Below are 72,089 nucleotides of genomic sequence, written 5' to 3' on the forward strand. Positions count from 1 at the left end.
TTAATAGAGCATACAACTCTGACTCTGTAAAGCGCCATAAAACAACGGCGTTTCGCGCTATAGAAATCCATGGATTGATTGATTGATTGATTTATAAATTTGTAATAGCTGGACAGCTACATGTCACACTCTTCATCTATATATTTTGAACGCGTAGGAAAATACTGTAACATGCTTCTCTAGTTACAACTTTCGACAGAATCTGCACTTAACGTCAACAACAGGTATGAAATGAAAGTTCACACCTGCAGTAAATTCTCGGAAGCTATGACTATGGCTCAACAGTTGAAAACCTTGGACTCTCCTATTATTTGTGACAACTCAATGGGGTCACAGAAACAATGACGATGAATAGGGAACAAAATAATCAATATTTATTGGGAAGAGACCAATAATTTATCTTTTAATTAGTCACGTTGTGAAATATGTAGACAGTCTATTGCCTTAGAAATACAAATTTGCCTATTTCATCACAATTTGAACAAATGTAAATAAGGTCATCTGTAGGAACCTGTATACTTCAACACTGCAAATTAGACCCTTCACTTTGGTATGTGTTCACTGGAATTCATTACATATACAAGAAGTGAACACCTGTTACTATTATCAGACAGAATCGAACCCGTAAATAGAGACCGCTTGCTCTGTCATGCAAATCCTCGTGTCTCTTCTTTGAACTCATTTAATATGGAAGTGTCATATTATAATTTATGGAAGTGAAAGCGCGTTAATATTATGTAGAAAAACCAAACGTATGCTCATTTAGAAACAAACTATCTTGCCCTCGCGATTTCACATTTCAGGAGAGAAAGCTTTGGATCCCCAGGACAGCGCGTACACCAGGCTATCAAGAGGTTTAACGCATTGCTAACGGTAACATTGAAATCTTGCATTGATAGCACACGCTTTCTTTTATCGTAACATTTTTTCTATAGTCGTTTTTTCTCTGTGAAATTCATATTGGTAGCATTTAGAAGTCCTTGCTAGTAGTACTATTAATTAGCATCAGTGTTGCGTTTTGTCTTAGTTTTTTTCCGGAATGTTCATGTTCATTATTCTTTGACTGTTCTATAAGTTTTTAATTCTGTTCACACAAGATGATAGGTAAATTCAAAGAGCACATTTTGGTACGGCCAAATTAAAAAAATATGTACACTGTGCTTCTGGTACCTCCACCTATACCCTATTTAGGAGCCTCCGACCGTTTACTTTGAAAAAATCACGCTTGACTTTGTCAAATTTTTATGGGTCGTTCCCCATTATACATAAAAACCATCTCACTACAGACCTACCCTTCTCGTAATTACAGTTATTTTCCATTCGGATGATACCAAAGTACTTGCCCTAATCTCAAATAAACATCTCATAACGTACACGGCATCTTTTGTTGGAAAAGATGTACATGTACATCTATTGTAAAATGTGTTTGCTAAATGATGCGTATTTGAGTCACAAAATTAACGTTCGTACTACCTACTGTGGCCTCATCCATGATGTGAGTGAACCCTAGATCTCTTGTTCGAAAAATATATACAATGCGGATGCGCTACGCGAAGCTGCATTTTTACAAGCTTGCACACATGAGCAAAAGATAGATAGATTATGCGCACGTAGAGGTGGATAGGGTTGAACATGCTTGTGTAGGTGAGTGGTACATGATGATGGTAATGTACGTTATAAGACGTTTATTTGAGATTAGGGTGAGTTCTTTGTTATCATAACAAATTGGAAATAACTGTAACTACTCATTTTCCTTGAAAGCACGTAATCTTACACAGAAACGGACATATTGTCTGACTAAGCAAGCAATATTTTCATTTAAAGGAACTAATAAGGCTTACGGTGGGAGATTCATTTTTGTTTCTATCGCTGTAGCAGGTTTATGCTTTTTAAATGCTGACACGAGCCAGGTAATTTTTAGGTTATAACCACAAAATAACGATACACAATTAAAAAAAATCAGCTTTAGTGCGATCTTGATAGCGGATTTATACTCCACACTCACTTGACGAAAATCGTATTTATCATAAGTGTACAGCGTTCTTAATGTTGAGTTCCACGTTTGGTTGTAGCATTATTTTGTTTCAATAATATAAAAATCAGTGATCATAGATAGCCTTCAAGTCATTGTGCTGAAATGATTCAAAAATTTTGATGTAGTGAAATGTGTCACGCAGGCTACATAATTAATGGGCAGACAAAGACAAAGAGCCAAAGATACTGACGTAGCTGCGTGGCCATGTCCTTCTAAAAGCTCTTTATTGGCGATAATTATTGCATCGGATCAAATGCTGCTGTACATTGTCATATTTAGCGCTTCAAATTAAATCTTTCACTTTTGTTTGTGCTTCGTGGAACTTATTATATATACATGAGTTATAAACATCTGTGACATTCACTATAATAGGTGATTATTGTAAACTCGTAAATGCCTGTCCCTTCCGGTCACCTATTGCTCCAGTACCTCGTTTACATTTATGAAAGATGCACTTTCACTTCCATGGAATCGCACTTCTGTGGCTGTGTCTTGCCTTAGCTTTGGCTGTTTATGGAAATATTGAGAGTATATTTATTTAGAAACATTGCAACTTACCTAGCGACTTTTGCTCCAGAATTTAACTCCAGTTAAAGGTATGATGCATAGCTGCCGTCAATCTGTGAACATATTCAACCTTTTCACCTTTTTTCGTGGTAAAATCCTTTTTGGTCGTAGAAAGTAGCCACTGCCAGTAGTAATTTTATTTATTAATGCTCAATACTTTTTGAACGTGTTGGTGTCCACATTTGATGGTAGGTTCATGTGAATAGGACATCTTTTGCTGACTCCAAATAATACTGTAACATGACCTACCGTATTTGAAACCTTAGGACACTAAAGTGTTTGCCCCGGCAAATTTAAAAATCATCCTTGGTTTTAGAAACGTTTGCTCTTTTGGCGTTTCAATGTTAACATGAAAGCTTAAGATCTGAATGAATCAAAAATTTATTCCATAAACAAAGGAGATTTCCTTTAACTTGAGCACTCAAATTCAGAATGGTTATTTTCAACAGGTATTTCAACGTTTGAAGCTATATCACAATGGGAGTAAAAGGCCTGACGACATTCGTAAGGAGAAAAAGTGAAGAGTACAAATTGTTGAAAAGTGAAATTTTACACGACACGATGATTGTTATCGATGGTAATGGTTTGGTGTACTATTTGTATCATGGTACAAGTTCCTCCTCGCTTTGTACTTGCAGTTGCACGCAGCACAGCAGAAGGTGCAAAAATAAAAAAATTGACTGCATTCATGGAGGCAATTATCGGGAATTTGAAAAGAAATGTGTTGACTTTTTCGAATCACTCAATAAATGTAAGATCAAATCCTATGTTCTCCTGGACGGGGCCGACGATGTCGCAGATAGCAAGATTGAGACCATAAAGAAACGTGCAGACGACAAGATAAAAATTTCTGTCAGCATCGGTAAAGGTCTTTCTGAAGCCATTCTGCTACCAATCTTTGCATTTGAAGTATTCACACAAGCAATGAAAAAGTGTCAGGTACCCTACGTAGTTTGTGATTCTGAAGCTGACAGCGAAATTGTTACTTTAGCCAATGAGTTGAGATGTCCGGTTGTTGGTGAAGACAGTGACTTCTTCATCTTTACCATCGAAAATGGTTACGTTCCATTGTCAAGTCTCAATTGGTGTAACACAAATAGAAGGAAATGTAGGGACAATGAAGAAGCATTGTTCATAGACGTGAAGATGTACAATCAGGAAAGTCTCCGTCGGGAATTCAAAACATTGCATCCGAACAGCTAGTTACTTTCTCTTGTCTACAAGGAAATGACTATATTCCACGTGATGCGTTTAACACTTTCTATCAACAAGAGTTACAATTTTCATCTTTTATCAACTCTGACGAAAAAATAGAAAAAACGTTATATTGGTTATCTGTGAATGATACAGTCGAAGTGCGGAGGCTAATGCTGAAATACTGCCTGAGGGAGACCTTGCAGAGAGCTCTGACTATGTACAATGTAGTAAGAAGATCAAAATTCTTAAGCTATCTTCAGTCGCTATATTCACCAAGGGCGGAGAATGAGCCAGCACCAAGGATGCAAGGTTTACCCGACCACTTAACAAAAGAATATCGGACGAGAACTGTCCCTCCAAGTGCCGTGAACGTTATGGTCAACAAACGACATTTCACGAAACCAATATTTGAAAACGAGTTACAACCCAGTTGCCATGGAGCCTCTCTTCACATCAGACAAGCTATCTTGGTGTTCTAATGGCGAACACGGCACCTGGTAACGGCAGTCTTTACATAACTGAACATGACAGAGAAGCAGATAAGAGAAAAGTATCAACAGTTCCCTTCACAATTTTGATGAATGGTAATAGAGAACGCAGTAAAGAGCTTATCCTACGAACATTAGGAGTTGATGGAAGAGCATTAGAAGAAGCCATAATTGACAAACGTCTACATCTGCCAGTTGCAGCCACCATTTACTGGGTGCAGAAATCGAATCCAAAAATGTTTGTGAGTGAACTTCACTCTTTGCTTCTTGTCTTCCAACATGGGTATTTTGAGACGCCGCTTTTTTCTACACTGGTCGAAGGAGAGATTGGGAGTCATTCTGAGATAGCATACTCACAGGCTATCCAGGCCTACGCGCAGTGGCAAAGTTGTTTATACTATACATCATACCTTAACGCTGTTCTCAATGAACCATTTCCAGTTCCAGATATAACGAAATTGTACCAGGGAACAATGGTCCACAGAATTTGCACTCAACTAGACTATGGCATAACCAAGAACATGGATGCTGTTGCATGCGTCGAAAAATTGCTTCAGAATGTAAATACAGCTAGAACTCAGTATAGCATTTTATATAATGCAGTTAAAGTTCAAAGTGATGCACTCAGAATGGTAGAGACACCCGAGAGGTTACATCAGCTATTACACAACATTAATTCTAGGGAATATACCTTCATTCGTCACGTAAGTAGAACACATGAATACGGTCGAAGAGACTCAAAAGAATATAATCGAAATGATGATTCTAAAGAGAACAGTTATAGTCGGCAGGCAAAAATCAAATTCTGTGATGAATGTGGATCTACGGGTCATGTAGATCATACTTTAGGATCTCAAAAAAGAATATTTCGTCAAAAACCCCCAAAGCTTGAATACTGAACCTGTTAGGTGGAATCTCAATAGCGTTGACAATGAAGGACACAAATGCACTCAAACCAATGCAAACCAGTTGTATGAAAACATGAAGTTTCTCGAATGTTAAAGTCGACCTTGGAAGATTACCCAAAAGAGTCATTTGAAATTTTTTTGTACTAAGTGTCTTTGGTTTGTTGTGTACACCTTCCACTTTGCCTTTTGAGCATTACCTGATGGACTGTATAAATTATCGAGTTGCATAATTAACATCTGCTTGTTGACTAACCCCTGGACACCATACGCATACGCCGGTAGTATCCACTCATCAATAAATTAGCTGGCCGTAATAGGCACCGTCTAAGATTGTCGCATCAGTTCCAACAGTGAGACTTTCTCGTTAAGGGGGGAAGGGGTTTGACATCAGTTTAATTAGGGAAATTCACTTCGATGTCTTTCGGTACGTGATCACCTTCTTTCCTTTTTTTAAAACCTGTTTATAAACAAAGTTAAACAAAAGCCTTCATCCTCTCATCAACGAATTTTTACCGTTCAAATTCTGTAAATACGCACTGTATTCCGCTCACCTGTGTTTTAATTAATAACGAACCCTTTATCGAGAATTAGCATCCTGAAATAGAAACGTTTCTGCGTATTCATTTAGTTAGTCATTGTTCCAAGAGTTAGATAAATTTACAGTACCACCGGTCAATTACATAATCTTTTAAGAGGAAATACGAACGGAAATTGAGTACAGGAGAGATGCTTAAAAAAGACGAAGAATTTTTAAACGGACCTCGCCCTTTTACTGGGGGCCAATGTAACTCCTTGAATATAGGAGCATATTCGCTTTGTTTATAGGGTGGCGTCTCAATCACTTTTTGGCGAATAAGTAAAATTAAAAAATTGTTAGACCATTCAAGTGCTGAAATATTAGTTCACGTTTTTGTAATTTCAAAGTTGAATTATTGTAATAGTCCGATTTTTGGGCCTACCTGCATATAAATTGAATAAGCTTCAACGCATTCAGGTTGGTTTCTTTATTTTATCGTAGCTAATTGTTTTGTCGACGGTTTTAATTACACTCTTTTTCACTGAGTTAATTTGTATCACTATCAACTTTTTAAAAATTTCTATTTGTAATTTACCGTCATGTACAGACTGCTGAGACAATGTGTGGTGGTCTTTAAACAACAAATTATTATTATTATTATTATTATTATTATTATTATTATTATTATTATTATTATTATTATTATTATTATTGTTGTTGTTGTTGTTGTTGTTGTTGTTGTTATTGTTGTTGTTATTATTGAAGGAACAAACTGTGAACTGACTCGATCAGATTTATCTTTCTGTCATTAAACGCAATATATCAGTCAATATCAACATGGCCGAAACGAAGTTTACTCATAAAGTGGGGAATTCATTTAAGGTGGAGTAGCATGTTATATACACAGTTTTTTTCTTCAAAGCAATATTTCTCATTTAAGATGACAAGTACCCTCCCTCAAATCATATTTTTTCATAAAGCAGAGAATCTCAGTTTAATATGGTAGCAATAGATTACTCGAAAAAGGAAAGAGCATAAATATCGGGTAAAAAGCCTCAATTTTGGTATGAATGGTGAAAAATAATTCAAGTGAAAAACTTGATCCTTTTTTCTGAAATTCAATATTTTACTTGTAACGCGAGTACATGTAGAAAAATAAGAACTGTTTTATTTTGCATTATCTATTCTCTTACTAAAATGACAGGGGTTTAAAGACTGACACCCAAGAAAGTGATTCAAAAAGCAAAATTAAAATGCCTCTAATTCAAAATATAAGAACATATTACCAAACAAAATGCACATTTTGTTAAATAGTATTTAAGGAACATAAAGTGGAAATTTTTAAAAATTTGACCAAGCCAGAGTAGAGTTAAATTCATTAGAAAGCTTGAAATTGTGAGAAAAGAAAAGCCGTAAATCTGCATAACTTTACACGTTTTTATCACCCAACTTATTACTGCTTCATAAGCATAAAGGTTAACCCAAGCATTATTTTAATCTTCGGTCAACAAATAACTTAAATTTGAATGAATATTTGCGAAAACCTATTTTGAGCAAAGAACGCTGCGTAACGTGCAGCGCCACCCTAGTAAGTTCATTTTTTCCGAGAGATAGCCGGATTCTGCATCAGTGCTGACAGTCTGTATATATTCTCGTATAGTGTTTACCATTCAAATGCTCTCATACTGACGCAATGTTTTTTTGCAAACGCTAGCCTATACACAGTACAATATATTACCCACAATACTCTTTGATTTGTATCCTTGAAGGTTACTTTTCTAAAAGCTTTTTCAGTTCTGCATGTAAGCACTAGTGTGCAGCATCAGAATAATTTTAAAAAAATATCTAGTAAAAGTACGTTTAGATATATCAGTGAAAGTTTGAAAATAACCACTAAACAACCATAAAAGTCACATTCTGCAGGTACTACAAATGCCATACTTTTTAGTCAGCAAGTTATGACGAACTGAAGGGGTCATTCTCTGAGAAAACTTAGCATGCAAATTTCTTTTGTCACTTCCATTGCAAAAAATCAATATCCTTTTGTTTCATAAAACAGGTGCAACTAGTCTCCCTACTTTCCATCACATTATTCTGTATGGCTGAGGACACAATCTCTGGCAAATTTCACAAAAATGCTATCTCCTCTCTCAATTATGCATAATTTTCCAAATTATTTAAAATGAGAATTGAGAAGAATGGTGTGCATAAAAGTACGTTTTCAAAATTTTGAATAATAGTCTGTGAATTTGTCTACACATGGGAGACATAGTAGACTTCACTCAGGTATCCCGGAGGATACAAATCGCAATGAATTATGGGAAATCTACAGTACTGTGCGATAGTGTATAACATCGGCTAGCGATGTTATACACAGGAGGCATCATGTGTATAACATAGCGATGTTATACAGGAGGCATCATTGGCCAGTGGCTAGAGCAGTGGACTCACGATCACAGGATGGTGAGTTCGAGCCCCAGCATGGCCATGGTGTTGTGTCCTTGAGCAAGGCACTTTATTCCTCACCCACAAGTGATGGGTACCTGGTAGGACAGTGGTTGTAATGTGTGTGTTTAGCTCTGTTGCGCTTATTGGCTGCACATGTGAGCTGTAGTTTGCTCCCCAGGGAGTTTAGTGGTACAATGTATCATATCTAGGTCCAGTGACCAGGGGTAATAATAATTGTAAAGCGCCTTGAGCACCTTTACTTGTGGATATGTGCGCTATATAAGAACCCAATATTATATCATTATTATATAACATGGCCGTAAATTGTGTATTTGAAGACATGGAAACCGGTAGGATTTAGTTTGTTTGATTGATTGATTGATTGATTGATTGATTTACAAAACTAGGTTTCTATCCTCGCCGTAATTTAAGCTCAGATATCATCCATTCTTCAAAATGAATTTCTTTTTCTCACGTGCACGTGTACTTGAATGATATGACACACTACGTAATACAAAAATCAGCAGATATTTGGTGTCTGTCGATCCTGTAAACTTGTAGTTTTATTAATGGTACTTTCAGCACAACCTGATGACTTTTAAACCAAATTAATTTGCATGCAGTTGTTACAATTTGAACCACGATACATAAAGTATAAATGACTTGGCATATTGATAAAAGAGCTTCATTACACTTACATCTTATTCAATTTGTTTCACCATTAGATCTGATATTGCTGCCACATGACCAAAAGTGTATGAATACATTCGAGTTGCTAGCCTTAAGAAAGAACCCTTTCGACCACATTCAGAAACATTATACAAGAATGTGCAGATGAAGATTGATAGACAATAAATAGTATACTAAAGTGTCGTTGTGGCAGAAGTCGCTAGTAATGTAACACCATGTTTGATTACTTAATTACAAAATTAAAGAAAAACAAGAAATATAGGAAGCAAAGGATGGATAGAAGTTTCTCATACGTTGCTAGACAATTGTACTGAAAGCTATTGGTGTGGGAGATTTGCACTTAGAATATATTGCATGTGATCACTAAGAAACCACTAATCACTGAAGCTACAATTCAGAGGGGTATACATTAAGGATAAAATTAAGCATCAGGCTCTGTACTTTCAACCAAAGCAAAAGTAACTTAAGTTCTGGTGAGTTTCATTGTTACAGCAATGATGAGTTATGATTTACGGTCCACTGGTTTCATTTCTTTAGGAAAAATAGCAGTGAATTAAAGCAAAATACTTTATATTTGCATGCATGAGAGTCGTAAAAAAGTAAAACTTGAAGCTAAGCCCGATAGTGTCATTTTTGTCACTTCAGTGATGTATTTATGCTATCCTTGTCAATATATAACGCAAAGGACTAACCTTATTTAAAGAAGAGTACAATTAAAGAAATTATTTAAGGAGGTATACTAATACGATATGTTGCGTGTAGTTTATTTGTTGAATACAACCTGCCAAGTGTATGATGTAGCTTTGTTTTCATAAAAAAAACCCCACAAAAAACAAGTTGTATTTCTGTTCAGTAACAATAGTATAATACATCCCTTCCGTTAGTGGTATTTAGTAAGTAAACCCAACAGCGATGAGCATGCTTCTAATCTCCATTGACAATGCCTAAAATATAGACACGGTACTAGTGAACTGGACTTGTAGAATGGACCCAGAAAACTGGAGTCATGGACTCAAAATTGGAAATTTCAAACTGGCATTTTATAAGAAGTTTTACTGTAGAGGAATCACTATATGCAGCCCTATATGCAAAAACTTTTGATGTTCTTGGAAATGTTGAAAAGCCGCCTACGGAATTCAATTTAGTTGGAATAGTACTTTTTATTTATGAGAGGGCGCTGCTCCAAACAGATCTTCTCGCTGTTTCGTCTCTACAACTCTCCGCAAATTACATCGATGAGAAGAGAGTTTTTAGTTATCGTCAAGAATGATCGTTGCAATGAAGATACAAGGTAATTGTATATGCTTCATTGGGTGAAATTTGTTGTGCTTTGAAGAAGAAAAACGAAGATTTTCCGTCGTTGCACTGCATACTGTCAACTATTTGTGTAGGCCCATTGTTCATATGCAAATTGGGCCATGCCACAATGTCAAGACTGTGCTGAAACCTCCAGGGTAACATTCACGCAAGGTGACTTGTTTCTGTGCAGGAAGTGTAAGAAAAAGCGATTCTCGAAGAAAGCAAATCCTCAGCCAGCAAGTCAAGATTCTGAAACTGCGATCGCAACTTCTTCACTGACAAGTCCAGAAAAGAAAAATCTAACTATGGAGCAGAAGCTTGATGACATCAACGGCAAGCTTGCGTGCTTGCCAGCTGTTGTGCAAGATATTCAAGACATAAAATCTGCCCAGAATACAATTACTACATCTTTGGAATACTTCAATACAATAGTTGAAGAAATGAGGGGACAGATTGATCGTCTTGAAAGTGACAACAAAGTGCTACAACAACGAAACGATGAACTCACTAAACGCATGACCGAACTTGAAAAGATGCAAGAAGACCAAAACCAATATAGCAGGAGAGAAAATATAGAAATCCACGGAATTCCGGAAACTCCAAATGAAAAAACAGATGACATTACACTGACAGTGGTCAAACAAATCGTCCCGGGAATAACAATCAACGATATTGAAGTGACGCACAGGATTGGAAAACAAGATCAAAGTGCGGGAGCCACTAGACATCGACCAATAATCGTAAAATTTGTCAGTCGAAGAATGCGTGACAGAACATACAGTGAAAGAAAGAATATCAAAGGAACAACCACAGACAAACTTGGGTATCGCGAGAAGAATAAGATCTACATTAACGAGAACTTAACTCCGTTCAAACGAAATTTGATGAAAAAGGTGAATGTCAAGAGGAAGAGTTTAGACTACAAATACCTATGGACATATAACAACAATATCTATGTTAAAAAGGAACAAGGTATGCAGTCTGTCATTATTCGTAATGAGGCAGATATGGTTAAAATAAGATGAAAGTTAACAGTCATGCTCAAACTATACAAATACCATGCACATATTAGACACGAATCTTTATCAGATATCTAGTCATTCTTACTCCATTACAGAATTCAATGATACTTTTTCAAACAGAGAGAACTCTTTCTCTGTTTCACACGTTAATATTAGGTCTTTAAACAAAAAATGTCGAAAATTTTAAGTCGGTTTTGAGGATTGTATCATTCATAAGTTTAAGATAATTGCTCTCACAGAAATATGGCAGATTCGGAACAAAAGTATGTTCAACATGGAGAACTACACATTGGAAACAAGGTGTAGAAGTCATTGTAAAGGTGGAGGTGTTGGGATCTATGTACATACGTCTATACAATATAATATTTGTGACGAAATTTCAGTACCCAATGCAGAATCGTTATGGTTAGAATTTAAAGACAAAGGCAAACAGTATATTGTTGGTGTAATTTATAGACCACCAAGTGACGATGAAATGTTATTTATAGATGGCCTTGAAAATACTTTGCGTTTGATAAACCACAAATACCATGGTTGTGTTTTAGTTGGTGATTTTAATATCAACATCAACCAGTCTTCAAGTATGTCTAACAGGTTATTGAACAATCTCCATTGTTTAAACTATGAGCAAGTCATTCAAGATCCAACTAGGATTACCAGTTATTCACAGACCACCATTGACCATATTTATACAAATCTCTGTGACAGAAGCATTGATGCTGGTGTTCTCTATGCTGACATTTCTGACCACTTACCAGTTTTTGTATTTTTTAATAATTTTTGTTTATCACTACCAGACAAAGTGCGAGTTTTGTCAAGGGATTTTTCAAATTACAGCAAGGATATCTTTACAAATGACCTCAGAAGAGAAACGTGGGACGATGTTATCTCTTGTCAAGATGTCAATTTAGCTTATAGAAACTTTTCGACAAAATTTCTCAATTATTCTTCAAAACACGCCCCTTTTAAGTCATTCAGCAAGTTAAACAAAAAGAAAAACAAACCTTGGATTACCCCTGGAATAAGAAAATCAATAAAAGCCAAACATAGTATGTATAAGAAGCTAATCAAGGGTGGGTTCAAGGAACCTTTTTATAGCAAATACAAGAAATATAGAAATTGTCTAACTAATATTTTGAAGAAAGCCAAAAAAATGTATTATTCACAGCTTTTCATGACAAAGAGTAACAATAGTAATGAGATGTGGTGTGTAATAAATGAACTTTTGGGTAAGCAAAAACGAAAGAATCTTAAGATTCCAAATCAGATTCATGTTGCATCCGATAGTAGTATGGAAAGTACTTCTGACTTGCAAAATATGGTTGACTTTTTAATAATTACTTTATTAATATAGGAGAGAATTTAGCATCGAGTATTGATACTTCTACTGCAACAGATTTTAATAAGTACTTAAAGAATCGTAATCAACAGTCATTCTTTTTACGTCCTGTAACTGAGGTTGAAGTAAGGGATATCATTGTGTCACTTGATATTGAGAAAGCAACTGGCCATGATAACATTAGTGTTAAACTTGTCAAAGATGCTGTTGAAGAAATTTCCAAGCCACTTTGTCACTTGATAAATCTTTCATTCTCAAAAGGGGTGTTCCCAGATGATTTAAAAATTGCTAAGGTACTACCAATTCACAAAAAAGGGAATCTAGATGACATGGGCAACTACAGGCCTATTTCCATTTTACCGGTGCTCAGCAAAATTTACGAACAGATTGTTAACAAACAGGTTCTGCTCTTCTTTAACAAACACAATTTATTCTATGATCACCAGTACGGGTTCCGTAAACAGTATAGTACAAAGTTATCACTAATCAGTCTTTCTCAATATCTACTTCATGAAATTGACAATGGCAATCCCACTCTAGGTATATTCATAGATTTTTCAAAAGCATTCGACACAATCAATCACGATGTTTTACTTGCAAAACTTGAATTTTATGGTATAAGGGGTTTACCTCTTAGCTGGATTCAAAGTTATTTATCGTCAAGAAGTCAGTTCGTTGGTGTACACGGTGTGAATTCTCACGCAAAAACAATCACATGTGGAGTCCCCCAAGGATCAATTTTAGGCCCTACCCTTTTCCTAATCTATATAAATGATATTCCTATGTCATCAGACGCGTTTAACTTTCGACTTTATGCTGATGACTCGAATTTATTCCACACATTTTGTAACAGTTCAAATTGTATTAATCTGCATACTATTAATGACGATTTTAGGCATGTGAGTAACTGGTGTGACGCCAACAAACTGACAATCAATTCCACAAAAACAAATTACATGATCATGAAAAGTTGTAGAAAAAATATTGAGTGTCATGGTTCACTTCAATTGAAGAACAATGACATTCGTAAAGTGGAATGTGCTTCTTTTGTTGGAGTAATTATCGACAGTAACCTGTCTTGGAAACAACACATTGATGAGGTATGTGTGAAAATTAGCAAATTAACTGGTGTATTTTACAAATTACGTCACATAATGCCACAATCGATCTTAGTCCTGTTGTATAACGCCTTTGTTCTTCCCCATCTTACTTATTGTCTTGAAGTGTGGGGAGCCACATATCCAACATACCTTAATGAAATATTTGTACTTCAAAAAAAGATGATTCGCACAATGACCTTTAGTAATTGGACAGAACACACAGCACCACTTTTTAAAAAACTAGAGATACTTGATATTTACAAACAGCATAAATTACAGCTTGCAGTCTTTGTTCATGATGCTCTTCATGCTAGACTTCCATGTACTTTTCATGACTTTTTTACTCCAATTTCACATTCATATTTTACAAGACAAAAGGAACGAAATGATCTGGAAATACCCAAAGCTAAACACAGAGTAGGTCAGTTTACAGTAAAATATACAGCAACAAAAACTTGGAACAGCATACCTGATATCATACGGAACATAACAAATAGAAATAGTTTTAAACGTGAATATAGAAACATCTCCAATCTCTTGTCTAAAGAAATGTATCACTGTAATATATTTCTGATTTCTTTATATTTTTTTTCTTTTCTGAGTAGTTTTCTGTAAAGTAATTACGTGTGTTTCAGAGGAACAGCTTGCCCACATTCTTTTGCCAAAATATGTTAATGAGGCTGGAGGCGGACTCGATTAGTTGCTGGACAACTATTTTCCGTACTCCTTTTCCCTCCTTCTGTGTAATCGATTTATTGTAAATTTACATCTTGATCTTCACTTGTTTTGGGAATAAACATTATTATTATTATTGTGAAATGTGTATTTCAACTAACTGTGAAATACATTAGTTTTGCACGGAAAGACATGCGGATTAACAAACACAACAGTGCAGGGACTGTTTACTCTCTTTAAACATAAAGAAATGCAGGTCAATGTATTTTAAGTCGAGGGAGTTGTCTCTGATGTAGCAATACTGACAGTAACAATGCCATGAGAAACGTTTTTCAGCTTATTTCTCTATTCATATTCTTATTTCTCACTCTTATTTCTCTATTCATATGAAGCAGAGTTCCTAAAATCTCTCTACAAAGCAGGGTCTAAAAAACTTGCAAGGCGCTTAAACAACACGCACAGATATATTGATGATCTGATTAGTCTAAACAATCCAGACATATCAAATTACTTACATCATATATACCCTGATGAATTGGAAATCAAATAAACAACTGAGAATAGGAACTCAGCTTCATATCTTGATCTGTTCCTGCAAGTGGGCACTAATGGGCTACACACTTAGCTGTATGACAAAAGGGGTGATTTTGATTTTGAAATCATAAATTATCCCCACTTGTCAAGTAATATTCCATCTGCACCTGCTTATGCTGTGTAAGCTTATGTGTCTCAACTTCTCAGATATTGTAGGGCTTGTGATTCCTACGCGGATTTTCAAATGAGACACTGCTTATTAGTATCAAAACTAGTGAGACAGGGATATACATCCAAAAGACTCGTGAGGACTTTCAAAAAGTTCTACGGTCGATATGATGACATTGTGGCCAAATATGACACCTCGGTCACTCAAATGATCAGCGACAGCATTCCCGGCTTTGACTTATAACAGTGATTCATATACTGTATCACTTCATACAATATTTAGACAATTTTGGGACCAATCCTGACGGGTGTAGCATGCTAGCAGGGTACGCTTACCCATTCCGGACACCTGGTACCACCACTAACTATCAGTGGTTCAGGATGGTCCTACTTAAATTTGTAAATCTCAAATGTCCCATGGACCTGGTAATGTATTACCTTGAATGAAAATGATTATTGGACCAGTTTAATGTCATATTACGAACTCATATCATTAAAATTAACATGTTGAATGAAAGGATGACATTCTGCCTGCACAAAGCATCTTTTACGTAACCGTGCCAAGCAACGTGACCGACAAACACTCCCGGGCCCCTAGATGTGAAGATTGAAATGATAGTCCGATCATTCGATGAAACTTGTGTTTATTCCTGTTGTCGGCAGATAATTCAGAATGAGGACAGAAAGCAGGATTGCAAACTCTTTTTCTATGGGTATTTGTGTAGACGATTTCGATGGTGTGGAAAGCATATTATATGTGTTGACTGTTTCGAAAAGTTGGTAGTTTCAGCAGATCTGCTGTTTATGGCAAACTTTAAACCCGGCATTATGGCAGTTTGGCACAAGAAATTCTTTGAGTTTTCCAATCGTATATGTTCAGTGCCATAACACTATATAGTTAAATATGATATGACCAACGTGTGTGAATTTTTGGGACGTTGCATTATGAAGAGAACAGGAGGAATCTCGACGTGATGCAATTAAATGCATTTCATGGTCGCGTTGATTTTTGTAGGCATATATGTGTATAAATTTCTTCATAGACAACAACATTACAGGACTACAATACATATCCTTTATTGCTATGTACTAATAATGAACCAATACTGTGCACGTGACTTCCTTTAACAAGCTATGAGGGTGAACTCATTGTGGCTTGGACTGCTGTGATCAACGTAACAAGTCAGAGTAGTATACATTTAAAAAGTAGAAGCTACAAACACTGTATTCATTTAAAAATATCTTTTCAAGACCTGTGTGGTTAACTTCAGTGTAGCGAATCATAACCAATCATAATATAATTATCTTCGTTAACGATGCTGTATCTTAGTTTATTGCTATCATGAACAGTCACAGAAGTTTGAAGTAAGCTTTCTCTGTCTCTAAAATGCAGGATATATTGTGCTTCTGAAGCTATGACAGCAGAATAAAACAGGATGTATCATTATACCTTGAATAACCATGAAATTTTTTTTTGCAAAGCGACATTCACTGATTAATAACTAAATGGTCATTAAAATTTGAAGAGTCTGTGTTAAAATTGTAAACACTTCTACCAAACATTCTGTTACGAAGATACTAGAAAGAGCTTTTTCAACTTTTACTTTTTCCAACTTTGTCCATTCGTATACCATATAGACGTATTAGGCATTATAACTGTGCTGTAAATTTGAACACCTGTTATTTTCAACTTTATCCGGCACAACGACATACGGACAAATTGAAACGATCATTGGTTGGGACTTACGTTCGCAACATGTACAGATAAAAAATTTCCAGCATGTCAAGTTGTCAAGAAAGGGTAAATTTTACTATTTACGGTTTGAACATCTTCAGATTTGATTTTGATTTTAATTTCACTTGTGGCTGAGTCATTTATACGATATTCTTACATCACTTTTGAAAGAACCAATATGAAATTTTGCTGTGCATTTCAATGTATTAAATGAAACGTTTGGCTTGAGTTCCTCATGAGAGTGTTTTACGGATTTTGTACAACACGACACAGCTGTCGAAACAAGGCAACTGCCGCTGGAGAGCCCCTCAGTACATCAGTCTTGACCCAGTCTGGATTGACGTCTTGCTGTAGTCTGGTTGTTGCGTATATACGGTGTAACAGCGTGCCGTGGTACAACTTGGTAGCGTCGGGAGTTGGATACGGTGTGTGGACTAGCGTGTTGAGCTGAGATGTGTAGTCCATGCAGCTATGCCATTGTGCGAATGCTTGCACTGCAGTCAGATTCAGAACTCGCGGGGCATCTTCAAGATTGGTGCTGACATCATCCATGTCCAGGTCGTTGCCGAAATGACAGAGTGTGGTACCGAGCAGTAAAACACGCACAAGATGATCGGACACTGGTGGATCCGCCTTCTTTCTCCAGTAGATGGTAGTGGCGACCGGTAGCTTCAGTTCGTCTGGGATTTCTTGCAGTCTTCCCGGATCTACTTCCAGTACTTCCAAGATTAAACTCTTTCTTTCTTCTTTGTCAAGACGTGTCACTCTCTCTAGATCCGGCAGGGAGCCGAATGTTGGCAATGACGTCACCGTCGCGATGGGCCTGCATCGCACCTGTGTGCCTTCTCTATCAATCTCATCGACACTTTGCACGTCTGCAGCGGACGACGGCTCACCCTCCAGGCTGCCTCCAGCTCTCTGCAAAAGTATGCCGTAGATGACTTGTCTGATCCATTTGGATGTCTGGTTACAACTTGGCTTCGAGGTATCCTCTACGAATGCTGTCAGAAAATTCTTCCGTTGGTATTTTATGTTCATAAAGGTAGGAGGCAAAAGTCCCCGACGGTAGAACTCCGCACACCACTGAGGAAGTGACCATCCAGGAATCTCTGGCAGTGCGCCACCGTTTTCAAGATAACCGTGAAACTTTGAAGTTGCAAGTTTCGCGCCGTAAATCTCAATGGATTTTTTCATCTGATGGATGGCCGTGCCTGAAGACATCAGAGAAGTCTCCATTTTTCTGTACAAGGCGTCAGCTGACCTTTGTTGAGAGACCCATGTTACGATACGGGGCACGCGAACACCAGGTCTTCCTGGGATGTTAACTTCCCGCTTTATCTTGCTGTGATAGAGGTCGTCAAAAGCCTTTCCATCTATGTAATCGTTTCCCAGTAAGGTAGCCAACAAGGGAAACATTTCTTGCGTCATCCTGAAATGACGGCAAAAATCTTGGGCTCGATAAATCTTGCAGCTTATTGCAGGGGGTCGCTCACCAACATTGTTGACATCGATTTCTCGCCAGCGTAGGTGCTCGATCGGTATGTAACCACCTTTAATGTCGAAAACAAAGAAATCGCTGTCTTCTCCAAGCACAGGGCACTTCCAATTGTTTGCTAAAGCAACGACCTGCTCGTCAGCCTCAAAGTCGCATACGATGAGCGGGATGTCAAGGTCACAAACGGCTTTGATGAATACATCGGTTGTAAATGCCGGTCGCAGTCTTGACCTTCCAACCTGACCGCCGCTGATTTTGACTGAGTTGTCGATTTTCCTCTGAGCTCGCTCCACAAGGGTTTCAAACTTTACATCCTGCAGATCGTCTGCTCCGTCAAACAGTACGTACGGTTCGACACCACAGTGCAGAAGTGCACGGAAGAACTTGGTGCACACCTCTCTGAACTCTCGATAGTCGCCGCCATGACGGAAATCGACACCAAAGTCAAAGAAGAGAATATGCATCAGACCCTTGCCGTCGATAACGATTCGAGTTCCACGCAGTTGGTGAGACTTCAGAAACCCAGGGGTTTCGTAGATGTATGTAGTCAAACCGCGAACCATGCTGGCTTTAGTGTGGCTTCTAACTCGATGAGTTTTCACGGTGCAGAGTCGGTTACAGCTCGGAAGATTCTGTAGATTGTAACCAAAGAGACACAGACTGTAAGCATGAGTAGGGCACACAGATCGAAACCAAAATGTATGGCTCTAATCATAGATAGATAGATAGCTAGCTAGTTAGCTAGCTAGCTAGTTAGCTAGCTAGCTAGCTAGCTAGCTAGCTAGATAGATAGCTAGATAGATAGAGATAGATAGATAGATAGGTAGGTAGGTAGGTAGGTAGGTAGGTAGGTAGGTAGGTAGGTAGGTAGGTAAATAGATAGATAGATAGATAGATAGATAGATAGATAGATAGATAGATAGATAGATAGATAGATAGATAGATAGATAGATAGATAGATAGATAGATAGATAGATAGATGGAAAGGTCGTTTTACAGATAGATTGTGCGAAATCATTGCACAATTTTGTGTCAACCAGCCATACACTCAGTATTTACCGTTGATGTAATTTTTGTCACGACGACTGGATCACAATTGAAAATGACAGCGTCAAATTTTTCCATTTTATATACAGAAGGTAAGTGTTTTCTCTTCATAAACTGCCAATTTTATTCGCAATGAACTTGGTTATTCGTGGATGCTACAATTGTTCCATGGATTTTCACTGTCGCTACGCTGTGAACACATTCGCTGTTCGAATGAAATGAAAACGCGACAGAGTTTGCTGAAATTCATTCCTTCAAAGTAAGTTTAGACTCTGAAAACCCCACATATTTGAGAGTATTCAATTTAGGCAGTGATGATCCTATATACTTTCGCGATAGCGTAGGCGAGGTTTTTTTAGAGCCGTAGCTTTTAACGGCTATCTTCAACGTCCGTGTCTATTCACACATTCGATTGCCAAAATCATTAATTGTCATTCAGTTCTGTCGAGTCCAAACCCACAACATACAGCATCCAGTCACCTTGTGGAGAAGCAATAGGCATAAATACACGGCCAAATCACGCATCACGCATACGCTCCCATCACCACTCGCATACCCCCTCTAAAATCAATCTTTGTTCAGCGCCAACTCGACAATAACGCAGTGTAACCAAAATGGTTGTTACGTTATTTTACACCGTGCACCAAACCAAAGAATGGTGTAGCGCAGGTGCCACACTGGCCTGGTACACGCCAAACAGTAAAGCGCGATATTTTGCGATAGAGTGGAACCTGGAGCGAGATGTTGGTATGAAAACAGGTAGTGCGATTTTGCGCACGGTAATCGATATACAGTCAACCCCCCTTGCCGTGCGCGTGTTTCAATTATCCACGACCCGTTATTGCGTTCTCGCATGCGTAACTCAGAACAAAGCAGTGAGGCCTACCTGTTCGTTGTGGCTGACTGTTTACAGTTTCTTTCGACGAATCGCTCGACCTCTCACTGTCCACCTCGACGAATTAGCTAGGTTGTTGGCCAAACAAGGACTATGGGGCATACAACTTATTCTCAGTTGACCATTGTTAAAAACCCTGATCAGAATCTGACATCATCTGTGAATAACGCTGCGTTATAAACTACCAGTACTACCAGCATCCCCACTTTGGTGCAGGTTCTCGGAAATTCCAAAGTCCTGAATACTCGGAATTCCCAGCGTATAATAATGGCCTCATGACAATGTTTGATATAGGAATATCAAAGCAGTACTTTTCTTTTAATTTCGTTGTATCTTTGTCCTGATTTGTTAACAGGGTCAAATTTATTTTGAACTTGTAACGTTTTTAGGTCAGTTACAGTTATTACAGGTCACGAAAATTTGAAAAGTGAATCCGAATCCTGATAGGTCTTCACCGGTAAAATTAGGCCTACTCCGCGCTAAGACTAAACGAACGCATAGTGTCAGTTATTGCAAAAAAGCGAGACTGAGTAACGTAATTTTCTAAACGCAATCATGAAATAAGCGCGCACAATCAGACGAAATATTATACATCGCAAGAGTGGAAAAATACCCAGTACACGTACTTGCAGTACGGGGTCAAAATACATAGGTCAAAGCATTTACTCGTTTCACCGGGTTATTTTTAACCAACCTAATGGGTTGGGCAATGGTAAAAGATAGTCGACCTTCCGCAACGATATGTTTGGAACATTCACTCGAAAGCTGAAGGGTTCTCGCAGAGTTTGTGCGGTGCAGTGTATCCGATTCAATCCTGAAGTTTGCCCATTGTGGGTATAAATTATGCTCAAGTATGAGTTGCAACACAAACAAATGTATCGTGACCTTAGTTGACCGTTAGCCGACACACAGACGTGTCGCATACATTGAAAAACTCCAAACATTGCAGTACACCTTTCATAGTGTTATTATGAAAACACTGACAGGTGATGTCACGCTCACTTGCCTTGATACCATGCTCATTAACAATCCAAATAAATTCGAAGAGGAGTGATCAAAGGTAGAGTTACTTTCATTTTGTAGGTCTTATCCTTCATTAGGCCTACTACTAAGGACGAATGTCCAACTCTGGGCTTCAGGAACAGACATACCGATTGGCTATGACAAAGGTTGAGACGACCCAAACTAGCCAAAATTAGCCAAACCAGCATAAACCACCAAAAACGACCCATATCATCAAGTAAACGACCTAAAACAAACATTCTAGGTATTCAGGGATACAATAAAACTCCACCTTCTGGAGAAACCGTCGACAGAATTGCGGGCAGCCATGTTGTTGGTACTATCAATTACCAAGTTGTGGGGCTCATTTCGATGACACAACTGTGACTGAAAACGAAAATAACTTCAGCATCGTAACTGGGCTCACCGAAGGAGGGCGCTTTTTCAAACTTTGTGCAGTGCAGTGCTAGTGGGGCATAATTGACGAATTTTCGAAAACATGTGGTCTCCAGACTCTCATTCACCGGCCAATAATGTGCAGGTGAGTGAAAAAAAGGTTAAGTTCTACGATTTTTAGTGTTTAACTATGTTTTGGAAGATTTTGCGCTTTTTTTTGCTCCAAGAGAGACTCTTTAATGATTTTCCATCAATGCCATCTATTTGCTATTTATTTGCTAGATCTTCAACTTTCCATGGTAACCTGCATGCACGCATATATATGTTTGTGTGCATGCATGCATGCATGCACATATATGCAGGTATGTGTATGTACATGTATGGAACCAGGGCCACGGCACATGTTATCTTAATATTTGGTTTGTAGAATTTATTCAAATAAATTAATGTTGGTATCAAAAAAAATGTGAATGAGCTGTAAAAATGTAATAAACTAAAACTTTGATCTCATTCCTTGGTAAGCCACTAAACACGACAACGGGGAAATTCCCTGTGCTACACTTTACGTTGTAAAAGCAGTAACAATCTTGCACAGCGCCCTCTATTGAAGAAACAAACCGAACCCCTTAACTCGTTGATGGCATGTATAGGAATTTGCAATGATCGAAAATGCCGGCTGGTTTTCGCCGTTTTTGGGGCGGTTTCTCCAGAAATCTGAGACATATTTCATCCCTGTGCTTATTTTAGGTCGTTTACTTGATGATATGGGTCGTTTAATGGTGGTTTATGGTGGTTTGGCTAATTTGGGCTAGTTTGGGTCGTCTCAACCTTTGTCAATAGCCCATACCGATTTGAAGCCATCCTTAGGGAGCCTTCAGTAATTACAGGGGATGGGCCGGGAGAATTGGGGGGGGGGGTCACTTTTTAGAAAACAGTTCAAGGGGAGGGTCACTTTTTATAAACCTATCTTGGGGAATGGTCACTTTTAACAGAAGCTGATTTTATGGCCAAAACTTTAATTGTCTATGTGATATTTCCTGAATAGGAAATCACCAACAAAATACGTACGCATTATCCACAAGTTTCACAGTCTAATCAAGAACATTAATATCAATAATCAAGAGTACACAAATGCAAAGATTTACCTATTTTGTATTGGAAAAAACTATTCATAGTTTCATCATAGACACCATGGATAGTGTACCAACTTTTTAGATGAAATTCAAAAATCAATTTCTTGTACACAAATGCACATTTTACTTCCCAATTCAAGCAAAGTACATTTAAATACATTATCAAACATATATAATATACAGATATAGCATATTTTGTGGGGGAAATTGTCAATAATTTGCCTGATAGACTCCATGTATTATGATTTGATATTTTTGGATGAAGCACTAAATCAGCCACATCTTGCCTTCTTATAGTTGCACAAAATAAGGTGACCCTCCCTCAAATGTATGAAGTACAGAATCTCTTCAAAAATTCTTGCGTGATAAATTGCGACTGTCCCTCAAAAAAAGCCCTCCTCTCTGTAATTTGTCCCTAACATAACAATTGAATCAATTGTTATGTAAATTAGCTGATACTGTTTCAGTTATTCCTGGGGAGAATACCGCAGTGGTTGGGGGGTCAAGTTTTAGAATGTCGGACAAGGGGGGTCACATTTTAGACAGGAGGATAGGGGGAGGGTCACATTTTACGGTACAGGTGTACACGAAATTCCCCCGGCCCACCCCCCTGTAATTACTGAAGGCTCCCTTACGTCAGTGCGCCGACATTTAATCTTTAGTCGTCGTCTCGTCTTTAGTGTTCAAAACACTCACCATGCAGGCAATGATACATCACATGAATACTGCATCTACCAGAGTTTGATAAATTCAATCTCACTATAGGAGACTGAATTTCTGTTACTTCAAAATCATAAATTAAGGGCATAGGGGAATACACGTCTTACGGATTTTTGAAAATCTTGTTACTCAACGACATTGAATCTCAGGTCAGACATTGCTCTGTGTTGAGATAAAATAAAACTTTGATTCAATGATTATACTTATTTTACTATATTTGTTTTGTATTATTTCAAAACTTCATTCCTTTTTATAAATAATTCTCAAATCCAGGTGTGAACGTATTTACCGAGAAAAGCCCAATTTAAGACTGTAATTGGAATTCCGTCGTGATCTTCTGAAATTGTACAAAGGTGATAACCTCACATATTCACATCAGCTATCATGAATATCATGGTTCGATGAAATAGTAGGCACGGCATTACAATTTGACTTTCGTTTTGTTAAAGTGAAACCATTGTAAATACATGGAATTCCCAGGGTAGCGACTTATCATCGCAGCAGTCAGATTACGTGGAATTTCCAAGCGCCTAAGTCTGTAACAGCGTGCTGTGTTCTGCTTTACCAATGTATGAATAATATCATGAGTGAATGGATAATACTGCAGTATAAATTGACGAAAAGGGAGATTTTTTGCATAATTATTCCTTCACCATTCTTTCGTTTCCACTCGATTCGTGACGTGAATATTTAATCAGAGGATTGGTTCAGACTTGTGCGTACGCATGAACTCTAACTTACGAATTGAATAGCCTGCCTTATGGTATAATAAACCGAAAGTAATGCGATCTATGTACCCTGCTGAACAAGTACATTTTTTCTAAATATTATCGACTGACGAATAATAGCAGGGTAACTGGAAACGTACGGTATATGGTTCATTAAATGTCCTGTCGTAGGGCAAAGTCTGACAAACACGCCTATCAATTACACCTTGCATATGCCAACATTGTACTTTGTCAGACTATGCTTACAATGAGGTCAAACCGTATCAAGATGGATGGGTCATTAGAGGATCGTTTCATGACTATTCGCGTATAATGAAAGAGAAAGAAAAAATGCTTTGGTACACCAATCAACGTTAATTAAGTAAACATTGCAGTGCATTTTGGGAAGGCCGCCAATGCAGTGCACGGTGCCAATTGTAGATTACCATGCATCGTGGAACTATATCTTTGAGAGGACAACTTTTAATGCTTTTCGTGCTTGTTGTAAACTTAAAATTAGATTACAATGCGCTAAGAGCGAAAAGACTTCAACTACGGCATATAAGCTTTGAAGATCGGAGTCATTCCTACTTTAATGCTTTTGATGCCATCATTTTAATAAAAACCTTGTGATTATTCAGGCATTTCCGACTTTATCATGCCGTTTTCAGAAACAGATGTTTGGAAGAAATACAAATGACTATCTATAAATCTGGGAATTGCGCGTATAGGAGTTACAACCATCACTTTCCAGTGCATTCTTTAATATGGCTATATTGGCATTTGTTTATGGATGCAAAGTGCACGTTTCATCGCAATGATGAAACAAGAATCTTCTCAAATATATGATGAGGCTCACTCTTGCTACAGTGATGTTGTAAATTGCAGCTGGATTTAACATAATGTATTCATTTCGATTTAAGTATTTTGTTGACCATTGGCAATGGGTATTCTGAGGCCAACGCATGAACACAAGCATTTATCCTATGTCCCTTATATCATAGAGAAAGATAGATAGAGTGGCAACGGGTATTGTTTAAGGCGTGAAGCGGTTACGTAACCCATCCATGTTCGCCTCGCCTCAATTTGCACAGTAAGTGAGGCTACCCACAATTCTCCATGATCTGTACACACGGAGATCACTCCCTGAACTGAAGCAAATTTCTTCTGTACACAGAACAACTCGGTCCATATTTCAAAATTCTGGCAACATAGTTCTGATAATCATAATTTTCTGATTTCCCAATGTGAATAATGAGAAGAATAACCCCTTTTCCGCGGAGGAGATAGCAATTTTGTAATTTTGTCGACAAAGATTTTTGACAGCCATACACAATATTTTCAAGGAAACTAAGGGAATAAGTTGCATCTGTGTTGGCAAAAGAAAGGGTATTGATTTTTTTTAATGTTCTTAACAAAGGAAATTTGCATGTCTGACAGGTGGTATGATGAGACCATCTTAGTTGCTGATAACTTTATCTTGACAAGTGTGCAATTTTTAGCACCTCCAAACATCGACTTCTCATTCAATTTACTCTTGAATTTTAAACATAATCAATTATTTTGGAACATAGTTTTAACAAATAATTCTGAACTTAAATTGTAAGTTAAAAATTGTTAAAAAACTGATAAAATTGAAAAAGCCTTTAGCAAAAAATGTCTGAGTGAACAAATCAAGGGGAATTGTGGGTAGCCTCACGTACTGTGGGTTGCTCTCGCCTCTCTTTTCCGAAGAGTGCCGACCATGAATCCTTCGGTAATTTTCGGATTTTCGCCAATTGTTAAGCGAAAGTATGTTCGGCAAAGTTTGTGTTGTTGTTGTCGTGTGGTGCTGAGCAGAATTGACGTGCTGGCGAAAACGGGAGTGTTTTGAGCTTTAGGAAAATGAGTTTTACCGTTTTAAAAATTCCTCTCATATTTTTATGAATATATAATGAGTGTGTTTGAACAAATTTGAAAGTCTTTTATCGATACTGTCTGCTGGTTTTACTCAATGGTTTACGGTCAGTCATACCGTCTTTTACACGTGCGTCAAGGAAGGACATGTTTATGAAACTGCTGGCGTGTTATGTTTTAATTGGCGTGAAGCAGTGTTTCTGGCCTGAGAACTCACAAAGTAACTATGGTTGCTACGCGACTGGCAGTACGATGCCATCTCGTCGTATTTTTCGCATAATCTCGTGCAATTATCAACCACAAACCTCCAAAAAGTTTAACACCTTTGAAGCTCATTTTAATATGAAAAGCCAATAGTCTACCGAGACGACCATGGTATAAAGGCATGCAAGTGTTGCCACTCTGTCCATGTTTCTCTGTGCTTATATATACGAGCGTTGTTTGTCAACAGTATGAACGTCGCGGACATCAGAAAATAGCGTATTGTTAAACAAATAAAGTCTCTTTGTTGCAATTTGATTTTTGGTGATTGCAAGGAGATTTGCTGAGCTAATTCAAAGTCTGGTATTTAAATGACAAACAATTATTTGTTTTATTCCCATTTGATCAACTGAATGCAATTTTGTGTTTATACGTCTGAATCTCTCGTATATACAGGTGAAAACTTTCCTGCAAATTATTAAGTAACACATCTATTGGTGTTTTAATTGCACGGGTCTATTTTGAAATATGGATTCATTCTATTTTTAAATGTACGGCAGGTTTATTTCGATTTACAGCATCGTGTTTACTGGATGTGAATTGCAAAGCACACTTCTGCCTGCAAATTTCTATTGATACATTAGTATCAATATGGAAATTAGCAGAGGTCATCAGGGTGAATGTGAATATTAAAATTGAATGCTGTCATTCACAGGTTTGGGACTTACCTGCTTGGCTGTGTGATCGGTAGATGTTGATGTTCGGAAAAACTTATAGTGAAATATTGTCTTGTTTTCCCCGTGTTTAAATAACACTATTATGAAGTCAAAGCCTAGGTCAAATTGCGTCCAATAAAACCTAAAGTTATTGCACTCAAGTTTAATGAATGGGACACTCTTTTCTAATTCCAATAATTAATACTGTCACACGACTTACCCTATTAATTAATTTATTTATTTACCCTATATATTGATTAAAACTTGAAATGCGAGAAATTGAATTTAAATTCCTGAATCTACAGATATAAAATGACCCATGGTATATATTACTGATGAATGAATTAGCCTTGTGATACATATCACCAAAGACGCGATGAAAGCACACAACTATAATGTCTGCATGACATTAATTCACACGCATATTTCAAACTGCTGAATGTATAGATATGTGTATTCCTTTACTACCCCTCTACAAAACAAATTAAAGAAGGGAATGTAATTGACCCTACGTGAGCAACAAACGATCGGTTTGTAAAATATCCGTAAGTTCGAGTAAAATGTTTTCTAAAATTGGTCCCCAAAGTATTTATTCAATGATAACAAAGGGTATATTTTAAATTGGTTTTGTTAAATGTGTTGATGAATATTAGTAAGGCTACTTCTTACTTGTAAGAAAAATGTACATATCCATATTAAGTATTGTACGAGAAAGCTAGTTTGATGTTATTTCAAATTTAGAATACGCATCTACAACATAGAAGACTACATGTATGTTGTTGGTTATCATCGCATTTATAATTTGTAAGTTGTACACAGATGCTGTCACAACATTCAGTAAAGTGGTCAAAATCATAGTACTTTAGAAGTGTTATGAAGCAACAATTGATGAATACGAATTCTTAAAGAGAACATTACTTACACCCGTGGCCACTTTAGTGTTGATTAAGCCTGTCTGGTACAAGCAGAAATTCTGTTTGCATAAACGAAACAAAGTGGTGATCGGTGTAATAATGTGAGGTTCACTATCGGCACCCCACTGTTAGGATTGAGATAACGTTCTACTAAAATGTCTCGCCTGCCCAATTCAAATCGATCACAACACTGCACTGTAGACACGCTGTAAGTCTGCACTCCGACAACGAACATCAATAGCAACGGTCGTGAATATCATACGGCAGCTTGATTGTTCAAAATATAAGACATTGTGGTGGCAATTTGGCATCCAGCGAGGTACCACAAGGAGCTACAAAAAATAAGCAAGCGACCGTTTTAAGATAAGCGTGGAGGGAGCCAGAAAAGTTTGGTAGAGATATACATGTATCAGGACAGGTTCCCTTCAACCGGAATGAGAAAAGTGTCGTTCATATGGTTATACACATGTGAATACATGTACATGTAAAATGCTACCCCGACTGTACTTTACTCTTACCTTTTCTCTCGTACCAAGTGAAATTGGAATACGTTTATTCACGGTTTGTAGGAAAGAAACATGGCTTTAATATTGCAAGTGAATGTTTATTTCGAAAGTTTTGCAGTCAAGACGGGCGATGTCTGTAATTTAATTGCTAATATTTTCTCAGTGGCATTTTCTCAATTCCCGCGTCTGAACAAAGTCTGAACACGACACTTGCGATACACGCTGTAGTATCGTTGGTATTCATTCAATGCAATATTGAAATCGACACAAAATGTGTGATGTTCTGTAACACTGACTGCATTTGAAACACATGAGTTTTACCTGAAACTAAATACTGATAGGGCAAATGCTGTGGTCAACATCATTTGTATACAGTGTATTTTATAATCACTCCGTAATTTCAGGCTAATCGGCGTGTCCATGGGGTACCGATAGTAGGATCATTATTACCACTGATACAGGGTAAAGTAACCGTTTTATCACCCTTCTCCAGACAGAATTTCTGCTTGCACCAGACAGGCTTGATCAACACTAAAGTGGCCACGGGTGTAAAATGCAGTTACAGTGCCATGAACCAGAATTGAGGAATCATTGCAGATTTGGTACTGAAAAAGCCCGACATTGACGTAAGTTGCCCATATGATAATACAACAGATATGCAAATAAAATGTTTAATCAACTGTAGCTGGTAAAAGTTAAAGTGAGAAAGTTACGAACACTAGTGCAGGTCAAACAACCAGTTGCAGTACCATACTGTCATACATTTGTCAAATACTTACAGCATAAGAAGAAATCTTTAAGAATGTAAAGCCGTCTTAGATGAAACCATTTTAGTGTCAATTATGTCCGACAGAAAAGTATCACTACGCAGTATAAGGAAATTCTTCAAATACACAGGCTTTATGCTGACTTGCGCATTTTGTTTTAAAATGTGAGATAAAAATCTTGTCTTTCAGGATAATATCACAGTCTCACATTAACAAAGAAGCATGTGAATATACAATAATGGAAACAAGTTTAACATGAATATCATGGAAACTCGCTTCGTCTTCTCACCCCTAGAGACTTCAAATTTTGCACATAGGTAAAACTCCTCACAAGTAATTTTTTATCACATGACCATAACAATAGGTCACGTGACCTGGCGGCCATATTGAAATTAATCTTTCAAATTGACTTCATTTGCATAAAAATTAATCAATCAAAATTCTGTCCTAAATTTTTGTAGACCATGGGACAAAGGTCCTTCATGCCGAATTTCAAGGACATAGGCCTGGACGATTTTGAGAAGAAGATTTTTAAAGTGTTATTTTTCACATTTTTCAGTGACCTTTGACCTCCCCTACAGATTTACAAATGCCCATTACAGGCTAGCCAATAGAGCTAGGGGTCTGGTTCTTTTTTGACATACACGATCATTGGTTCTAATGTTCACCGAAATATTTGGGTCAATTCACGTGACCTTGACCTCATTAATTATGCACATATCTAATTCTAGGCTGACCAACAGGGCTAGAGAGCCGAATTTTGGTACACAGGGACTAGTATGGGATAGAAATCTTTTGTCAATAGGTCACATGAGTAGACCTCATTAATTATGCGCATATCTCATTCTAGGCTAACCAATAGGGCCAGAGAGCCCTATTGTACACAGGGAGTACTATGAAATAGAAATCTATTGTCAATATGTCACATGACAAGACCTCATTAATTATGCGCATATCTAATTCTAGGCTAACCAAAAGGTCCAGAGAGCCCAATTTTGGTACACAGGGTGTACTATGGGATAGAAATCTATTGTCAATATGTCACATGACAAGACCTCATTAATTATGCGCATATCTAATTATAGGCTAACCAATGGGGAGAGAGATCCGAATTTTGGTACACAGGGAGTACTATGGGATAGAAATCTATTGTCAATATGTCACATGACAAGACCTCATTAATTATGCGCATATCTAATTATAGGCTAACCAATAGGGCTAGAGATCCGAATTTTGGTACACAGGGAGTACTATGGGATAGAAATCTATTGTCAATATGTCACATGACAAGACCTCATTAATTATGACATATCTAAAACGAATAGGGCTAGAGAGCCGAATTTTGGTGCACAGTGAGTAGTATGGGATTGAAATCTATTGTCGATATGGCATGTGACCAGACCTCATTAATTATGCACATATCTAATTCTAGGCTAACCAATAGGGCTAGAGATCCGAATTTTGGTACACAGTGAGTACTATTGGATAGAAATCTATTGTCAATATGTCATATGACCAGACCTCATTAATTATGCACATATCTAAAACGAATAGGGCTAGAGATCCGAATTTTGGTACACAGGGAGTACTATGGGATAGAAATCTATTGTCAATATATCACATGACCAAACCTCATTAATTATGCACATATCTAATTCTAGGCTAACGAATAGGCTAGAGAGCCGAATTTTGGTACACAGGGTGTACTATGGGATAGAAATCAATTGTTAATATGAAATTAGTTTCTTCGCCTCGATAAAGTTTGTATGTGCGATGTGTGATAGTGAGCATGCGTGAGTGAGTGCTTCACGAACTCTACAACGTGTGGAGCGGTCTCAGTCAGAAAAATGTAACAACTTAGCCGGCTATTGAACCACTCTTTTTGAGAGTGGGGATTTAGTCGAGCGGTTCTCTCTGTGGCCTCTCTGCTAGGCGACTGATGCCGTATGTTGTGGGTTCGAACCCCGGGGGGTAACTCCCATAGATGGCTATACGGGGAGGGTCCGCGCGAAAGGGTCGTTTTTTTTGCGCTGTTTGGTATCAGAAAGGGTATACTTTTCACGAGGTGTTGGTATGAGAAAGGGTCCGGTTTTAAACACAAACTGACATTTGTTAAAAAATCATGCTGTCAACACTGGAAACCATGTATCTACATCCCAGATCTACCATCAATATTTCCGATCTGTCGGTTTGACTGTTGGTACCCCTGGTACGCAAGGCGAGTGAGTCGTATCTGTATACGTATGGTATTGTATGGTATCAGATAGGCGCCGTAAAATAATTCTTTGTTTGCCGTCCGCGTGCGGGTAGGTTTTGGACGAAATATGAAAAACAAACACAGATCGTATGCTCGAAAATACGATGCGTTGTGTCCTTCCTTTGTCGGCAATGACGCAGCAACTTACTCAAATGTCTCAAAAACGCAAATGTCGTACGATCGTTTCGATACAAATCAGATTACCTATCGCAAAGGGGTACATCAACCGCTGTACGTAAAGTGTACATGTGCACCTCCTGTTGTAGTGGACTGCAGTATACCGTAAGTGAAGATCGATCGACCGTTTCACAAGTTTATTTCTCCCTCAAAGTTTCCAAATCGGCGGAAGTGCGCTGTATTGGCTTGGTCTCCATACAAGACGGATCGAAAACAATTCTTGACTGCTTTAGCTTCGAATAAGGAATGGAACTGAATTTCCATCAGCTTCTGCGCGATCCGCGATTGATCACGAGGGGGCAAGCAGCCCGGTGGTGGGGCAAGCAGTTACCGCCGGTGAAATGTTCGTTGTTGAATGCTCCAAATAGTTCGTACGCAGTATAAGTTGCTTTCACTTTGAACACTGTTTTTGTGCTATAAACGATGTGGTCATTTTATAAGTCCGGATTAGAATTCAGTTTTCAAAAATAGCAATGGCCATTCGGCATTGCTGTCTTGACAAACAGAATATTCAGCATTTTAGTATGCAATAGCGCTGATCACTTAACGTCATTTTTCTTTCATTAATGTGCAAAAATTTGTCTGCATTTTCGGCAAGAACGATGAAATCAAAACCTGCTAGCGTCATAATGCATACAGAAAATCACACTAATTCATATGAATTTATGGCTCAGACTATAAGTTGCAACAACGACCGCGCATGCAGTAACACAATTTGTCCGATTTTCAGGCAGCGGTGTTCGAAGTCGCGCGTGCAGCTATATATAGTAACAAACCTGACACCGAGATCAGCGCTATTAGAATTCGGGTAAAAGACTAGTTGATACACAAAATTCAGAATAAATAGCCTTTAAAGTTACAGCTAATGTAGCATTTAACTCAGCAGAAACAGTGCTCAGGACTTGTATTTATTTGACACTTAAAAAGGAGGATTTGTACTCGAGGCTGTTATGATTTGCTCAGCTACCCACTCTTCTTACTGCAAAAATTCTAATTGTATATGCACAGTCCCTCTATCCACTATGGATAGAGGGACTGTGTTGTATGGAAGAGACAGTAGTTTCACCTTTTACCAAGATGTTTAGCATTTGTTTTCTGAGTGACATCTATACTTTGTTATACTCAGTAACTTTTGCAGTTTAATATGTGGAATGTTCAGGTTTTGCAAGAATAATATACAAATGTCACTTAGACACGTTGCAAAATTGAACTCATTACGTGAAATTCTTAGGTTCCTTCATTAGGTGTTAATTCAAATATATTTTGTTTTCTTCAAAACTTTGTAAACATCCTCGTATACGTAAGTTGCATTTGTCGCAAATATGCTTTTTATTCATATTTGAGATCTTGTTATTTTAATTAATAGTTTTACTGGCACCTATGACCACCCAGACTGAGTGCATAAATCTCCGTCAGAGACAATCACACAACCAGTTGATTACTATCACACTGTACATGTTGTACATTATGTACTGGTATAGTGTTTATTGCCATTGTTTATTATGGAATTTTTGTTCAGACTCAGAGTCACCTAACTCTAAGTATGCTTGTTGTACTTATACAAATATAACCTTTGTTTCCACGCATTGTTTTCAGCGTGCTAATGAAGAGCATAAGAAACACTGCATTGTAAATGTAACAGATGATTTTTTCATACTTGTGACCCATAAACCGATGGAAAAGTTAGAGTTTATGCGATTGATCTGTGTTGTGTTTTTTTTCTGTGTTTGTTTTTTTTGCTGGCTGGCTGGTAGGTTTTTCAAAAATCCAAGGACGGCAAACAAAGAATTTTATTAACACGGCCTAGCTGTGGAAACGCAGCTATCTGTTGGTGGGGTAGCGTGAGTTGCTATGCGGGTCAAAGGTCAACCCCGCCACTCACATAGCAACTCACGCTACCCCGCCAAGAGATAGCTGCGTTTCCACAACTAGGTATCAGAAAGGGTAGGTTTTTTTGCTCAAAACTGGTATCACAACAGTTTGGGTTTCCATGTTCGTGCGGAGCCCCCCCCGTACTATTAGCCATGGAGTTACCCCCCCCCCCCGGGTTCGAACCCGATTGAAAACTAGCCGTATTTTCTATCCTGGGTTGATAGCTCTGCTGGTGGACAGAATTGTCCCCGAGGTTATCGTTCGCCCAGTTAAAGCGATGAAATTCGTTTCTTCGCCTCGATAAAGTTTGTATGTGCGATGTGTGATAGTGAGCATGCGTGAGTGAGTGCTTCACGAACTCTACAACGTGTGGAGCGGTCTCAGTCAGAAAAATGTAACAACTTAGCCGGCTATTGAACCACTCTTTTTGAGAGTGGGGATTTAGTCGAGCGGTTCTCTCTGTGGCCTCTCCGCTAGGCGACTGATGCCGTATGTTGTGGGTTCGAACCCGATTGAAAACTAGCCGTATTTTCTATCCTGGGTTGATAGCTCTGCTGGTGGACAGAATTGTCCCCGAGGTTATCGTTCGCCCAGTTAAAGCGATGAAATTCGTTTCTTCGCCTCGATAAAGTTTGTATGTGCGATGTGTGATAGTGAGCATGCGTGAGTGAGTGCTTCACAAACTCTACAACGTGTGGAGCGGTCTCAGTCAGAAAAATGTAACAACTTAGCCGGCTATTGAACCACTCTTTTTGAGAGTGGGGATTTAGTTGAGCGGTTCTCTCTGTGGCCTCTCCGCTAGGCGACTGATGCCGTATGTTGTGGGTTCGAACCCGATTGAAAACTAGCCATATTTTCTATCCTGGGTTGATAGCTCTGCTGGTGGACAGAATTGTCCCCGAGGTTATCGTTCGCCCAGTTAAAGCGATGAAATTCGTTTCTTCGCCTCGATAAAGTTTGTATGTGCGATGTGTGATAGTGAGCATGCGTGAGTGAGTGCTTCACGAACTCTACAACGTGTGGAGCGGTCTCAGTCAGAAAAATGTAACAACTTAGCCGGCTATTGAACCACTCTTTTTGAGAGTGGGGATTTAGTCGAGCGGTTCTCTCTGTGGCCTCTCCGCTAGGGGACTGATGCCGTATGTTGTGGGTTCGAACCCGATTGAAAACTAGCCTTATTTTCTATCCTGGGTTGATAGCTCTGCTGGTGGACAGAATTGTCCCCGAGGTTATCGTTCGCCCAGTTAAAGTGATGAAATTCGTTTCTTCGCCTCGATAAAGTTTGTATGTGCGATGTGTGATAGTGAGCATGCGTGAGTGAGTGCTTCACGAACTCTACAAAGTGTGGAGCGGTCTCAGTCAGAAAAATGTAACAACTTAGCCGGCTATTGAACCACTCTTTTTGAGAGTGGGGATTTAGCCGAGCGGTTCTCTCTGTGGCCTCTCCGCTAGGCGACTGATGCCGTATGTTGGGGGTTCGAACCCGATTGAAAACTAGCCGTATTTTCTATCCTGGGTTGATAGCTCTGCTGGTGGACAGAATTGTCCCCGAGGTTATCGTTCGCCCAGTTAAAGCGATGAAATTCGTTTCTTCGCCTCGATAAAGTTTGTATGTGCGATGTGTGATTGTGAGCATGCGTGAGTGAGTGCTTCACGAACTCTACAATGTGTGGAGCGGTCTCAGTCAGAAAAATGTAACAACTTAGCCGGCTATTGAACCACTCTTTTTGAGAGTGGGGATTTAGTCGAGCGGTTCTCTCTGTGGCCTCTCCGCTAGGCGACTGATGCCGTATGTTGTGGGTTCGAACCCGATTGAAAACTAACCATATGTCACATGACAAGACCTCATTAATTATGCACATGTCTAATTCTGAGCAAGCCAATATAGGTAGAGATCTGATTTTTGGTATAAAGGGATAACTATAGGATGGAATTTTTATGACAAAATGCCACGTGACCTCGATGACCTTTGACCTCATATATACATATTTGTCCATAACTCAGTAACCACAGTTGCTACATCTTTCAAATTTGGTATGATGGGAGACCTTATGACGGCACATCCTTAACCTCATTATTATGCACATATCTAATTCTTGGCAAGCCAAAAGAGCTAGAGATCTGATTTTTGGTAGATAGGGAAAACTATGGGAGGAAAGTTTTTGGACAAAATGTCACGTGACATGGATGACCTTTGACCTCGATTTCACAAATATACCCATACGTCATCAGATATGTGTATATCTATTTCTCTTATTGCCCCTGTGCACTGAGATGTCTCGAAACCCGGTCATTGCTGCTTTGCAGCTATATTTGGATATTAAATTTGTATAGGCCAGAAGGCATAAAAGCAATGTGCCCACTGATATAGTTACCCCGATGATAGCCAAGAAAAGCTGAAAGATGACACATCATCTGGACGTGATTGGTCCCGCTAAAACGACATTTTGACTTATTTGATTTAAAGTCTGGTGCCGTTGTATTGATATATATATAAGAAGGATGTCTTGCATCTGCCTTCTGTTTCATTCACTGTGAACGTTTAAGGACTTGGGCATTGTCACGACTTAGATCATCGAAATTTGAAATCGAAAAATCCAAAACAACTGTTTTAGAATATGATATATCAAGAATCACGACATCAGAAGTGGTGGACGTAATTTGTCACGGATTTGACTGTTTGATCATAATACAATTACAACAATTATTGAGGAACTCCTCATATTCGCTTTTTTGATCAAAGTTGCATCATTTATTAGGACAGGATGGGTCACAGAGTTCCATAGAAGGCCTTGAAAATACATCATCGTATACAAGGCCGCTGAGCCAAAGTTAGGAATGTATACATGTATAATGTATACATTTATTAGGTTTTGACGTGAAGACTTTCATGCCTAAGTGTGACGTTTACTATCAACTCTACACTGACCAAAGATGTCCTTTTTTATCGGGACATATACGCCTACGATACTAATGATGGTACCTGGAAATAGTAGGCACCTCCAGGAAAACTTTGCAGAAAATCAATTTCTCTTTCTGCCCTTGTTACAGTGAAAGCGGTCAAAAGATCTTTAGCTATTGTAAACTTAAGCTCTGATTCAGTAGAACTGTGTGCATTTTTTAAATAACTGATAAACATGTCTACACAAAGCTAACAGAATCTGATAAATTTCAATTTTTCGTCGCCGTCTTTAGCAAGACTCAGATACCTCATATAGTGTTTATACCACATAGAACGATGTCTATTTTATTTTATTTTGCAAGTCGAAATTTCAGTTTATTATGGTGAATCCAGATTTTTGTCTTGAATTTAAACGCATACACCAGATAATCTAAAAAAAATTATTTAATGACATTGTCCTATTTGAGACATCTCTTCTTTCCTAGCCTAGAAGTTCCAGTTTGACACCAAAAGAGCGAATTTTCAATGTTGTAAGGCATCCGAGAAGTCTAAACGCACTACTCTTATAGCAGGACAAAACTAGCTATTACGTGTGTGGTCTAGTGGAGCGATGCTTGACACAAATTAAAATGCAAATCACTGCTTTGTATATATGTGTTTCCGAGGAAGACACGCGAAATCACATGATGAGATGTCCCTTCTTACAAAATTTTCAGTTTGTAAAAAACTTTCGTCGACTGCGCATGCTCCCATTCAGGCCACCTTGAGTGATGTAATTTCATAACGTCGAAGGACCTGCCTTCAATTAGGTGATTGGGCTGTTCATATCATGTGACCAAACATTACAGGGATGGGTACAGTATGGAATAGACATCTTCAAATAATGTTATATTTCGACATCATTACGTGTAAATGTTAACGTTTCATATTGATAATAATTAACTCAATTTCTACCCCTTATCACCAACGTACTTCAAAGTACCGGTTTTTTGGTGAATAAACGAACTTTGACCTTATATATAGAGATATGCCTGTTAATATTTGTTACCGTACATGTAAACGTAGAAGTCGCTTTACAAGTTCAGCAAGGAGCGTCATTCTGTCTGACATTTTAATTTAGGAACACAACATACTCACGTTTTGAGATATTATATCTCTTTTAATTTATATATTGAAAACTGGTTTTGAATAAAACTCTCCTGATAATATAGAAATTAAAACCTGGTAAAAGGAATAATGAAAACGTGTTTTTCATTACGAGAGATTTGATATTTTCCCTTGTCACAGTTTTCACTGACTTTTCCCCCTGTCTCGATGTTTAATGTCATGGGGATGACCTAAGTTTATAATAGACCACTTCATCAAAATGTCAAAAGTAGCATTAAGAGAAACATAAGGAAGAGATGGTTAAAGAAAATGGGTTGATGAGAAAATGAGGAACTTAAAATATCAAATAACATGGTTGTGAGGAAGTGCAATGAATCCAGTTAACAGTCATGATCGCCAGAATACTTGCGTTATTTCAGGGTTGATAAAGCGACTATGCAACGTTTACGTCGTATCATAAAAGGTGATAACTTGGTTAATATTGTCGTAGATATTAACATTTATCCCGGTGACCTTATTTCTTCATATAATTGATTTATCATGAGGGACGGACCTCAAGATCTTAAGATGGGTGGTTGAACATAAAAAGAAAAGATTTAAAGTCGAGTTTTAAAGTCTTATACCTACTTTAGATGCAGAATAAATAATTTAAAAGAGAAAACGAGATATTTCGAGAAGCAGTGTTCGCTATTCTCATAAAGGAATAAACCCGACCACTGGGTGCAATGTTTTCTTCCTTAATATGATCACCCCTTCTCAATATTTTCTTCTGAGAAGGGTTCCGTGATACATATCAATAAAAATGTTTGCAGTGATTACTACACCTCTGCATTAGCCCCATTAATGTTGTCTTAATTGCTTCCTTGGAGGTCCCATTCACAGGTCGAGACACGGATCCGAACGAGATATATCGCCTATATCACAAGACACTGGCGATATCAACAAAACTACAGGTAAAGTGGCGCTGACTTAAACTATACTTCTCAAAAACGGCTTCTCGAAGCTCCCTTAAGTTTTTCCTAGCTTCTCGACGTGTAACTTCAGATAATTTTTATGATGATCCCTCTTTAGCAACTCCGTTTGATTCAATCTTAACTCCCACTGGTTTACCATTATCAACTTGTCTTTCACCTAGCGGTCCAGCACTGATATTATCGCAGTATATTATACTAACACGTAACCGAACAAAGAAAAGGGTATTGACATTTAGAATTCAGAGATATAGAGCTTTACTCGTGTGCACCGTTTTCATGAATTTTTCTATCCGGAAAGTTTTAATTTGTTCTATTCACAGTGAGATGTATATTACAATTGCGCATGCGCAATCTAAGCGTTGATGATATTCGAATGTCAATACGTCCAACAACTTACTACAATTGTTGAATTTCAGTGAAGTGTCGACGTGCATATTCAAATATTCAAATCTTCACAAATTACATGTCTGTTTGTCTGAGCGTATGCTGTTCTGTATGACATAATGCACTCAGAAGGTTTTCTTTTTCGTTTTTTCAGAGATAATATCAGATAGCTTTGTTGCTGATTTTGTTGGCTATTTAACTGACCTTTTCAAACTTTGAACTAAAATTGGTCATCACATTCTTCAATTAATTTCTGGTATTCCTTATCAATGTGTCATTCATTAATCTTCTACGATACGTAAACTCCTTACATTGATTAACTACATAATGCAAAAATCTATCAATGGTTCTACTCCGGAATAAAAAGGACGCGACGCGTACGCCGTTCTACATACTCAGTACGCCCAAATAATCACCTTGATGCCGGTACAAACAAACCCACATGTGTACTGAACGTGTATGGAATACACGTACGTCTGTGCGCGTTTGCGCACATGGCTTTGTTTGTACCGTGGTCGATTCGAATTCCGGGTTTGGCCTATTGTTTAAGCGATTATTCTAGAAACATTCCGGTCATTTATAAAATAACTCTATTAATTGTGAAATGTAACAAATTTATGATCGCTTGTAATGTACAGTGGTTTGCCTTGAACCGTTGGCAAAACGGGAACCAGACAAACTGTCTAAATTAAGGAGTTGCCCACACTGTCAGGTGTAACTATCGTCTAGCGGTAAACAACACCATCAAACTTGCACAAATAACTCTTGCAAACTATGCATTCTGAGCATGAATGTGCGAGGATGTGTGGTGAAGTTTTGACTACTCGTGGCCTCCTTCAACACAATGTTTCAACTTTCATTGAGTTTCCTCATTATTATTACGCCTGACAGTGTTGGCAACTCCTCAATTCACTCTGTATATCTATAGTTCCTGTATTGCCAACGGTTAACGCAAACCACCGTAAATCAGCGAAGTTCTAGGTGTTCAAAAAATCTCAATTCAAAATACAACATGACTCCATTCTCATCAAGTTTCTGACAGTCTACGAATTAAAAGGGCACAATAGGCAAGTTTGTTAGTACATGTATTGTGCGTAACAGCATATGCAGATGTAATAATGATAATAATAACAACGCTCTTTTCTGTCCAACTTGAAAGACAGGAGTACATAAACCCCTCAGAAAGTCACTCGTTTTCAAGGGAAAATACAGAGTGCGTGCTCCCATGGGTGAGTGTAAATGGAGGAATTTAATTTGGTTTTCCTGCTGATATATGCAACGATTTTTTGCAGAAATATGAAACGATGTTTCCTCTTCTTGTTACAAGAGAATTAAATTACAGTTGAGGTTCGTTCTATTCCTTGAAGACGAAGGCTACATGTACTTACTAGTTTCTAAGATAGCACATCGGCGTTAAAGGTATACAGTCACCTGTAATCTAAATATGCCCATATATGGTCAAAAGTGCGTTCCTTGGTATTCAAAATGCCCATGTGAGGGCGCTGTTTTTAAAAAGCGACCACCCGCTTAAAATCTGTGATTGGTCAGATTTTCTCTTTCCATGGTTACTGTGGCAAAATTGGAACAAGTGACAGTATACCTTTAAAGGAGGAAGATTTCATGTCTCAGTCGAATGGTTTATTGCACAATGTGATTGTAATCATTGACAAATTGTAAAATTTGTAGCTTGTCCAACCCGGATTCTCATTTTCGGTGACACCCTACCCCATGTTGAAGTGTTGAACGAAGGTAATTCAACTTAAACCCACGAGAACAACGCAATGTTTTCCATTCCAACTTGTAAGAATATTTTACTTTCTCAAGTTCTCTCTTGGAGATTGTTGAATATTGAAAGACCTGTATCAACTTTGAATATTGATGAAGAAGATCCGTATTTTTCTATTCCAGCGGCCTACGATCCGTTTGAAGACGGCGGATTTGGTTTGGACCAATGTCGTTATTGCGGTGGTTTCCATGATTATGACGATGCTTGTCCTGCTGAGGGGAATCTCTGCAACGAATGCCGAAAGGAAGGACATTTCGAAGAATATTGCAGGAAGGGCAAGAAAAAGAAGAAGAAGAAGAAATCATCTGCTGCTGCTTCCTCTGCTGCCGGACAGGCTGCTATGCCTTACAGGAAGTGTGAAAATTGCGGCGACGACCACGCAGATAACAATGCTTGTCCGGCCAGATTCAAGACATGTAAAAGTTGTTGGAAAATGGGACATTTTGAAGAATTCTGCGGAAAGTACAATTCCTCTCGTTAAAACAGTAAAACGTTATACATGATTTAGTTGAGTGCCCGGGAAAGAGGAATTTGCTTTGTTTGTTATTTCTTCGTTTAATCCGAGTTTCTACTCCAGAGTGGAGGGACTGTATAACACTACGATCCTTTAACGCTATATGCTTCGACATTTTGCCATACTTTCTTCATCAGACGCTTCAAATTCATCTTCATTGGATGAATTGTGTGGAATAATTAATGGATTGTATTTGTTACTATGCTGTCCCACTTGAAGTTTGTTCTCTCACTGGGGAAGCTAGGGTGTCTAATTTTGTTCTACTGTGTTCAAGGTACTGTTCCTATTATGGTCACTAGATTGAAATATAGATATATGTTCTCGTCAACATGTTTTGTATCATACAGGTTATGTTATAAGGTTGTATTTTTCTCTATTGTTTATTCTGAGTCATCTGTTGTAAACTTTGTGTGGTATCACTGGTTGATGAGCTATCTTGACGCTTCCTTATTATGTAATTATTAATGTAATTGAAGAACTGCTGTTCGACTTCTTCTATCTAACAGTTCTATTGGTATCTCGCCCTGTTCTGACAGTGTTCTCAATGTATTCTATTCTGTGGAGTGGAAATTAAACCTAGTTTCAGGATAACATGCAATAAATTACACTAGAACACGATTGGAACTAATTTGAGATGATTGGATTTTCCTATTTTGCAAATATCTCAAAAGTGTTAGGTGCCATATAGCTTAATGTTGCAATATTGCAAATTACTCATAAAAACAAAGTGTGTAATATAAAAGAAAAGCAGATGAGATAACATTTGTAGATTTAATCGACATTACTTCACCATCAAATCATCCCAAATGAGTTCCATGTTTTTATTCATAAAAAATGGAAAAACATTCACAAGTCTGCAGCCCGAAATGTTAAACAAAGTGCCACATTCTGATAAAGTTCATAACATAAAAACAAAGCGCTCGCGTCTACAGTGAAAACCGAAGTCATTTTTCTTGTGGAAAACGCGCCAGCAACCTTTTAACATGGACATCCACGCTGGGTGACCTTCGACCCTGGACTGGCATCACGCTAGCTATTATTCCCATCGTCTAAACGCACCAACTAATCACATCTTGGATACACACGCGAGCATACGTTTTCAAACCCGTCTGCCAGCACCGTGGATATTCACAAATACATTCGAGAGTGTCATGGTGCGACTGGTTTAGGATTTAAATAAAGCCTTCGGAATTTATTAATTTTTGCTCGTTCGATGTAAAGGGGTAATGCAAGAAATGTAGTGCAAATACGTCACAAAATCATCTGTGGCCTCTGTAGTTAGTATTTACCGCTAGTGCTTAATCACTCCGATAACACAACTCCAGCTTTGAGCTATTAAATGCAAGGACTTTTGTCGGCGGAAGAGGATTGTTTTTTTTTCATGCATAGCTGACCTTTTTGTAAAGCGTTAAATATAACTAAATGATAATACAAATGCGCAAAAATCTTATCTTATATCATGAAGCGATTTTTTGCCTTGAAATATAAAGTGTGCGCTGGTTGAATTGACCATTGCTACACTACAGCGTTTTTAAATACTTTCTAAGGAATACATACCCAGTAATACGATTGAAACTAATTTGGGATAATTTGATCTTTATATTTTTCACATTTCTCAAAAGTGTTAGGTGCTGAATGTTGCGATATTACAAATTACTCATAAAAACAAGTGTGTAACTTAAAAAGAAAATCAGATGAGCTAACATTTGCAGATTAAACCGACATTACTTCACTATCCAATTATCCCAAATTAGTTTCAATCGTATTTCCTGGACCCCTAAACAATGCTCAGTATCATCTCTTTGGCGGAATAAATCGTGTAAAGAATTGTATAAAAGAAGAAAACAAAAGATGGCGCGAAATTTGTTGCGCTATAGCCCTGTTGAGGCATTGTCTCTTTACGCATGGGTAATTCTGTGAAATTTGTCACAAAGGGACGAGACTCAGACATGGCGGCTTTAGCCCTATATCGCAACTTACACATAGGGCTAGGCGGCCTTAATACGTCATCAGCTGTGACCCGGAGTTCGGGGAATTCCCCACATCTGAGTCCAACCATTGAAGGCTGTTCGCGGAATTGAATCGTCGTCGGGTTAGCAGAAACGAGATTCTACATAATATACAGACATATGTAGGTCCCTACTGAGACTTAAGTGATCAAGGGGTAACTTAACCTTTGTTTCAGTGTTTCAGGTAAGTGTCGTTATACTTAATATGAAACGTAGACTCTCAAATTCCTTGGTTCGCTGCACGACTTCAAAGCTCTAGATCGTCTTCGATCACCATGACGTGACCTCCTGAATGTGAGCAAGGATATAGTCTACTGGCATATAACTGCGGCTGTACTTTATGGCTACACTTATTTAGGTGACCTCTTGTCAGCAAAGTGTTGATTTATCCCACTTGATGCGGTCTGAAATTCTGCCTGTACAGACCAAGGGTTGTAAATGACAGTTCATTTTGGTCATTGTGTGTTCAAAATTGAGATAACATTACCATGTATAACAGATATTATACTGGTCCTTGTACATCTGTTTTGTTCAGACAACATATTGTTACGTACTAAATATTTGTAATTAATCAACAAACAAAAACGGGTATTAGTGGTGATTCCATGGAAAATGTGTTGCTTCAAAAAGCTAATTATTTCGGGGCTGTAATGTTCTGAAGTATTATGTTGTTTCTCAATCTTAGACACAGGCTGCCAATCGTAAACAGTCGTTTAAATATCCTTGACAGGGTACAAGCACAATTTCTTATTGGACCAGTTGGGGCCGAATCAACACTGAGGTGTATTGTATCTCGCCCATTAGCTGAACTGCTATCAGCTTTAATTGAACGAGAAATAGAACTCAACATTGCATAGCGAACGAGGAGCTGCTTGATAGCCTAATGCACGCATATGGAAGGTTAAGTGCCGATCGGAGCTTATCGTTAACGCTCTTCACCTAAAACTGGCCGTTATTTCACACTCTGAAGCATGGCATTTTCCTACGATCTTATTGACCATGTGTCTGCAGGATTTTACAAACGATTGATTTACTATTTCTCTGCAAGATTTTATAAAAATTCTTCAGCGATTCTTAAATTGTTGTTTAATTATTACTTTCGTTTTGCATGAAAAGAGATAGCCAGAAAGACAGCCTGTTCCAAGAATTTGCAAATCATTGTGTAAAGTGTTATGAACTCCATTACTTTGAGTAACCGTATTAATCTATCAAATTTTGGCAATACCAGGAGCATTTCCCACAGAAATGAGTTTCCTTTACCATTTCGTACGAATTCCAACCTTTGAACACAAAACGTTCACATTTCCCGATCTGCGCATGAGCGATGACACGAGTAGTAACTTTATGCACTATCTGAAGTGAAAATAGTATACTTTTTGTCCGACCACCTGCAGTTCACAAATTTAGCAAACTACATCGGTTATCAATGATTTTAATTATTTTGAAGAATTCAAACAAGGATATTGACTTATGCTCTGGCGCTAAAATGATAGGTAAACTTCACCGAAGCCAGAAATCCGCGAAGCACGACCGATTCAATTCTTCTAACGCAGAGACTAAAGCTGCCAAAATCTCCCCATCCGTGACTTCACACTCGAAACTTGACGCATTTATTAAGTTATCTCGTCCCACTATCTTTGCACAGTGGATATTTTCTGAAACAACGAAATTGGCCAGTAGCACAAGTAAATTTCTTAACTTGCTGATTAGAAACAGAACACTGTATTTGCTAGATCTTGGCGACGAGAAGAATCGTATACGTAGGAAAAAGGCTTCTGCTGTTATCATTGTCAACACAAAGTATATATCTACAAATCTTCAGTTATCAATACCTGTTTGGCAGAGCACTTTACGGTAAAAATTGATTACAAGTTGAAAACAAGACTTAGGCATTACTCAGAGCAGCACGATACTACTTATGTCCTCAGTAGCTATCCCATTCGTCTGATGATTGCTACAGAGTACACGTCGTAGCGTGAAACTCTAAGTAACGCCTAAGTCTAAGTCTTGTTTTCAACTTGTCTCTCTTATATATATATATATATATATATATATATATATATATATATATATATATATATATATATATATATATGGCACGTAGCATGACTAGTATTCTCCATTCACAGATAATCTGTCGACGCTCGTAATATCAACATGGGGGTATTCGGACTAACTCAATTTGTGAAGAGAGACAGCTCCCTTCTGAGATCCCTTTTACTTCACGATACAAGGGCTATTGTGGACGGCAACGGACTGGTACACTGGTTATGCTATGGGACAGGAGTTGATTGCGTCCATGGGGGTGACTACCAGGACTTCGAAGATGTGTGTTTTCGGTTTTTCGGCTCGCTTCAAAGCTGTAACGTCAAGCCATTAGTACTGATCGACGGGGCAGTGGACTTCGACGGAGGGAAGCTTGAGACTCTCAAAAGCCGTGCCGAGCAGAAGATCAAAAGGTCACTAGGTATCTCCAGGGGAAGTGGGGGAAAGATCATGCCCCCTTTCGCATTTGAGATATTTCTGCAAACCATGAGAAAACTTTCAATTCCATACATTGTCTGTGATTTTGAAGCCGATAATGAGATTGTGGCTCTGGCAAATGACATGGGCTGCCCTGTAATTGCTGAAGATAGCGACTTCTTCATCTTCGACATTACCTCAGGTTATATACCAAGATCCAACTTGGACTGGCGTAATCCGAGACAAACACAGTCGAGTACGACTGGGCAGGCTATCCACGCGGAGATATTCTATCTTGATCGGTTCTGCGAGAAGTACAGCATTACCAAGGAAAGCATTCCTATCTTGGCGTGTTTATTAGGGAACGACTACATCCAACGCGGCGCATTCGACAGTTTCGTCCGCGAAAAAGTAAGAAAAGAACACGGTCGTTACGATGGCGATATAAACATCATACTGAGATGGTTAGCAAGACAGTCAGACTTTGAGTCCACAAAGGCCTCCATGCTCGATTCAGCCGATGGTATAACCAGGCACACATTACAAACAGCTCTGGCACTCTATCAAGTACAAAGCGAGTCGGTGTTCGGTGGATATCTTGACGGCCGTTCACCAATACCAAGGATAACAATCGATGAATTTCCCGAACTGATGCCCGAATGGTATTCCGAAGTTTGTCGAACCGGCAAACTTCCCGCCACAGTTATCAACACGATGGTTCAACATTGGCACATTACTAATGCCTCTGTTGAAGACATTGAACAGCCGAGCTGTAACAACGTATCTTTGCCCATAAGAAAAGTGTTCTATGGCATCATTCTGAAAAGACCTGCCGATGAAGCTGAAAGTACAGAACATGAGCTTCACAAAATTGAAGAGTTCAATCGTGACTCAACAACCCTCAAATCAGCACTTATCACACCGACGCCCTCCCTAGAAAGGTATGGGGCATTACCAAGTTTAGCTGATATACCTTCTATACATGTCACGGACAGGAAAAACATCATCCTCGAAACACTTGGCATTGTGGAACCTGCATTAGAGCGTGTCCAGGAAGAAATTAAACTACCTGTTGCAGTGACAATTTACTGGATCAAAAATGCAAATCCAAGAATATTTGCAAACCATGTTCACGCACTACTTATGTGTTTTCTTAGAGGGTACTTTGAGGCGGAACAATCTCCGAAGAGTGAACTAGATGACTTTTCGACAGAGTACACATTAAAGGAAGAATCATCCACTGTTTCCAAGGTGTCAACGAGTCCGTCGTTGAAGAGATCGGCCGAACAGAGTTTGCTTTCCACCTCAGCCAGAAAAATGACGAAGAAATTTCGCACAGTTGACCAGCTTTTGGAAGACGTTTTCCAAGAAAGAGAGCAAAGAATTGACTTGAGAACCGTCCAGGCCTACGCTCAGTGGCAGAGTTGCATGCAACATGCAAATTATCTGAATACGGTACTCCAGGGACCCTTCCATGCGCCAGAAATGACAAAACTGTATAAAGGAACACTGATTCACAAGATGTGCTCTGTGCTGGAATCAAAGGGCAAATACACGGATCTTTATCAGTGGATCAAGACGAAACTTGGGGAGATTCCAAATGCTACAGGGATGTACCAGACACTGTACTCTACCGTCACCGATCAAACTGGAGAGCTTCGCAAAAATGAAAATAGCCCATATGAAGGCAGGCATGCCCAGGGAAGAATGTCAAAGTCACAAAGTCACCGAGACCATGATCGAAGGGTAACTCACCACTCACAAAGGAAACAAAGTGCTTCATCATGGGCTCAGTCATCCAGTCGAGAACATTGGACGGCGCACTCTCGTACAGTTGGAAACCAGCGTAGTTTTTCACAGACCCATTCGAGAGACGATCACTGGAGGCCAAGGTCTCATGATCGACATGGACATCCAGGATTCTATCAGAGCCACAAATCACACCATTCCAGAGAAGCTCAGTATCGTCCACCCCATGGAAGAGGGAGGTGGTATGAGAGAAGGAACAAAAAGCCTTATTGACACTACTGCGTGAACACTTTCCATCAACAGTTACTGAAGTTTCCCTTTTTTGAGTACAAAATCTACCAATGCCGATTATAAAAAAAATATTTGCTGGGTGGATTGATGTTTCTTTCTGGTCATTCAATTTTCAGACTTTGCAACAATTCTGTTTTATTTGTCATTGACCTTTTTCAAGCTTTCAATTCTTCCAAGCTCTTTTAAGGCATATGAGTTGGTGAAAATTATTCTTAAAGCCATCAATCATCATGTTTCTTTTTTAGAATATGAACACTTCAAAATATGATTCTTGATTCATTTGAATACATATTGGGTGCATCTGTTGGGCATAATTAGCTCCAAAAACATTAGCCACTCGTACGTTCTACATTTCTACCCGGAGACTATTAAGTCTTCAGTACTTAGTGTGCGTTTGACCGTGTGTGTTCAATGGGTCATTATTTGTCTGTTTTCCGAACATCTGAAATTGAGATTTTGAGTGACTATTATTTCAGCTGTTATTTCATATCACCAGTATGAAGATTTATTTGGCGCTTTTCACACAAAGTTTGGTACAAATAAAATGTCCACATGAATTAATAAAGCATTAAGAAATCACTCTTTGGTATTATTGGCCCTTCAAATAATTTCATATAGACCAAATCAAATCGCGATACTGTTCTTGAAGTTTAAAAAATAGGAGTTGCAGCATCAAATAGGAATGTTTATGCATAGTTCTTTGCCGAAATGGATAGCTTTATAGAACTATATCGTCATAAAAATCAATGTATGGGTCATTGCCAATTTCGTTCCAAAAGGATATGCCCATGCATGGGTTTGTGAAGCTTTTCTACACTGTTGTAAATTAATCGAAATAAGTTTTTATAATTTTCATGTTTCCTACAGACATATGAGTGACAAGGAAGCTTTCTGTTTCGTCAATTGTTTGACAATAAGCCAAAGCGAAAACGTTCTTTAAGATTCTCAAAATCTTTGAACTCTTTGCCGGTCCACAGATGGGAAAATTATATTTTTAAAAGTTTATTTTTCGGACATTTGAAAACTTAATGTCCAATAGCATCAACACAGATAGTGGAGGTGGTATTTCTGTAGACATGAAATTGTTTAGCTCACCAAGAAAATATGTACACGCTAGTGAGCCCTGATTTTTTCGTTCTTGGATATGAGAGAAAATAGCAAAACATAGCAAAACATTGAGCGAAACTCTGAACTTTTCGTGTTTTATGTGGGTTTGTCTCAAATATACATTCTACGTAAAAACGAAACACTAAAAGTGACATAGACCATATGGTCTTTGGTGTTGATAACACAAAACTAATGTAAAGGTGTTTTAAAATTATGCGTACCGTTTCCCGGCGGTACATTGAGCATGAAATACGACTGTTTTAATCGATGTATTACAACTGTCCGGGGAACTTTTAAAGTGTCGGACGTTTAATTCGCAACACCAAAGTTGCAAATACTTAGAAAATAAAGTAGATTGCGTCTCTTGTTGAGAAATTAGACGAATGCTGAACTTTAAAGTCAGTACAATTGTGTAAAGTGAAAGCTGGTATTTGCGATGAATTCTACGAAGCGATGACAAATGCAATTTGCGGAAAAACCCGGGACTTTCCCGGTATTGGTAACTTTCATGGGCGTTCCTTATTTCACTGTACACATTGTATAGAACACTCACCAACGTGCAAAATCGGCACTTTCTCTATCTCAAAATACAACAGAATTACTATTGATTTTATTTGATTCCATAGAACGATTGTACGCGGTTATTTCATTATACACATCAACAAATGGTCGATTGTCACCCGCCATTATTGTTACCTATTGATCTGCATACCAAATGATATCGTCACTGACAAAAAACGAGTGTAATTTCGGCCAATCACGTAAGCATTGCAGCTACAGCGGTACGCTGACCTAATATGGAGCGATATTGTCAACAACCCAGTGACAAATTGACATCGTGTGATAATTTGCGACGTCTTTGTCAATTTCCGTTCAATAAAATTCTCCTAAATCTAAGCCTGCGAAAACGCTGTTACAGCTGTCAAATTTTGTCCGCCGTTGACTTCTAGTGAAAGCACATACAGGTCTGACCATGAATAGTCGGGACTGAAACATGTATATGTAGACATCTTGCTGTTTGGCTTCCGTTGTCATTTAAGTAAAAAAATGACGATGTATTTTAGAACTCACAGTTCACTGCGACTTTTATAGATTATTTTTTATAATTAGTATGAATGTTTTGACCTGCAACAAATTATTTTTATCGTAAGATTTAAATGAATATATATTTACAATCTTTCATTCCCGTGATTAAATTTCTCAGTTGGATGAGAGTTAAAATAGATAGTTTGGTGAAATGTACACATATTTTGACACGACAAATGAAAAATGAGTCGGCAGCCAAAATTAGATATTACCGAATCACTTGCTCTGTTTGTTCAATGACGCAGAGGGGAGTATTAAATTGTGCTTGCATACAATAGGCATTGTCAAATTGACAACAGATCTATATAAGTCTCGGCAACGAGGCATTCCCTCCAGTTCTTTTGACTGTTTGTCACACTTTAAGTTGGAGTTGGACAGAGCGCATGCCGTCTCAGTTGTTATGAAAACTTCGCCGACATGACCAATGCGATTGGTGGATATCATATACGAAAATTAATGATTGTTGATTAAGGTAAGTTTCTAAAAATTGAGCAGGCCTTCTAAATCCTCATCGGTCGGTTAGTGAACTTGATTGCCTTAAGATGTATCTCGTTTTCAATTATTTTTCCTGGGTAGGTATGTACGGGTACAAAAGACTGGCAGGTACATGATCGAAGTGCGAGCCCTCTCTAGCAAAGTAAGTGAGCAAAGTGCGTCGAGTAGACGATTCAGAAGGTGAACTGTAAAGAGATTATAGTGTACATATTTAATTCGGGCAATTATACCTCTGGGACACGTATTCAAAACTTCAAGTACTTTACCGTGTATAAATCGTGGATTTCAATACTTTGTCATCCAACTGTTTGCCAGGTGTTTGATAATGTGCCAGCATACTGTTTGTTACACTGTCTGATTATTAAAGCAAGAGTTTCAGTATTTTTTCAAATTTGTTGAAAGAAAAATTTGTACAAATATCAACACTAAGCTGTTTGAAGATGTTTGCTGTTTTCAAGTTCTTGTGTATGTTTTGCAATTATCATCGATAACGTGAAGCGAAACCAAACAAAGATTTTGTTTTAATTCTCTATGTTTGTTAACTCTTTAACGAGAATGACTTTTGGCATTCTCTTTACGTACTGTGGATTGTAATAGATTGTGAGAGTTATTTTGATATTTCAAAAGTAAATAAAAATTGCAGTAGATGGGTTACATTATAACTTAAGCCTCTGCAATACCATGTCAATTTGCCAGAGAGAGAGAGAGAGAGAGAGAGAGAGAGAGAGAGAGAGAGAGAGAGAGAGAGAGAGAGAGAGAGAGAGAGAGAGAGAGAGAGAGAGAGAGAGAGAGAGAGAGAGAGAGAGAGAGGTCTTGAAAATATTATTTTAAGGCTGCGTTCACAAACAATGATGGGGGGGGGGCAGGAGGAACCACGATTGAAATGTTTTTTCAGACTCCCCCTCAATGCCCTATAAACTTTACAAGTCTCCCGTCTATATAATAAAAACATTTCAAGCTCCCCTAATTATCATACATATCATATAGCCGCATATTTTTTAGGAATTCACTCAGAGTAAAAATAAATATATATTGCGTAGTTCTGCTCGCAGATGTTCGACACTACCTCTTTTTTAGCTAGTTTAGAGCCATATTCGTATGGCAAGTTCTTAAATTGATTAATTTTTAAATGCATCAGTGTACATTTTGGATTTATCGGTCTAGGCCGTTTTGAGTTTATCCAACTCTGGCCAGGTCAATGGCACCATCTGAAGAGCATAGAAAATGACAATCTTGAGATAGTATGCAAATTAAATTCCTGCCTACATTTTGCCAAATTGTGAAAAACTGGGCACAGTGGACCTACCCCCAAAAAGTTTGCAACTTATAAATATTTTACAAAATTGACAACACTGGAAGGCTAAAATATTCAATCAAATAAACTCAGACATTTTGGAGGTAATAATGGCAAATTTGGTAATAAAAATAAAGGATTTCATTTAGTCACACAAGTCACACAATTTTTAATTTAACAGTCTTTACTGTACAAAGTTTTACCTTTGTTATTGTACGATGACATGTGGAAATTTCATTCACTGCATGGACTTAATTTTTATACATTGATTTTCAGTGATTTTTGAGAAAAGCAGTGAATTTTCATTCTATAGTTGTAGAAAACCAAGCATGGTGACCCCATCTTTTTTCTCTATTATTCTCATACGCCAGAATCCAAAAATCCGTGATAACTTTTAATGCCCCAAAAGCTGCGATATTTTATGCATTATTTTCATAATTTTATTTTCAAACCACCGTTGGTTGGTGTAAATGTGAAGGGCGTGTTTAGAAGTATCACTACTCGCTAATTTGGACCATGCCTTGTCGTTTTGACAGGCTGAATAATAAACGGGTGCCCAGCTCATAAGATGGCGCCCCATTGAAAAGTACAAAAACACAGTATTTCCAGTACATATACATAGTGATCTTACCAGTAAGAAGAATGATGCCATTTACTTGAATACACAACACACTGTAGCCAACATTTTGATGTTGTAATCTTTATTTTCTCTGTCATACGATTAGTTTTTGAAAATGGTGTAAAATCTGAAATGATGTTAAAACATTTCAACTTTCATGCCACTTTAGACACTTATGACAGTGTTATACACTTTTCAGTCTTTAAAAACGGTCTTATTCATAGAAAACTCTCGGAAAACTGAGAGTATTTTGAGATCGCTATGTTCAGGGCTTAAGGCTCCTAGTCTTCCATGTGTTGCTCTTTGGCCTGATTTTGTATACAAATATGTTTAACTGTCAACTGAGAACGTCCTACAATGACCGAAACTCTTCCTTAATCAGAGTCAGAGCTATTTCTGTCACTGCCGGTGTGCAGTGGCAGTGACAATGCCCATAGGCAGTAGCTGTATTAACTTTGTATTTTGACAATATTTTTGTTTAGTTTATACAACTGCGTTCTTATTCTACTCCCTACAGCATGTTGAGCTCTTCAGTATTCAGTTTGCCAATATAGCCTATGTACGTGTACCGCGCATTTCTATAATTGACAAATAACTTTCAGTCTTGACTCTAATTCAGTTATCATCAACATTTAGATACACAGGCTTTGTTGACAAACTGAATATTGTGTGTTTCAGCATGCTGTAGAGAGACACCAAGAAACTGTATATGATACATTGCATAGAGCTATTGAAAAAAAATATCGACAGTTGCAGCTTCTGTTACAAGGCCAACTTGTTGGTTTTACAAAAATGAAAGGCATTCATACATTTATTAGTTTTTTTCGAGATCAAAGTCATAAAATGCGACAAAAACGTTCTGGATTGTCTTTAATTATTAATAACATTGGATCACCATGCACCGTTGGATCACATCAAAATGTTCGGAACCAAAATATTTTTCGTCCCCTATAGGCAAAGCGAAACTTTCAAGTCCCCCACCCCTCGACTACCCCAAGAGTTTTTAAGCCCCCCTCAAACCCTTGGGGTTTCTTCCTCGGCTCACAATTTTTTGTTAATGCAGCCTAATGCTGTTTAATTAATCTATTTTTAATTTTCAATGCCAATTTGCAAAATGAAACATCATACTACGATACTCTTCGATGACAAGTGTAAAACATTCTTGTTCAGTATGCAATTTTAGATGCTTTTACGTTATTGTCACGTTTGGAGTGACGTTTGGAGTGACCTGTAATCTCGATTGGTGGGTTGACCTCTCACCTTGAGGTAGAGGTGCCATTTGTCACAATAATATTTCGGACCACTTCTGTATTAGATTCACGAATTGCAAAACAAGAACAACTTACCATGAATGTACATTTATTCAATTAAGAAACTGTTGTCATTAAGCAATTAACTGATGAACTAAATTGAAAACCTGCGGAATGAGGCATACTCATCGCTGTTGATATAGCTCAGCTGTATTTATCACGTCACTTAGTCTACCAGAAAGTCACTATGGGGTTCGCACGCCAAAATCGATAATTTGCTGGCGTTTGTGGCGCTTCTAGTGAAAGTGGTGGCCATTTTATATCAATTATAGAGGTACTTTGCATCTCATATTCAAGCGTAGCACTACACCCAGATATTGCTTCTTGATCATGGCAAGGATATGTTTCAAGTTTTCTTGGGGAAATTATGAAGAATAATATACAAATTTCGCTTTCGCACTGTGCATTATATTAAATGCACTCTCGCAGTAACTATAGGACATTGCCAAAATACAACACACTGAACGGAAATAGCTACTGAACACAGTTCGCATGAAACATCAACCACTGCCTCTTCATTTCTTAAAAGTTTCATCTGTAGAACACTTTATGACTTATCACCTAACATCACATATGATTTGGACATCGGTAAATTGCGTCTCTGGTAGCGATATTTAACAATCACTTTACTTTAAAGACAGAAAAACCACGGGGCTTTCAACAGAAAAACTTTATGAAGAAGTTCAAACAGACCTCACCACAATACACATTGTTAAGATGACAAAAGGCCAGCTTTATGTGACGCTGTCCACTGCACTTTCTTTTCCTGACACTTGGGACAATAGCCACCATCTCTATCTTCACAAATGAAATCAATCAAGCGTTGCCTTTTTCAAAACGACGTTGTATGCCAGTTGACAAAATAAAGTGCATCCGATTCTGAACTCTACATAATGAAAATCAGGGTAAAAATTTGTTCATGACACCCCGGCATCGAATCGATGAAATCCATGAATTAAACCACAGATTGGCAGTGGCAAACAACGTAAACTCCATGAAATGAACAACTCGATATATTGACAATATCTGTTCTGCCGTAAATAAAGAAAGGCTATCATTAAAAAACAGTAGCCGTTAACAGGAGCCAGTATTTCAGTGTGCATTCTTAACATTTTGCTACCAACTTTGTGTTATTTGAATACGTCAGTGGGGTTTTTTAGTTATTGCAGGGCCTTGAAACATGCCTCTCCGATGTCGACAGCACACCTTAATACTTAACTTAAATCGAACATATTGATATAAAGAGCTTTAATTCCTTCTGTACGCATGACAAGCTATGGTCTTAATGCAGATATTTGTATATTTCATTGGCATATCATGCATATATATATCGGTATCCAATATTTCAATGTGCATTCTTAACATTTTGCTACCAACTTTGTGTTATTTGAATACGTCAGTGGGGTTTTTTAGTTATTGCAGGGCCTTGAAACATGCCTCTCCGATGTCGACAGCACACCTTAATACTTAACTTAAATCGAACATATTGATATAAAGAGCTTTAATTCCTTCTGTACGCATGACAAGCTATGGTCTTAATGCAGATATTTGTATATTTCATTGGCATATCATGCATATATATCGGTATCCTTTGAGGTCACAGTTGATTTTGACACATATTTCATGTCGTAGATAATCACTGAAGCAACTCACTGTATCTCGAAATAAATATACTGTATGACGTTGTTTCAAATGAGACAAATTTTGATACATGATTTCAATGGTACTTTAAACATGTTTTTGCAGATCTCTCAGGGACGTTCAGGGATCAATTACAAGCCATCGAAATCTACAGCTGCCTTTGAGGTCTTGGTAAACTGGTGGAGCATGGGGGTACCTGGATTAACTACGTTCATAGAGGAAGATCCCGAGTTGCTCGTACCACTCAAACTGCAAAATAGGTCAATTGTTATCAATGGAAATGGCCTCGTCCACTGGTTATTCTACTATCACAAACAAAACTTCTCATTCGGCGTAAACTATAAGGATTTCGAAGAATTATGTACCAAATTTCTGCAAACACTCGAAGTCTGCAAGATAGAGGCGTATATCCTATTTGATGGCGCTCTCGAAAAAGGAAAATTTCAAAAATTTATTGAACACAATGAGAAGAGAATGAAGCAGTATTCGCAGGTCGTCCGTGGGAGCAAATTTCAACTTCTTTCGGGCTTTGCTTATGCCGTTTTCACAGAAGTTGCTCGGAAGTTTCGAGTTCCGTTCTGCTGTTGTGACTCTGAAGCTGATCGAGAAGTTGTACTTCTGGCCAATGCGCTAATTGCCCCGTACTCGGGATGATGGTGATTTTTTATCTTTAACATCACGGCCGCCTCATAACTTGGAAAACTTTCAAATGGAAACGCGTACTCAGCGATGGCAGCACAGCAAAGCATTGTGTACCCTGTAAGGTTTTCAACCAGCGGAGATTCTGTAAAAAGTTCACTATCAGGAAATCATTACTGCCTCTGATGGCATGTCTACTCGGAAATGATCGTGTGTTTGGAGAGGATACCAACTTTTTCTACTGTCACCTACGAAGGGTTGGGCAATCAGGCATTATGAATATCACTAAAAAGGGGGAGATTGACGCTGGGCCAAAGAAGACAAACCCCAGTAATGTACTTAAAGTCATCGAATGGTTGAGGAAATACCCCTCTAGCGATACTGCATTACATGATGTGTTGGAGATGCCAATTAAAAGTAATAGAGAAAATGTTAGAAGGAAAATTGAGAGTGCCATACAAATGTACAGACTGGATGATTGTGAATCGAAATTTAAAAATTATTTAGGAGAGCTCCGAATCTGCACAAATTAAAAAACGTAAAGCCACCGGAATTAGACATGATGAACTCTCTCCCGGACTGGTTTTTAGTTTTATTTCGCATGGGGGCACTACAACCTAAATTCATCAACGTAATCTTTCAGAGGAACTACTTCACTCATTTGTTTGTGGAAGACAACAGAAAGCCAAGCTGCAACAGATCGTCGCTTCGTATTAGGCAGGCAATATTCGGTATTTTATTGAAGAATGATGACGTCCAGAGAGAGTGTGACACCGTTGGATCAAAAAAAGAGCAGCATGAATCACGTAAGGCCAGGTCAGGACAATCTTCACAATTCGATGATGAGAAGCCATGCAAAAGCCAGCAAAAGAAATTGGTGGTACAATATGACCGACTAGATGCGGATGAAACAGTCACGCCGACACACGTAGCTCCGTTGGAACAGTTAGAGTCCTATGGACCATTGCCCGATCTTTTGTGCATACCAAAACTGTCCGATGCCAAAAGAAAGTCTTTGTTCATTGAGATTCTAGGGTTGGATCTTGCTCGTGTAACCGCTCTCCCGCCTGACTACCAGCTTCCAATTGCTGTCACTCTCCATTGCATGAAAAACTCCGATCCTCAGGTTTCAACCGAGCAATTATTAGCCGTACTTCTCTGCTTTGTGAGAGGCCATATGTGCGATTCATTTCAGAGTGAAAATACATCAGGCGTGCTTGCCAAAGTCGCACAGATTAAATTTCAGTCCGATCCGGTAGACTGTCAGCCTTACAAACAAACAGCTGAAGCTGCGGCTAGATGTGAATTGGATGAAAGACAAACGAGCTTTCTTGGCACAAAACAAGAAATGAAGATCAAATCTAAATGCCATCACCCTGTGCTTCCACGGATCCTCTTCATGAAGAATCGACTTCTTTTGGTAAACTTCACATCAATTCTGACCCAAGTGTAAAATTTGGAAGGATATCTGATCGGCATTTGAGTCTAGTGCAAACGTGTGCCCAGTGGCAGAGCTGTATGCAGTATGCAACATACCTGAACACGATTCTGCAAGACCCGTTCCCTACACCAGACATAACTAAGGCTGTATCATGGCACTGAGATATCTGCAACATACTATGAGCTTATTGACCTCGATTTACCAAAGCAAATAGACTGGATTAATAGATACCTCCAAATGATTCCAAAGTCGAAGAATGCGGCCGAAACGTTTGATCAGATGTATGAAGTTGTCACAAACTGTTGTAAGGAAGTTGATCAACAACTGCCAGACATCGGACGCTTGTCGCAAATCCTAGAAAAGACTTCCCCGAAAGTGCTGTAAACGTTTCTAAAGATGTTTAAAAGAGGTCACATTGACGAAAAATAGGAAAGAAAAATATGTTTTAATTGCAGTGAAACAAAAGTCGTCTGTCGTCGTCCGCAAAATTAATGCAGCCTGGGTAAGAAATTGAGTCACGTTCATAATTCTGTGACACGAAAAGAAAGATTAATGGACAATTCAATTCGCACCCTGGCGTCAAAACAAGCTAACCCATGTAAAAAGATACCGCCAAAAGCGGACGAACAGCATGGTCCCATCGAAATTGTCTCTAGCTATTGTGCAGCAGTCGATCCGACACTATGTTTCTCGAGACTATTATTAAAGCAATGGCTTGAGAGTGATACCAACATTTCAAGACAAGGGTCTTATAACTTCCGGGCTTTAGGATACATGAAGGTTAGAGACCGAAGATTAAGATGCTTCATCTGTTAGAAATTTGATCATTAGAGTCCAGTTATAAGAATCCACATATCTCCCGAAAAAATGAATGCAGCCTTTGTTGGAAATGGGGACATGATTCAAAATTCTGTGAAACAAAAGAAAGATACAATGCATCTTGAGTCTGTTAAACCCCCGAAACACAGGTGTAAGTGCCCAAGCCTACTCGCATACTTTCCAATGTTGAAGTTGACACCAGCTATTTTGAGAAGTCGCACCACAATACAACCACCCTTTTCAGAATTAGAGCGCGAAGCCACTGCAGTGAACTGCAATAAAACTGCTCACACTAATTAGTTTCAGCTGTAGCCAGCTGGCAAAGTCGACAACATTGTATGTCCCATGCAGACAGTTTGTCTGGGGCAGTTGAAATAAAAAAAAAATTGTACATAGACCAGTGCATGGTAATGCTACATCGTATTTTAATCTTGAACACGGGGTGCCAATCGTAAACTCTCATTTACAACTCCAGCCTCAGCAGAGCTAGTTTTGCCTTGTACAAGCAGACTTTTTGGTTGCTTTATAAGTAGCCTTGTTCAACACCAAAGTGGCCACGGCTACAGCTGAAACTAATTAGTGTAAGCAGTTTTATTGCAGTTCACTGCAGTGGCTTCGCGCTCTAATTCTGAAAAGGGTTGTAATCCATACTTGCGTCTTTCTCACGGTAACTATCGAACGACTTCATTGCATTCCATTGCGTTTCAAAACAAGTGTTGCCCTCGAGGGCCAGCTGGCCGTAAAATGAAGTGAACAAGGCGGAAGAAAAATGCGTTTACTTCGGACACGCAAGCAAAGTATCTGAAATTAACTTTTCACTCCCAATCTGCATATATATAGAAGATGAAAAATAATAACCAAGAATTTCAATTACATTTACGGTATCGTATTTTAAAATGAAAGGGCAGGGTCATGTCCAAATTTTGTTAGTCTAAGAATAAACATTAAATACACACCATTATTATACACCTACTGCCGTAACCTATGGGAGTTTGACCGTCCAATAACTTTCCGTATTTTGTAAAGTACGCGGAGTCCCGAATACAGGAGACGCGCGACGCGCGACGCGCGACGCGCCTGTTTGGGGTTTGTAGCAATTTTATTTCAACAATAGCGCGCGTGCCGCATCCCTCAAAATTTACCATAGAATAGTTTATACGGACGATTAATGGAGGGAGGTGTATAATAATAGGGTTATACACAAATACGCCCTGTATGGACTCGGGCTCAATGAGTGACGTATTGGACTCGCCTTCGGCTCGTCCAATACGTCACTCACAGAGTGAAATTTCAGTCATTTTTCGCATAAGATTTTCTTCATTTCTCTTCTGGTATCTGAAAAGGTAGCTTTGGTGTCTAAAGTGATTTATAAAATATCGAATTGAGTGTCGTCTGGTATGATAAATTATTTTATCCTGAACTTACAACGTGGTCGTGAAGATATTGACCAACTGCAAAATGATGTAGTGGGTTACACATCATGATACTTCGCAACAAACATCGATTTGAATCTAAGTAATATCAATGTAAAATAATTGGACATTAAAGTGGAAACTGATTTATAAGGTGTCAAAACAAGTGAAGCGTGCTTGACCCGCTTTCAAATTGTTGTGTAAACAGCTACTACACAACTTGACAACATTCATGACATTAGGGTACTGAGTGTATTCTTCAAGTACATGTAGAAGGGGACCTTAATGGATGTTTTCATTTTAAGAAATGAAAGAATGCAGCTAATGTTTATAGGAAGAACACGTATAATGTTTCTGAAATTTAAACAAACAAAAACAAAATGTAAACAGTTTACAGACGACTGCCAAACATATTATATTAGGTTACTACAATATGTATGAGGTAGTACTGTTAAAATATGACGGCAAAACATATATAACCGTTACAATCCCTTCAATATTTTGCAAATATCAATCAATGTCAATGATTGCAACTAAAATAATAAACGCATAAATAGGTACACAATAATAAATTAAATATTTAATGTATAAGAGCACGTTTTTTACGTCGTGATTCCTGATTCAATGCTATCGCAAAATGTAGTCAATACATTCAATTTTTAGCACAGTCTTGAGATAGAGACCTTTCACACCATTAGCACATAACAATCATCGTGATGATGATTATACCATGTCTATAATTGCAAATATCAATGATTATTATACATCTACCATCGAGAACAATAGAATTTAGCGTGCGCTAAAAAGCCGTACGGAACTCGCGCCCGTTCCGTACGGCACGGTTTCAAGGCGCCCCATTCCCTGCGGCTGTATCAGCGCGTTCACTGTAATACGGTTTCAAGGGACCCCTTGGACCAGTGCCAGAACAAGTCTCGCGCGCGCTCTGTACGTACGTATGTGTGTAGTGCACACACTCCAAAACTTGCGCATTTGCAGAAGCGCGTCCGAGGGTAGCGTTCCACACTGGCGCGATAAAATCGGAAGAAAAATTGTTGACATTGCACGAAAACGGTCACTACTCCTACATTTTGATGCCCCGATCAGGAATGTAAGATGTATAATAATAAGGTTATTACGAAAATACCGCAAAGGATGCACTCGGACATTGGCGCCTCGCATCGCCCTCCGCTTCGCGTCGGGCGATAAGCTTAGGCTGCGCCAATGTCCTCGTGCATCCTTTGCGGTATTTTCGTAATAACCTCATAATATTTTATTAAATTAAGGCTTATTAAGCTTAACTGTCCAAATAAAATGTTATGCCTTGTTGTGAACAATCGGGCTTTAAGTTTGGAAATGTGCCCAAGAAATTAAGAATTTCTCTAAGAAATTTTTATCAAAATTATAATTTTATCCTTTTCTAACTATTGTCATATTTCATTTTCCTTTTCATGCCTAGATTTTTCACTGTCGACGGAACTTTATTTCTCACACCACATTATGAAGAAATACGTCGTGTGAGAAATGTAGAACCAAATTTTTATTATGGTATTTGGTTTATTAAAGCAAGAGTTGCAGCATTTTTTCCAAATTTGTTTGAAAAAATATTTGTACACATTTCTACACTTGGAAAATTGATCGAAGAAGTTTGCTGTCCATAAGTTCTTGTGTATGTATTGTCATTATTAGATCAATAACATCATAGGCATGAAGCGAAAAACCCAAAGCTTTTGTCCGAAGGCTCTATATTTAACTCTTTAACGAGATTGACTTTGGCATTCTCTTTAGGTAGTGTTGATTCTGATAATTATGAGAGTTATTTTGATATTTAAAATAAATATCGAGATTTATATTCAAAATTGCAGTAGGATTATATTATACTTAAGCGTCTGCAATAAAATGTATATTTGCCATGAGAGAGAGAGAGAGAGAGAGAGAGAGAGAGAGAGAGAGAGAGAGGAGAGAGAGAGAGAGAGAGAGAGAGAGAGAGAGAGAGAGCGGGACTGTAGACAGACAAACAGACTCAGACAGACAGACAGACAGACAAAGACAGAGACATAGAGAAAGGTTTCTTGAAAATATTGTCCTAATGCTGTTTGATTATATTATTTTAAATTTTCAATGCAAATTTGCAAAATAAAAACATTATACTTTGATATTGTCAATGATAAGTGTAAAAACATTTTTGTGCAGTATGCTAATTTAGGTCCTTTTACGTTGTATTCATGTTTTGAGTGACCTGTAATTTCGATTGGCAGGGTGACCGCTCACCTTGAGTAGTAATGTCTTTCGTCACAATAACATTTCAGGCCACCTCTGTGTTAGATTAACGAATTGCAAAACAAGAAGAACGTATTATGGTTGTACATTTATACAATTCAGAAACTGTTGTCATTCAGCAATTAACTGATCAACTTGCAAACCTACGGAATGAGGCATGATCACTGTTGTTGATATAAGTCAGTTTTATTTATCACGTCTGTTAGTCTACAAGAAAGTCACTATGGGATTAACACGCCAAAATCGATAATTTGCTGGCGTTTGTGGCGTTTATAGTGAAAGTGGTAGCCATTTTCATATCAATAATAGAGGTACTTAGCATCTCATATCCAAGCATAGCACGATGATCCTGATATTGCTTCTTGATCATGGCAAAGACAAGATTCAATGTTTCTTGCGGTAATTATGAAAAATATACAACTATATCGTTTCCGCAGTGTGCAATGTATTTAATGCATTCTCGCAGTAATATAGGAATAAGACAAATAGAATATTGCCATAATACAACACAGTGAACTTAAAATAGTCACTGAACACAGTTCACATGAAACATCAATCACAGCCTCTTCATTTCTTAAAATTTGTCAGCTGTAGAACACTTTATAAATTATCATCTAACATCACAAATGATTGGGATAACGATAAATTGCGTCTCTGGTGGCGATATTTAACAACCGCATTACTTAAATACAAAAACATCAACAAAGTGAAAGCTAACGTCAACAGGTAATTCTCGGAAGCAATTACTAGAGCTCACGCGGAAAACCAAGGACTTTCCCGCTATTGGAGACAATTACCAGATAAGTGGCCATAACTGACGCTTTAAAAATGCTCACTTTTAAAGCGAAAATATTATCGGTCATACTGTGGTGAAAGGTAGCTTATGACATTAAATAACAATTATTCAAGTTTCAAAAGTGGATAATTGTGAGCAATTTTCGCATTTGCAGTCGGTGGCATTTTTACTGCAAATCCGTGCCTTTTAATGTCAGGCTTATTGAACTTTGGTGACACAACATTAGTGGCGGGCCTCCTAGTTTCTATTACTTTTCTGTTGAACAGAAACGACAATCTAATCTTCAAGAAGTTTGCCTGTGTTTTCAAGGTTATTGTACCCTCACGAGTTGTTCAGTAAGGACGATAATGTTGCACCGCTGGTATAATTGAGAGCACGAAATTTATGATGCAGGGTGGCATGAGTTTCTTTGGCCAGATATACGCTGTTGACCTATTTTATCAAAATTGTCACTTTTTTTAATATAACATGATTGGAACTAAATTGGGACAATTGGATCTTTATATTTTTCAAATTTCTCAAAAGTGTTAGGTGCCCTAGAGCTGATTATCATTGTAAATTGTAAAAGTTCGACAGTCCGAATACCTGTACCCGAGTACATTCCACCTAAGTTAAAATTTCATATTCAGTTTTCGTGTCGTGTAAGTGACAGCTGGAATGTAATGGACACAACATGCCAAAATTATATATTACCAAATTTATTCACCCGGGGATTTCCAAAAAATAAACTTAATAAAGAAGTATACACACAGACGTTACTTCAATACGCATTGTTTAGATGGCAAACACTTAGCTATATAACTGTTGGCAACGCCGTCCACTCAACTTTCTTTTTCTGACTCTTCTGATTGAAGTCAAGGCAAATTGCGGCCAGACTATTTACCGCAACGAGATTTCAATGAAAGACTTTGAAAATAGCCTTGGGGATTTATTCTGGTATCATGGTATCAATGCCATAATCTGTTGAATATTATAATGTACTCATATTTCTATTTCCTTTTTTCAATGTCATGTATGATTTCGAAATAAGCATAATGGTAACTTCTAAATTATAGCAGGTTGCAGGTAAACGCGCTGTCTAATTAATTTATCTGCCCGACGTAAATTGAAAATCGGGAATGTTTATTTCCTATTTTCAATTTGGTGCAAAACATGCGCAGAAGCATGCTGCACCGCCAACGCACACATCAAAGACTGGAGTGCTATTTGGTGCCGGATTTGCTCTCGACAAAGGGGTTAAAAAGAACCTCACCCATGTAAAAAACGCTCTGCTATATATGAGTTGATAAATTTATCAAACCAAATGAATGCCTGGGAGAACTTTAAATTACTTCTTGCTACAATTATCAATCAATACCCTACCTGCTGTCAGGGCTTGATTCAGGCCGAGCAAACAAACTTAATAATGCTTGTTATCAAAAGTGTCAATCTTTTTAAAGTCAACCTTTCTATTTCTATTGTTCAGCAGGATTTCATAAAGGGGCGAAGGCTTATCGAACATGTCGCCCCTTATTCACACTAAAACGACTGACGCACGTAATCTTTGCCTTTTCGTAGCTCAGCAAAACTAAACACAGTAACAAACCTTTTACATTCAATGCTGTTGGCTACAAAAACTCTGAATCGAATGTATCATTTAGCTGCTCGTATCGCCTTCAAGATATTAAAAATTATATTCTAAATTTTGATCAGCGTATTAGACTTTGTCCTTGAACTTTCAAGCTGGAGCAGTCGGCTTTTCACCTACATCTCCAATACTGTGAAACACGGTAAAATGCTCCTCTGCTCGCGGCCATTCGATAGACGCTAGACTTTACAGCGAGAATAAATATAAACCGAAAGCTCACATCTGCAGAGTATTCTCGGCGGAGCCATGATAACAAAGGCATTACAGGTGAACATCTGGGACTTTCCCGGTATTTGCGACAGCGCGAATGCGTCACCGACTAAACGACGACGAAAATGACATTGTGAAGTTGAAAATAAAACTTTACACTTAAATGAACAAACAACCCAAGGGAATTATTTTACGCTGTGAAATATGGACAAGACAATCTAAATAACCGTCATTGAAATTGAAGATTGAAGTCACTCCATTGTCTAGTGTTAGCTTACCTGTCTGAACTCTGAACCCAGGTCCCATATTTGAATAAATTACAACTCATGTCACATTTCATGTAATATTATCATTTTAGTTCGTAAAAACCTTGTCGGTCATATCAACCTACTCGGAAAACATAATAACTGTTCGAAATTTTATTTACTTGAAGTCTTCTGAAGATATGCTGAGTATGCAAGAATGAAACAATGCAATATGACTGTATTTTAGGTTCCAACAATTTCGTGTGATATCGATTTAAGGGCAAAGGGTCTGGGCAACTGCGCAAAGTTTTCGCCATGCTTTAATAAATTTCACAATAGCATAAGAAATAAAAAAAAGAATTAACAGATTTTCATTCTTTCAATCAAATTTTCTCCGGGTGTGCCGGGAAAATGGATATTTTCTGTTTAATTTACACTCGTTGTAACAAGGGAGATGAAGGCGACCAAATTAGATATTACCTAATGTCGTGTGCCAATTTTGCACCATGACATAATGTATACACAGAGGTAAACATTGACTTTACCACAATTTACATACGATGTGATTGATTATATTGACATAAGAAAACAATATAAGTCTTGTGAACGTCAGTTCTATTGTAATTTGTGATAATCAGTCGGATAGAGCGTTGTTTTTCACTTGTTTAAGCATTTCATAGTTTAGCTATCCGGGACAAATATCTTATGAACATTTATAACATACGATCAAAGGTGAGTGTTCGAAACTTTTCCTCAGTGCTCATTTGTCGGTGTTTGTAAATGACTCTAATCTATACATCCAATGAAAACACCTCTCGCACAAGTGCGAAAGTAAAAGTTGAGGTAACAAACCAGACCATGGACGATAAAGACACTTGGTACATAGTGTTTTTATTTTTCGTTGTCGGGTTTGATGTCTCTATTGCTGATCGAAATGTGAATATATTGTTCTGGTTCTGCATTGTGCTTAATCACAAGCGAAAATCCCAATTTCCTGGTTCTCGCACTAGTTCTTGTTGACATTGACTTGGCGCATGATACCATTCTTTTTTTCTCCTTTGAATACCATCACCACTAACTCAATTTGTTTAGTGCGGGACTGCGCTTTGCTGATGGAGTAATTTTCGTGCGTGTTCAGCTGACGGTCGTGACTTGACGTCATGGTTAAGGTAGTATGCGCCTCGAAAGTGAAAGACTTAAAGTTTTGCTCAAACTTTCCTCAATGAAACTTTCGACCATTCTCTTACTAAATCAAGAATAAAAATCAGGAGTCCAGTCAGCGTGCAAACTTTGATACTAGAGAGACAATTACTCAAAATTTACCGATATTTGAAATTCAAATGGCCGCCATCCCTGTGTTAACTCTATGGGAAAAATAAAATTTTCGATTTTCGAAAAACTAAGACGGTGAAAACCTTTCTTTCATCGAGAGCTTCAAATGAGCCCCCATAAATGGTAATCAGAAGAAAATTGATAAAATTTGAAAGCCCGAATTTCTGTCCGCGAGGCGTATTCTACCTAATTAAATGTTACTCAGTTGACCTTTCGTGCTCTTCGAGTACGTTTTTTTAAAATGGAATGCTTTCAAGCTAAGAGAAATATCGATAATCTATAAATGTGAGAACTGTAAAATAGAAATGATGCTGTAAATATTTAAGACTTGCATTTTAAGGAGAAATTGGCAATAAGTCCCTCTTACGATCGATCTAGCAATTTAACGAAAAGTAAGTCTTAGACAATTAGGTGTCTTGCTCCAGTATCGGTACCGCTGTCTGACCATACCGCGATAGCAGCCGACGTGCCTCGTATTTACATGAGAAAACAAGTAAATGATCAAACACTAAATGCGGTCCCCGAATGATAATACTTTATTATTCAATCTTCAAACATTCAAAATACAGTTCATACCTCTCTAATCAATTCACATTTGTAAAAGATATACATATCGCCATCCCGGTTATGCCATCAACATTGACCTGCAATGGCCTGCAGAGGCCTTCCTGCTGACGTGCGTTATTTGTTACCACAAATAAATAATTAGGTCCTTATATTTTACAATAGCCTCTAAAATATACATATACACTTCGGAATTGGAATTTCTAGATTTACACAGATTTCCATTCTTTCCGTCGGGAGCATCCTCTTTCTTTGGCAAAGCCCACCTGAATTCAGTGCGTAGCTCACCACAGTCACTGTGCGATTTGAACGACGACCGCACAACCGGCGGGCTAGAGTCCTATGATGTGCTGTGCTGTCCTTCTTTGGCCGCTGTTTACGTGCCTTTCAAACCTTCTTCTTATAAGGGAGATTTTCAGAAAAATATGTCAGTTAATGTCATAATATATAAAATGTCCCAGCGTTCCTTCTTTGAGTGGCTTCGTTTGAAACTTTGAAATTGCCCGTACAACTGACAAGTGTATCTCTCCTCGCTTCCTCGAGGAATATGGCCGCTCGTACGGGGAATTACGCTTCAAGGAAGCCATATTAGTTGGAGAATATATAAGTAATGGCGGTCACCTGATGGTACATACACTGTGTAAGTGTCATCGATGTGTCATAAGGCAATGCCAATCATCACAGGAGGCGTGAACGTAAGGACATAGCACGGTTACCGTGAAATTTTGCCGTGAAATACCCGTTAATTAGAAATAAATATTTGAAATATCGAGCAACAGAGCATAGGTAGACACGATTTGGTTATTGCTGTTGTTATTGTCACGACGGGTGTCCCTTCATTTCGCCGAAATCCTAGAGCGCCACCTCAAAACCTTTTACAATTTACCAGATTCAAAGCAGGAAGTTCCTGTCATCACCAAAAGTAAATTTATGTATGACAATATAACGGGGATTCCCGTTGCTTGGATTGGCTTTTGGACTTTACTCTGCATTGTATTAGATGATCTGAGTGTAATGCATCGATATATATTTCATCGACATATTTTCATTTTCTCCTTTTTGTGTTATCATACTGAAGCGAAATCAAGTTTCTTTGATGAAAAAAACATGCTTTGTGAATTTGTGTACTTTTTCGTGTATATCCAGGAGAGAGTTATTGTTGTTGATGACTAATTGTATGTATATCTATAGCACTCAGCTAACTAAAAGGTGTCATGCCAGCCTACGTACTAAATCTGATCAAAGCTGCATGTCAAAGCTACCTTTTGTGCTGCCCATGTAATATTTTTGTTTTCGTGTCTGTTTGCGCATCACTGACCAATAGCTCGGTGAGCAATTTTGTCCCGGACATGAAGACGTTATTTTGAAACCTCTTGTGGAAAACGTCGATAGCCTGAAAGAAGGCGGGTCATATGTTCAAAACAGATCAACGCGAGGCACTACTTTTGAAGCGTGCCAATGTAGCGCTGTTAGAATAACCGAACGAGATTAGTGAGAAACATATCGAAAGAGTGAGAGAATCTACCCCACATACAGTAGGAAACCAGCAGTACACCGTGTTCACCTTCTGCCATTTTGCTGCGAAGAATGAACGCCAGATACAGTTGTTAGTGTTTGAAGCAAATACAGTAGCTCTATATTGTGAAAGTCTATGTAGTTCTGCCATGGAGCTTGCAATCTCTGTGGTAGATTCTATAAGGACATCATTCCTATAGCGCCAACACGTCATGACCGTGGTTTGTCTAAGAAAGAAAAAAATTCCAGATATGCACTTCAAGAGATATCGTACATAAAAAAAAACATGCCGAAAATCGCTTTTTTCTTTAAAAATAAAGTAGACGAATTGTTTCCAGGCTGTTTTTCACTGCCAGAATGATCTGAGGCAGGCTCAACAATCATTCCCTCGTAATAAGCCCAGAACATGTACTTTCAGGCCAAAGCGACAGTTTATTTCCTGCAACATAGTTAAATAAGCATATAATCAGTCCGGGAAGACGAGGAGTGCTATCACGGATTTCAACACATATACATGGATATACACGGACATGAAATTTACGTGAACCGGAAACAGATCACAGATTACATATTTTACATAGCTAGCTAACTTAAAAGTCAGTGCTGGTACCATCTCCTACTTGTCAGTTTGCTCATAAATCCTTACATAACTTTGCAATCACGTTTCCATTATTTAAACAAATGGCATATGAACTTATGTTGAAATCGATGACTTGAGAGTAAAAAAATACGAGTAATCCAACCACTGAGGTTTGGAAATTGGACTTTCATGACCACAGAGACTTACTCTTGATAAGACTATGACTCGTCTTAGCTACAACGGACAGCACCGAAAAAAACCCGATTTATTCTATAAACTGTTCATTTGACATCATGATGACCGCTATATGAATATACGTATACTTACAATATGACATTATCCAATATGATTAAAATCCGATGTAGAGATGGGTCAGTCTCCTACGCAATCATGTTGTGGTCTTAACTTCCACTGTCCCTCCCATTCATTCTTGTTCTATACTCAGTAATTTTTAGTAATTTAAAACAAATATATTTTTCTATGTAAATAAGCATGATCTCTGGATAGAAAGTAAGATTAATGGAAAGCCAATATACATTATCCTCACGCCAAGCATTGACGCACACAAGTTTAATCATACACAGTTTCTTCATTGCACTCTGTATATAAATCATCATGGTACAATGAAATATAACCCCGGCAAACACACTGTACGATGGAACCTGGAAAACGATTGGAAATAATTTTGGATAATTGGATGGTGTAGTAATGTTAGTTTTATCTTCAAATATAAGCTTATCTGTTTTTCTTCTTTTCCAATACACTTGTTTTTATGGTTAATTTGTAATATTGCAACTTTCAGCTGTAGGTCACTTCACACTTGTGATAAATTGAACAATTAAAAGATCGTATTCTCCAAAATTAATTCCCATGGTGTTCTGGATAAAGATGAGGGCCTTGGCTACAGCTTCAATGTCAATGGAGAAGCAAGACGCTGGGAGGACCGCGAAAATAAAGACCTCAGTACAATTGCGCAAAAGATTGACCCATCTCTACGTCAGATTTTATCAGATAATATAATACCAGTGCATTGTAGTCCACAAGTACTTCAAAATGATCGAAAGTACATAACAATACATATCGTAAATATTTCTTTGTCAGATTTCTTGAGGAAAGAGCTTGACGAAGCCATAAAGGTCAACAAATATACCTTCTTTCGGAGATTTGGGAGTATTCTATTACAGCACAACATGGGGATACCTGGCTTATATGCGTTCATAAAGCGACATCCAGATTTGCTTGTACCCCACAAACTATGTAATAGCTCAGTTGTTATCAACGGAAATGGTCTAATCCACCAGTTGTTCTATTCTCACAAATGTAACTTCAAATTCGACGTAAATTACAGAGACTTTGAGAAGGTCTGTGTCAACTTTCTTCGGGCTCTACAAATGTGCAAGGTGAAGGCTTACATCGTCTTTGATGGCGCTCTCCATGATGAAAAAATTACCAATAATCTGGAACACAACCAGAGGAGAATCGAGGCATATTCAACGATCATCTGTGGGGAAAAGAGACAACTTCTTTCGGGGTTCGCATATTCTGTTTTTACTAATGTCGCCCAGAAGTTTACGTGTACCGTTTTGCTGTTGCGACTTTGAAGCCGATCGAGAAATCGCACTTCTTGCCAATGCACTTAATTGTCCGGTATTTGGGGACGATGGAGATTTCTTCATCTTTGATATAAAAGCAGGGTATATACCCTGGCAAACTTTTGAATTGAAACACTTAAGAGAAAAAAAGCAGCACCATGGTCACAGGAGAGGAATTTCTAACGTGCAATATCTTCCACCGAGAGAAATTCTGCGAAAAATTTACCATCGCGATGCCATTGCTGCCTCTGATGGCCTGTTTGCTTGGCAACGACCGTATTTCAGAAGAGGATGCTTTAAATATTCACTCTCGCCTACATGAACCTCAATGCAGAGAACCACAGTCGAATATTACAGACAAGCCGAAGCATACTAAGCAACAGTCGAGGTTACAAAGGTTTCGAGATGTCATCGAATGGATCAGCAAGTACGACTCGACGGATACCGCCCTTCGTGATGTTAAAAAGATATTTGAGACCGGTAACGTAATCGCGATGAAGAAAATAGAAGACGCATTGCAAGAGTATCAACTGAATGCTCTGAAACTGAATTCAAATATTATTTGGATGAAATCGAAACTTGCAGAAAGTATGAGGAGGTTAAACCACCGAAATTGGATTTGCTTACTTCTCTCCCAGACTGGTTTGTGGTTCTATTTCGTCTTGGGGATCTACAACCTAATTCATCAACGTAATCCTTCAGAGGAGATACTTTACCCCTTGTTTGTGGAAGACAACAGAAAACCAAGTTGCAACAGATCATCACTTCGTATAGGCAGGCAATATTCGGTATTTTATTGAAGAAAGATGATGCCTGCGCCCAGAGAGAGTTTGACACCGTTGGATCAGAAGAGGAGCAGCAAGAATCAATAAGGACAGCTCAAAACAATGTCGCCGATTCGATGATGAGACACTCTGCAAAAGCCAGCAAAAGAAATTGGTGGTACAATATGACCGACTAGATGCGGATGAAACAGTCACGCCGACACACGTAGCTCCGTTGGAACAGTTAGAGTCCTATGGGCTATTGCCCGATCTTTGGTGCATACCAAAACTGTCCACGACGAATAGAAGGTCTTTGCTCTTTGAGGTTCTAGGGTTGGATCTTGCTCGTGTAACCGCTCTCCCGCCTGACTACCAGCTTCCAATTGCTGTCACTCTCCATTGCATGAAAAACTCTGATCCTCAGGTTTCAACTGAGCAATTATTGGCCATGCTTCTCTGCTTTGTGAGGGGTCATATGTGCGATTCATTTCTGAGTGAAAATGCATCCAGCGTACTTGCAAAGGCCGAAGAGACTGAATTTCAGTCAAATCCGATAAACTGTCGCCCTTACAATCAAACAGCTGAAGCTGCGGCTAGATCTGAATCGGATGGAAGACAACCGAGCTTTCTTGGCACAAATCAAGAAATGAAGATAGATTCTAAAATGTCATCACCCTGTGTTACCAAGGATCGTCTTCATGGAGAATCGGCTTGTGCAGGTAAACTTCACTTTAATTCTGACCCAAGTGTAAAATTTGGAAGAATATCTGAACGGCATTTGAGTCTAGTGCAAGCGTGTGCCCAGTGGCAGAGCTGCATGCAGTATGCAACATACCTGAACACGATCCTGCGAGACCCTTTCCCCAAACCAGACGTAACCAAGTTGTATCATGGTACCGAAATATCTACAACCTACTATGCGCTTATTAAACTCGATTTAACAAAGCAAAAAGACTGGATTCATAGATACCTCCAAATGGTTCTAAAGTCGAAGAGGGCAGCCGAAATGTTTGATCAGATGTATGAAGTTGTCTCAATCTGTTGTAAGGAAGTTGAACCACAACTGCCAGCCCTTGGACGCTTCTCGGAAATCCTACCAGAAGACTACGTCGAAAGTGCTGC

The 72,089-nt window shown here is 38.3% G+C and overlaps 4 protein-coding genes across 4 annotated transcripts in view; 3 read left to right on the forward strand and 1 right to left on the reverse strand.

Moving 5' to 3' along the window:
- The first annotated feature begins 743 nt into the window (after window positions 1-743).
- On the forward strand, window positions 744-41,714 carry LOC139147477 (uncharacterized). The gene is made up of 4 exons (XM_070718585.1): window positions 744-873; window positions 38,302-38,385; window positions 39,950-40,019; window positions 40,699-41,714. The coding sequence occupies exons 3-4, from the start codon at window positions 40,016-40,018 to the stop codon at window positions 41,055-41,057; spliced, it is 363 nt and encodes a 120-aa protein (XP_070574686.1). The 5' UTR covers window positions 744-873; window positions 38,302-38,385; window positions 39,950-40,015; the 3' UTR covers window positions 41,058-41,714.
- LOC139147476 (single-strand DNA endonuclease ASTE1-like) lies at window positions 16,040-21,163 on the reverse strand. The gene is made up of 2 exons (XM_070718584.1): window positions 20,151-21,163; window positions 16,040-18,849 (listed from the first exon to the last, which is right to left on the reverse strand). Exon 2 carries the CDS (start codon window positions 18,778-18,780, stop codon window positions 16,969-16,971), a length of 1,812 nt encoding a protein of 603 aa, XP_070574685.1. The 5' UTR covers window positions 18,781-18,849; window positions 20,151-21,163; the 3' UTR covers window positions 16,040-16,968.
- A 1,230-nt stretch (window positions 41,715-42,944) lies between the features above and the next one.
- LOC139147479 (single-strand DNA endonuclease ASTE1-like) lies at window positions 42,945-48,167 on the forward strand. Its single transcript, XM_070718588.1, has 2 exons — window positions 42,945-43,283; window positions 45,229-48,167. Exon 2 carries the CDS (start codon window positions 45,257-45,259, stop codon window positions 47,582-47,584), a length of 2,328 nt encoding a protein of 775 aa, XP_070574689.1. The 5' UTR covers window positions 42,945-43,283; window positions 45,229-45,256; the 3' UTR covers window positions 47,585-48,167.
- A 22,871-nt stretch (window positions 48,168-71,038) lies between these two features.
- The window catches only part of LOC139147478 (uncharacterized), a 1,359-nt gene continuing 308 nt past the window's right edge, over window positions 71,039-72,089 (forward strand). The window contains exon 1 of the mRNA XM_070718587.1: window positions 71,039-72,089. This exon is cut by the window's right edge and continues 308 nt beyond it. Coding sequence (XP_070574688.1) covers window positions 71,371-72,089 — 719 coding nt within the window. The 5' untranslated portion in view covers window positions 71,039-71,370.

Source organism: Ptychodera flava, chromosome 13 (assembly GCF_041260155.1).
Source record: "Ptychodera flava strain L36383 chromosome 13, AS_Pfla_20210202, whole genome shotgun sequence".
NCBI classification, from domain to species: domain Eukaryota; kingdom Metazoa; phylum Hemichordata; class Enteropneusta; family Ptychoderidae; genus Ptychodera; species Ptychodera flava.

Coding starts and splice junctions, on each gene's coding strand:
- LOC139147476 (XM_070718584.1), bottom strand. CDS start 18,780: ATGGTTCGCGGTTTGACTACATACATCTACGAAACCCCTGGGTTTCTG.
- LOC139147479 (XM_070718588.1), top strand. CDS start 45,257: ATGGGGGTATTCGGACTAACTCAATTTGTGAAGAGAGACAGCTCCCTT.